Source organism: Rhamphochromis sp. 'chilingali' (assembly GCF_963969265.1).
Source record: "Rhamphochromis sp. 'chilingali' genome assembly, chromosome: 16".
NCBI lineage: Eukaryota > Metazoa > Chordata > Actinopteri > Cichliformes > Cichlidae > Rhamphochromis > Rhamphochromis sp. 'chilingali'.
The window spans coordinates 25,003,418-25,066,178 of NC_137943.1; the positions used below are offsets into that span (position 1 = coordinate 25,003,418).

General features: G+C 38.9%; 1 protein-coding gene across 4 annotated transcripts; it reads left to right on the top strand.

Annotated features, from left to right (window-relative positions):
- Positions 1-410: 410 nt before the first annotated feature.
- On the top strand, positions 411-51,652 carry LOC308383481 (guanine nucleotide exchange factor VAV3-like). Of its 4 annotated transcripts, none has more exons than XM_080861455.1 (28): positions 411-758; positions 4,015-4,131; positions 12,229-12,287; positions 12,904-12,969; positions 13,501-13,618; positions 14,596-14,688; positions 15,053-15,121; positions 15,211-15,314; positions 15,679-15,778; positions 16,067-16,162; positions 19,835-19,903; positions 20,378-20,464; positions 21,689-21,774; positions 22,261-22,393; positions 25,799-25,908; positions 27,784-27,885; positions 28,376-28,467; positions 29,851-29,894; positions 30,875-30,899; positions 32,268-32,398; positions 36,030-36,095; positions 36,326-36,360; positions 36,502-36,618; positions 41,562-41,649; positions 42,153-42,282; positions 48,223-48,276; positions 49,765-49,913; positions 50,528-51,652. In XM_080861455.1, the coding sequence occupies exons 1-28, from the start codon at positions 555-557 to the stop codon at positions 50,567-50,569; spliced, it is 2,586 nt and encodes an 861-aa protein (XP_080717581.1). In that variant the 5' UTR covers positions 411-554; the 3' UTR covers positions 50,570-51,652. The 4 variants fall into 4 exon arrangements, with proteins under 4 accessions (XP_080717581.1, XP_080717582.1, XP_080717583.1 ...); XM_080861456.1 differs by having other exon boundaries at positions 29,872-29,894; XM_080861457.1 differs by lacking the exon at positions 48,223-48,276.
- Positions 51,653-62,761: the final 11,109 nt, after the last annotated feature.

Genomic DNA, 62,761 nt, shown 5'->3' on the forward strand with positions numbered 1-62,761 from the left:
GAAACCAGCAAATCTATGAGTAAATAAGAATATTTTTATCCGTTGCCTGCAACTTTAGTAGAGAAATTAAAGTTTTAAAAAAAGGTGAATCAATGTTCTTTCACAAAGATGTGGCGAACAGCAGAACATTTCTGCACAGACGTATGATTAAACAATTGCTCATGTGTTAAAAGCACAGACGCCTTACAAAGACCTGATTTTCCACAGCTTTTTTTCGTAAAATTCTGCACATGACTCTTTTCATAAATAAGGGGACATAACTAAGAAAACAAACAAACAAACAAGCAAAATAAGACGCTTAGGAACGGAAAGATTACAAAATAAGGAAGAGGAAGTTCAGTCAAACACAGGGGGTTTCAGAACAGCCACCCCCATCTGTGCAGCTTTCATAAGTTGTAGCGGCTCGTCTGTCCTCCAGAGGCGATGCTGGAGTTTGAAGAGACATGAGGATGGCTCAGGACACAGCTTCTTCCCCATGCCGTGCACAGACTTCATAAGCGGACAAAGTTTTTAAATTTAACATTGGCCTGCGGTTTATTCCGCTCTTCGCCAACATGGAGTATTGGAGGCAATGTGCGATGTGGCTGATCAGCTGCAACGTGCTGCCTGCGAACCACCGGGTAACTGCGGACACGGCGCAGGTGTTCGACCTGGCGCAAACCCTGCGGGACGGGGTGCTGCTGTGCCAGCTACTCAACAACCTAAGACCCCACACTATCAACCTAAAGGAGATCAATCTCAGGCCACAAATGTCACAGGTACATCCATCATTTTATGCGCTACTTTACGAATTACTTGTAAAAAATATTGTGAAATCAAATTCATGCGTTCACTAACATGCCATAAGCTAAACCTATAGTGGTGTCCAGGAAAAGTCAGTTTATTAGCCCAATAACCACTGGTAAAGAACCAAAGTAGTTCCGCTGGTGAAAGAGGACGCCTAATCAAAAATTTGTGAAAGTGGACAAAGACATATTTGCAGCTCCTTATTAAGAAGATCAAGCTGTAGCAATTTTAAATAAGGTTCCTAAATACATGGAAGAGAAATGGTGGAAGCTATATTAGAGCGTTTTATATTTTGTTGTTCTGCCTGCAAGGAGCTACAGTAATTAGGGTACAGAAGCCTGTTCCAGTTTTATTAAAGGTTAGACTTAGGTGAGATTTTCCCTTTAAGTTATTCCATATTTTCAAAATAAAACCGCAAATTCTAAGGATTTGCAGCTTAAGGCGAGCTTTAGATTATTTCCATCTGTTACACACCGTTTTATTTGTGTCCTGTCTTATTTGGCTTTGGGTCCAACAGATAAGTTTCACTAAAGCCGTGGAGTGGCCTCTGACAGATATCTTCACCCTTTTCTTTTATTGTGAAGATGATGTTTCACTTTCCGTGTGCTGTTCTGGTGTCTTGATCTTTGTTTTTTTCTGGATAGGAGAGAAAGTTCTTTAGCTTGTGTGAAACTTGTCTGGTTTGGGAAACACTAAGAAATCGTCCAAATAGACTTCTCCTTGCTCATGCAGTAACCCTTCAGGAGCTGAAGGCTCTGGAGACATCTGATAAAATCCTGCCTTTGATCCACCCATTAGTTGGGAAACTACATTTTGTGCAGTGGCTTGCCGTTTGGTTTGATGGCATATGACATGTGTAATAAGCCAATTTTAAGCAAATTTTTATTTAAATCTCTTGCATTACTGTCTTGGCCAGTTAAATAAAATAAAACAAAACATAACAATTTAATGTTTTAAATTAAAAGCATCTTCCTTGGTGTAATATATGTATTTGCAGGTGTGCCTACAAACATAAATAAAGCCTGCCGTGGTTACCAATATATTTATACGTTTTCTGTGCTCCTACGTTACTGTAACAGCAGCACTTCCTGTTCAGCAGCAGACTCAGGCAGGTGATTAGATCTTTCTGCATCTAGTTGAAAGAGTAATGAACGATTAAAGTCAAAGAAACCGTTAATAATACACCATAAAAGGACAGTGACTTGATGCACACACACACACACACACACACACACACACACACACACACACACACACACACACACACACACACACACACACACACACACACACACACACACAAGAACATAAATACATTTTATGATTTGTTAGCTGACATCAAATAGTTAGGCACTAAAAGCAAATTATATACAGTTTGGTTGAAATGAGCTGTCACCATGATATGATCATCATGATGATATTTTTTTTGTAGTGATAGATCTGCATGAGTGATTGGGCTCTGTCTCACAAACTGTACTATGCACATGTGCTATGCTTTGCACTATCTGCTTCACCAGTGCCTATGTGCTTTTCTTTAATATTTTTTAAAAGAGAGTTAAAGCAAACCCAGGGCATAACAGGCCAAACAATGGATGGACATAGCCTGTAGCTGTAGGCCACTTGGCAATGGTTGCAAAAGGCATGTGTGTCAGTGGGCTCCATATTTTAAATGGCTCTTTCATTCTCATCTACTGATGGGCTATCTTCGAAAAAAGAAACAAGGGCACTGGTGAACACGACTAAAGTGTACACTGATGAAAGGTTACACCCAAGACCCGTGTTGTATGCTGAGTTTTGGTACAAATTCAAATAACAATTCACATAACCATTTTGACTATGTCAGTCATGAACAAATATGGACAAATACGCATTGGATACGCAAATACCCACTGCCTCTCTTATTTGCTTCCAAAGTTATACAAAGTAAAAGCTTTTTAAAGTAGTCTAGTTTAAATATAACAGGAAGTAAACTTAGCTAAACAAATCACAAACAGGCCACTATTAACTGAAAATGAAAAATGAAAAATAATAAACTTAAAAGGTGTTTAAAAAAGTATTTTTATTATCGTGGAGCCAGAGATTCTGGGTGTTACTCTAAATGTGAATAAAAGAATGTGCACCAGGGCTGTGACTGTGTTCAAAAGCATGAGGCTGTTGGTGGTGCAAAGCCATCATGTTCTTGCACTTCCTCCATAGACAAACAGGGCCCCTGGGGGCGGCGGAGTGATTACAGGCGTCTCCATGATGAGCTGATGTGATAAAAAGAAGCCTATCTGTTCTCAAGAATTCCCTTACTTACTGCTTAAGTTATTAAATATTCAGTTTCTAAATCAGCCATTTCTCAGCAATGTGTTTGACAGGAAAAATGAACTGAGGCGATCTAACAGTGCTGTATACGTTTTCTTTTTAACTGAAGTGGCTCAAACTAGACAAAGACGAGTATCTTGAATTCTAAACCATAACTTTATGTCCAATGTTCCTGTTGGCTGCTGTCTTCCCACTAACACAAAGATCCTAATAGGAAGTGACACCAACAGAGAACATAGTTGGCGGTTTCATTTCACAGTATAAAACTTTCATTTTTCATTTTCAGTTTGTAGGGGCTGTAGTTTACTTTTATGTTTAGAAAAGGGACTTTAAATTCTTGGTGCTTTAAATTATGCTGTAAATTAAACTTGATTTACATTACAAAGGAGGTTAAAGACTTTGTTTTTATTTTCCAAACAACGGAAAGTACACTTTTAATGTTACTGTGGTATCTACTCATGTTGGTAGTTTAGTTTTTATTTGACTTAATTTTTGTCTGCTAGCTCTAGATTAAATGAGATCCCACGTAACTAATTCAACAGCGACAGGTATTTTCAGAAACAGCACGACTGTTATTCTAGGAAAAAACGCAAACAGTGCTGTCAGCAGTTTCGGAACATAAGATCCGTTTCTTCAAAATAATTCCAAGTAAAATTGTTTATTTAAAAAAAAGTCAGATTACTGTACTTTGGTGTTAGTTTTTCGCTATGATGAGTGTTAAAAATCTTGTGGAGATAAAACCCTCTTGAAACCTGTAATTTGTACTGAGTTCGGGTTGAGATAACCTTAAAAACAACTTTTTATGTTTTCACATATGTATTTAAACAAAAACTAGTTACAAAAAATGTAAACAATGTAAAATGAAATCTATCTACATACAACTTTTTATGTTATATAACAGTCTGTTTCTGCCCTTTGCAGTTCCTGTGCTTGAAAAACATCCGGACATTTCTGGCCTCTTGCTGTGATGTGTTTGGGATGAAGAAGAGTGACTTATTTGAAGCCTTTGATCTCTTCGATGTCCGAGACTTTGGAAAGGTAGCACCCATTTCTGTCATTATGATTTTCTAACACTGCACTATGAAACAGCCCAGTAATTTCATGTATCATGACATTCTTCTCGCCTTTCATACAGTTATTAGAATCATTTATAAAAGTCTGTAAATTAGTTTGAGTGAATACATTACATGTCACAGCACTATTACATTTGAACTGGTAATAATAACTGTGCAGATTGTCTGTCTCAGTTAACCAGTTTACAGTTTTTCTCCATTGCTCAGATATTAGACATAAGTAATAGTTCAGAGTAAGTGTTATGATAGATTTTGTCCAAACTTAGACATTATCCATCTAAAAAAAGAAAATCATTATGTAAAAAGTCTAAAAAGAGAATTTTCTGTAACGGATCTCTTTTTTTAAAGAAAGAGTCAAAGAACAATTAATTGACAAAATAATTTTTCCAGTGTTTTACAAAACAGCTTGAACAGATGATAACGTTTTCAAAACAAGCAATACGCTTGTGATGTTTCACTGCATTATTGTCTTCGTAGCTGACTTTTGGTGTAAGTGATGCCACACCTGCTCTGTTTTTCTGTCCTAATTGATCTATAAATCCTGCCAACTCTTTAAAATACAAGTCTGAGGTATGATGGAAGCATAGTGTACGTGTGCTTCTTCTCTGTGTGTGAGTCTGAAAGCGTTCGCTGTTTGCCTACCCTAGCTTTTTGAAGGGATTGGCTGACTTCTTTTTATTGCTGTGTTATTGTGGGACCTGTTTTCAGTGTGTGTACACAGCGTTACCAGGTCAGTGGGTTTGTAGTGCGCTCTGTGCAGCCACTCAGCGGACTGTCGCTTAAAGCACAGGAGCCTAATTTAACTTCGCCACGGAAAGCACACTTACTCTGAGGAGCCTTATTCCCACATTTCCCTATTTAAGTACACCATTTTACCTGGGGGCATTATGAGTTGTCTAAGCACTGAGAGGCTTGAAGAAAATTATAGTTGTTTTTTTTTAAATAAAACTATTGGAGCATATGTATTAATCTATGCTGAATGTATTTTATCTGAGTTTTTTTTTTTACCTCTGAAGTACATAAGATTGTGCTATCCATCCATGCGTTTTCTTAACTCATTATCCATTTCACTGTTCCAGAAAGGCCGGAGCCTATTTGACATGACATGGGGCAAGAGGCAGGGCAGACCTGGGCCAGTTCGCCAGTCTATTGAAGCTTAAATAGGCTTGTTTGTCTCTTTTTACATTTCTTTTACATTTAGTTGTTTTGCCTGAATGCTTATCGTGTCTAAATAATGTATACGGTATCTCATGAGTTTAGTTTGGTAAAGTAATACCATATATCTTATATACATCATAACTTAGGCATACTATATATGATTGCAATAGTGAATTCACCTCCCTCTGTAGAATGGAAGTGGTTATACGTGAACTATGAGAGTGCATACCAAGCTGTGTGTGTAATTTCTCATTCAGGCTCTCTTTTCTTTCAGTTCAGTGTTTTGTGCTCTAAAGAAGCTTCTAGTTAATCTGGCTGCTGATAATCCCACAGGGGAGGTAGGGCTTGCAAATATGTACACTACATCCAAGCCGGGCTGCATAATCTCAGCCATGTTCAAGGGTTGTCCATCAAACAAACAAGCCTCTGGAGGATAAAGATTGCACCAGATCATTGCTTTTTTTTATTGGTAGTTAGAAATACGGGTGACTGTAGGTTAAGCAGTTGGGTTGGATTGGCTCCATGAAGGGCTGTATGTCTAAAGAAGAAATGCTCAATCTCTTCTTTTTTTTACAGAAAAATCCAAAAAAGGAACATCTCAAATCTCAACCAGTGTAATCCACTTGGGGTCGAGTTGTGCCAGCTCTGCCTGTGGACTGAGTATTAGTCCACTGAATATCTAATGAGAGCTCTGTAACCTACATTTCTCAGCTGAGTTACTACAGGCTTCACTGCAGGGAGTCAAACTGACTGCACGTAGAAGGCTGAAGGCTAGAGAGATAAAGCAGAGGGGCAAGAATTGTGTTTATTTCTTCCTTCAGTATAAACTACTATTAATATTTTCACAAAACAACATTATTTTTGTGCGAAGTTCATGCAGTTTTTCTTTTTGGGAAATAACTTCACACTTTCTTCCTGAGAGTAAGATAAGAACATTGATAACACATGTCAGCACATAAAATATAATCATATTATTAGCAACCTGTTAGTTTGGCTTAAGCTAAAAACATCGAAAGACGTCAGTAAAATTCCCTACCACTATAAATAATTATCATGTTACGTATTTATGCATGGTGTATTCCTTACCTGCCTACCCCAGAACTGCTGTATCTATACATTATTATACATTCTAAACATTATTATTTGAGCTTTTTGACAGATATATTTTACATTCAAATCTTTGTAGAAATGAAAATAAAGTGTTAACAGTCTCATTTCTGGCCAGTGTCAGTGTTGTTGAGTGGTATCGGCATATCGGCGAACAGGATCGTATTCAGCGATATCAGTTTTCAGTGTTTATCTGTTGCAAAACATCAATTTTGCAATTGCAAATTTTTTGAAAATTGTGTGATAAAAATGTGAAAAACACAAAACGATTTAAACCATTCAGGTTTTTGTTATGAAAGAAATACGCTGATAGCATATGGATAACTGGAATTCTTGTCGGGGAATTGTTGTTTTAAACTTAAATGTCCATATCTGCCCATCATTTAATAAAAAACAAATAAAACATTTATTAATTTAATTAATTAAGTGTAGGTAGGTGGACGTTACATCAAGCGATCTGTTTCACTGTTCTGCGCTAAGCTAATATTTAGCGTTTAGAAATATGAGCGCTGTCGGTCTTCTTACCTTAACTTGCGAAATGCAACCTTCATGCACAGATTATCACTGTGTGATCAGTTGGTACCATCACACACTGAAGAATGCGAAAATACCGTTTTAAATGTGTGCTTTGATGCTTAACTCTGCAAAGCTCACATTAGTGTTGGTAAAAACTAAAGTAGCCCCTTCTGAAATGTTACATTTGCATAACCCATAAAGTCTGACAATTACCAAAAGCCTCAAAAAACTCTCAACAATAATGTGTTCCTGATTATAATTTGTGTTAACGACACTACATTCTCTTTCTGGCTGTATCTTCGTAGAATCATCCTTGGGGTGGCTAAATAAATATCAGAGCATTCTCAGAAAGTTGATGGACTTTAATTTTGTTTTGGGAAGCTAATAAAAAAAAATGTATATTTTGTACAGTGTGATAGACGGGAACAGCTTGATTATTATTTAAACAACTGAATATATTTACAAATTGACCATTAAAGTGACCATTAGTAATTAATTAATTAAGTAACACGTTAATTCTGCACAGAATAATAATAAAAGAAAGAAGTAGAAAGAAATATCAGAATCTCCGTCTGCTACCAGGAAAATTATCATTTTAAACTTCGGTGTCTGTCTCAGCACAGAATTTCACAAAACAAAAGAAATATGAATTTCATATATATATTGCCAAAACGATGAAATTAACATGTCTTTTAACATGCTTTTCCTTTGGATAGAGCTACACTGTCACACTGCCTGTTCCTATTTCTGGGTCAAGCTAATATTTAGCATTCAAACTAGACAGTGGTATCAATCTTCTTGCCCAACCTTGATTATTGCAAATATATGTATTTCCTGAAATGTCAATCTATTCCTTTAACCAAACTGAAAATCTGTCATGTAGAGATTATCACTGTATGGTCCATTAGTACCATCACACCATGTAAAGTTTCACCTTTATATTTAGTGCTGTTATTTCTGTGTTAATAATAATGAAAAATGATCATTGTCAGCTGCACTAGTCAAGTAAAGTCAAAGTTTATTCTCTCTCTCTCCCCCCCCCTCTCTCTCTCTCTCTCTCTCTCCATATATATGTGTGTGTGTGTGTGTGTGTGTGTGTGTGTGTGTGTGTGTGTGTGTGTGTGTGTGTGTGTGTGTGTGTGTGTGCGTGTGTGTAAAGGAGTTTTTAAATGATTTAAGAGTTTCAAACCGGGCAGATCTTATGTGAAAACAGGTTGTTCCAAAGATTAGAGGGCCCTGCTGAAAAGGCTCTGTTACTTCTGCTTTCAAGCCTGGATCTAGGAAGATATCAAGAGCATTTGGCTCATAGATCTCTGGTATGTGGATTTTCAAAAGATCTATAATAGAAGGTGGTGCTAATCCATCGAAAGTCTTAAAAACAAGAAATAGACTTTTTAAATGGATCCTGAAATGGACTGAAACCCAGTGTAAGGAGGCAAATAATCACCTCACTGCTAAGTTGCTTCTCCTTTATGAAGTTTCAATCTTTTTACTTTTGTGCAGTTGCATAAACAAGAGAGCATTTACAGAAGTTTGATGGACCGTCTATTTTATTTCGGGGACTCAAAAACAACACAGGGCAGAATGTGTGATGAATTTATTTGTACTTGCTAAAATTAGAACAAGTTTCACAGAGAAGTGACTGCATTGCACCTGCAGAGTGGCAAACATGAACATTTGATTTCTTATCCGATGCTACAGCTCTCTGTCTTTTTCACAGTGCTCCGGGGATTTACGATAGACATCGTAAATAGGCCACACTAACCAAGGCGGTTGGTCTTCAGCTTAGCTTGTGGCTTTGCTTCTCAACTCACATGTAGCTTCAGCCAAATGGCTTTCAGACATGTCAGGTGTGAGAACAACTTGTTTTTTAAAAAAGACAGCCTAGAAGGATTTACACTTCACTAAATGAATGTGATTTAAACCAGTGTTAGATTGTTCATTTCATGTATTCACAAGAGAGCTTTCTCCTTTCTTGTGCAAGTTACACTGAATCCATCTAAAAACAGTTTGGCTTTAATATGTTTCTTTAGATTTTCAATCTTGTATTCAGTAGCTATCACTATCACTAGAAGTAAACCAGCTATGATGTGGACAAAGTGTGCAGGAGCAGGGTTACATTTACATCAGTGGTCTTAGATTTTCGAAGAAATTTCACAGAGATCAATATAATTGTTTGCATTGTGGAACGTTATGCTGCACTATGGCATCTAATTTTTTTAAGTGCAAACAGTGATGCAGGGGAAACAAACAAACAAACAAAACATTTCCAGTGCTGCAAACATCACAATGTTGCACTTTTAAAGCTGGGTACACTTTACAAACAGGCCTCTTTTCAAGTCATAAGCACACCTGGGTTTAGCCAAAGCCACAGGACTTATTCACACAGGAAGGGGAGATAAACTCAAGATTCAAAGGGTGCTATATCTAACCCAAATAACTATCTTAGCTGCAAATCCAAAAATGTAACTTTGCGAACTTTGCAGCTTTGTCACTGGATAATTTATCATAGAGAGAAACTATGATGTGAATGAGATAACTGGTATTTATTTTACTTTTCTGTCGTAATTGAGACATTGCATTACATTGCAATGTTTCACTTGTAGAGACTTCTGACAGCACTGTAAGCTTTGGCAAGACTATATATTGACACTAACTACAGCAAGTTTAAGAAATTAATCATCTCATAATGATCAAGTACCTCAGCGGAAAGAAATAATGATCAGTGTCCATGAACTGATCTTTACAGGTCCTCTTAAAAAAATATAATTACACAGTTTTAAGTGATTTTTTTAAAGTGATGTTTCCAATCCTTTTTCTGAGTAAATATGACAAATACTTTTCTGATAACAATGTTGCACATGCATTAATATTATTAGGAGTTTACATTTTTATGTTAAGGATGAAAAGCTGCGAATTACCTGTATTTATGTCCTTGTCATGTGCAGGGTGATCATGTATTTCTGTAGTTAACACATAACTCAAAAGTGATTTAATGCAATTCTGCACACACCCTTACAGATACGCACTGTTTGAGGTGTCAGTGTAACAACATTTGTACTAATTTGACACACATTTGACTATTTTATGGAACATTACAAAGTGTAACACATGGTGTGAGTTTAACGTTCCTTCCAGAGAATTCATCTCCCTGTCACTGTCAGCCTTTCCCTCTTTGCATTCATAATTTGAATTTTATTCACGATACACATTAAAACACATAAAGTAAATAAATAAATACAAAATTTTTTAAATATAGGCAAAGAATAACTTGTAGTTTGCGCAATGCTTCTGTGCACAGAGACTGCTATTAGAGAGTAAACTGTTACAAAAAATTCTCACTTTATGATGTGAGATAATTTAACAACCACAGAAGATGGAATTGAGAAAGAAATGAAAATCAAAGAAACAGTGAATCTGACAGCTCGGAACAGCTGCGTCTGTGTCGTGTGTATCTGTCATGTGTCATGCGCTGACACATTTGCTACTATCATGTGGTGTTTAACTAGTAGGGACCCGTTTCTTAACTTTTGCGGGTTTGTTCTCCTTTCAGCCATATAGAAGAGTCTAATAGTTGATAATTTTACTGATTCCTATCACAAGGCAGCTTTTTCCACCTGTTCTCACCAAGTGCTTTTTCACTCTGGGTTTTCTTTCTTAATATTGACTAACAGGGACCTTTAATGAAGTTTCCCGACATAATTGTGTGAATTGAAATAAAAAAATCTAATTGAATGAAGCTAACTTTTATTTTGGTGAAGGAAACTGTCGTAACTGCCACGTATACGTTAACGACTGCCTTGCTAGTACGTGGTGGGGTCTGACTTTATCTTAAGAACTGCCTTAATTCTTGATGACATGTTCAACATTCGTCATAAATTTTGGAAAGCCTTGGCGTGATAGCATCACAGAGTTGCTGCACGTTTGTCAGCTGCACATCCATAATGTGAATTTTCTGTTTCACCGCAGTTCCCAAAGATGCGCTATTGCACTGAGAGCTGGTAACTGTAGGCTATTTGAGTGCAGACAACTCACTGTCGCGTTCAAGAAACACATAAAGCGATGGACAGATGTGGCGTTTAAATGATGCTCAGTGCTTCACACCATTACATCATTAAAAGTGGTCAGTGAGTTTGGCTTACAGCTATTTACTGGTGGTTTTAGTGTAAACTTTTACTTGTGGGCAAGTGAGGTTTGTTCACATGGTCATAACATGATCTATTGTGCAATTCCATGTGGCCTCTTTCTTTTTGTTTGTGCATTGGTCTTTGCTGCGTTCATGTCAAAAGATAGATTTTAGGGATGGGATAGATTTGTATGCATATTAATTGCAAGTGGAAAACTCATCAAAAATGCTCCTTCATTAAAGATTGTGATTAATGACACACCCAAGACATTGACTGAGTAAGCTCCAGGGCGACATAACCTAAACTCATAGTTCACTAGGTTTGTACTATAAATATAATCAGCTATTAAAATTGTGCTCCAAGTGTTGTAACAGGTTAGTAGTATTACCTTTGTGGTATTGCTGTCCTGCTTTGTTCATAAATAAATAAATGGTGGAATTACCTTCGATAGCAGAAACCATTTTTTGTTGTCTTCCTTTTGTTTGTTTTCTTTACTAAAGCCAAAAATGTTTCCAAACAGTGGCAATTTTTTTCCTTTGGGACAAACCCCTCAAGTTGTGCATTCAGCTTAGTGTGTGAGTCTTCCTTCACAGAATAACCCGGCAACTGCCCATTCGTCCTTAATATTTGTTATATAAGAAATGCATGGGCTCAGTGTTTTCTTAAAAGCTACATTTTGCCCCTTTATGTTGCTATGGGAACACATCCATACATAATTTAGTAAAAGAAGGCTAGTTATTTAATTGTATGTTTTTGTGACAGCTCCTCTGTCTTGGTTGAAGTACACAGTGTTGCTTGCGATTAGACCCTGATACATCTTGTTTCCACGCTGGAACATTTGGATAAAAGTAATTAATTATGTGAAGCACCCATATTTGTTTCGATTTGGCTTGTTAACCCTGCAAGCTGGTATTGTTATTAAGCAGGAAATCTATCAGAGCTTTAAATCTGACTTTCATATGATAATTAAAGCTTAAATTGAAAGCTTAACTCAGTGAATCCGATTTAATTCTGAAACTGGGAATCACAATAAGTGTCATATATTTGCATTATTAAACATGTATATATATATCTCTCTCTCTCTTCAGTCAGTCCTCTCTTTCTGTCTCTCTATACCAAACCAACAAATGTAATTTCACATTTTGTTTCTCCAGGTTATGGACACTCTGTCCAAGCTTTCTCACACGACAGTTGCTCAGCAAGCAGGATTCAAGTAAGTCATCAAGTTTTCAGTAAATTGCTTCTAAGTGTTATTTCTAGGAAAAAAAGGTCATCTAACCATGTGAACTTTCCTTTCACTTATATCTTATCTCCTCCTCCTTCTCACCTTACCCACACTGCAGGCACATTTATAGCTATGTCTAATTTCCATCTTTAACAGCTGTTTTAGTTAATGATTAAAAATGTTTCTATTTATACTTGACTGTGCAAACAGCAGTGGTATTAAATTAAAAGACAAGATATAATTGTTGAGTAAGTATACAAAATCAATATGTCAAAAACAGAAATGAAGCACAGGCTGCAAAGTAGTTAAGAATAGATACTGTTGATCTCAACGATCAGTTCAGCAGTTCTAACAAGTGATCATTAATCATTTTTTAGTGTAAAATATATTTTAAACAATTGCAAGTCTTCCTCTTTTGAACAAAGTACGCTTGGTTTTATAAGTTTCCATCTTTTTCTATTAGACTGCTCTTGATATCTAAATACATGCTGATTTATCAAAAGTTATTTTCTTGTCCTAAGTTACTCAGCAGTGCTTTTCCCCCCGACTGGAGCATTTATTCTGTTAAATACTGAAGCTTATACTACTTTACTGTCACTTCCAGGCCATTTCCAACGGACGAGAGCCTACAAAACGAGGACATTTACAACAATCTGGAAGACATGATTGAGTATGTATGAAGCTTCTCTCTGTGGGCCCATTACTAGTGTTGATAGAACGTGATTATTTCACTCAGTAGCAGAACCAGCTCTGCTCATCATCCATGCTCTCCTGGGGTCTGGACACCCACATGTTTTGTTAACTGGCTTGGCTCCGTTTCGATGTTACTGTCAGAGGAAATGAATGAGTAATTCTACATGTTTTTGCTGAGTGCTTGCACACCCACATCAGGGATCTGGATGGGTGCTGCTGACAATGTGATTGATCGACAGAGAAGAGTAATCACAGGTGTATAGAGCAATTTTTGCATTACGCTCGTAGCAAATAAGGCTTTTAATAATCTCCAGAATTTTCATTTCTGTGAATCATTCCTTTTGGAAATACATAATTCCTGAATGTTAAACGCAGTGATTGTTATTTAATGCTGAGTTACTCAACCGGTGTAACAAAGGTTACTTCTTGCATCTCTTGTGAATGCAAAAATTAACTGATAATCAGCAGATTTCAGTGGTGTTTATTTTTTTTTTTGTGTATGTCATAGTGAGAATGTTCCTGAGGACGAAGATGACTTGTATGCAGCGGTCTATGGCCTAGAAGACGATTATGCTGGTGGCGAGATCTATGAAGACCTCATGAGAACGGAGCAGCTTCCCCCACTGGTACCACAATTAGTCAGCGCTCACACACACACCCCTCAAACACCACACAAAACACTGAATACCTTTAACTCACATGTCGAATAGTTGGTGGGCGTTGTTGGAAACAAAATCCACAAAATCCTAATTACTAAAAGTTTAGTGCAGCTTCTTACCCAGTGCAGGATAATCCTCTAAAACTCAGCATTGCAACATCTTTACTGAGCAAGACTCATAATTTAAATAACTTACACTTCCACAGTGTAAAAAAATGTTCCAGTCATATACTAATATATAATGAGTTAAGAGACATATATGTTATAGTAGTCCCTCTGCAGCCCCTAATCTCTATAGAGTCACGTAGAAAAATTTCATGGGATTGTAAGTCCTGTGAAAAAAAGTACTAACCTGCTAACCATAAGTACTAACCACAACCTAATTGTAACCCTGACACTGAAACCACATTTTGAGCCTCAAAAATGCCTTCGAACTCGTGAGGACGGGCATTTTGTCCCCATAAGTGAGTGTGGGGCCCCACAAGTAAAGAAGCATGACAATTTTCTGTCCTCACAAAGATGTCTAAACATGTACACACACATGAATGACTAAATTACATTATAAAATAAGGTGAGATACCTTACTAGTCTGTTATTTAAATCCTACTACTTAGAATAAAGAATAGAATAAATCTAACTATTGAAACATTTTATATGGGTTATACTTGCAAATTGAAAAATCCTCCTAATTAATCCTAAAATTTAAAGCATATCAAAGGCAGATTCTTCCGATTTCTTGATAGTTTTAAAAGTATTTTAGTAAATTTTGGTTTGAAGGGACCTAATTCTGTTCTCTTCATCTATTCACTTGCCACCTGCTGCACCTTACTCTCTGTTTGGTGGCTGTTAAAACATTGCTTTCCTGTCTGCAGATAGAAATAACAAAAAGATTTTCTTTTCTTTTAAACATTCAAGCAACAGTTTCTAAGATATCTGTCTTTCTAGAAGCAAGCAGAGGTTGATATCCGAAGCTGCTGCCTTACAGAGATTAAACAGACAGAGGAGAAATACACGGAAACCCTCGAGTCAATTGAGAAGGTACTGAACTCTTGTTTTTCCTCTTTTGAACTAACAAATGATGGATTTACTGCATCATAATGCTAAATCTAATCTCAGTGACAGTAAATGCTGTAATTGTTATAATTTTATACAACACACGGAGCACAATATTGGGGTTTTTATGGGGAATTTTGGGGAAATCCCCAGTTGCCAATTCCCTAATTTGTTTGCTGTCAAACATCCTATGTGACGTGTGTAAATGGTTTCAGTATGAGTTATAAATTATTTACAAATTCACTTTCACGCTGTTTGTAGTTTCCAGCTGTACAGTAAATAAGTAAAATGGCCTAAGAAGAGGAGCTGAATTCAGTTTCATTTAGGTTTTCAATGCTTCTGTCTCCAGTATTTCCTGAACCCACTGAAGAAATTCTTCTCTACTTCTGAAATAGACAAAGTTTTTGTAAACATTCCAGTAAGTCACGCTAGTTCTCACTCTTGCCACACACAATTGAAAGATACACTTTTCTGTTCAGATACTGACGGCTTCTTTCTCTGATGCAGGACTTGGTTAGACTTCACAAGAGCCTGATGGCTGAAGTGCAGGATTCCATCTTAAACAAAAATGCCTTAAATCTCTACCAGATTTTTATCAGCTACAAAGAGAGGTATGTGAGGAATTATGAACATGTTGCATGTAACAAAAAAGAAAAGTCTCAGTTATTTGAGTTGAACTTTCGCTTGTGGAAATATGCAACTACAGAAGTGCTGATTTTTGTAGTAATTTAATTTTCATTGATTGCTATCTGCAAAATTTATATTAAAGCTGTCAGTGTTGTGTAAAAATCATTCTTTAAGCCCACACATTTTAAGTCCTTAAACTTTGTACAGGTGTGTTTCAGAAAGGTTCGGAGTATATACAGCTGTTTGAGAAATGATCCTTAACAACATGTGTGGCCCTCCGTGCACACCCAATGTCCCTTCCTGCTAGTCACCACTCATCATGACCTCATTTCCATTGAATTTTTATAGATTGCTCATTTATGGAATATACTGCAGTCGAGTGGAAATTGCCATCGCCGTTTTAGACCTCATTTGCAAAGAGAAGGAGGATGTCCGTCTGAAGCTGGAGGTGAGACATTAGAAGAAGCGGGCCTGTCTATAACATGCAATGACCACCGATATACAGATCAAGCTTTCAGTGACCTCTAGTGTATACTGTTTTCACTACACTTACACGTCTTTAGATAATGCATTATGCGCTTCCTTTGCTTCAGCTTTAACAACAATGATACTAGAATTTAAAATATATATGTTGTCATTCTTACTGCCAGTCAGAGTTACATCAACAGGACACTTAAAGTGAATGTATTTGATGCATTCTAGGTCGTACTGTTCAGTTACTACATTTTTGTTCCAGGAGTGCTCCAAAAGGGCCAACAATGGGAAGTTTACACTGAGGGACCTGCTGGTTGTCCCAATGCAGAGAGTCCTAAAGTATCATCTCCTTTTGCAGGTAGAGATGTTTGACTCACGCAGTAGCATAAAAATAACATGTGACAGAAAAGTCTTTGTGGCTTTGTCACTTTTTCTTTGGGTTAACAAGTATTTGGTATTATTTTAATATCTATGACTCACTTATCACTTTATATACATCTACATTTATACTGAGCAATTTCAGTGGAATAATTTATGTTTATGTGTAGCGAAAAATTAGTTGATTGATCCCAGAAAAGAAAGCAAAAATGTCAAATTGAAAAAAATAGGGTTGTTCCAATTTTCTCATCATTTGCAAATATTTTAAATACTAAAGCATTCATCAACTGGTCATAAAAATAGTTGTCAGTTGCAACCCAGCTTCTTGCTGGGGTGCTTGCACGGTTACTTGTTGCTATGGGAGGAACGAACATCCAGAATTTCCAGATGTTGTTTGGTTTTTCTATGTGTGCCCTAGAAAAATCCATAAAAAGTTTGATGTTTATTTAATACTAAAAATATTTTTTTACATTTGGTGCAAGTTTTAATCACTTCAGAGCGAAAAGGGCTTTTGTCAACTTTATGTTAGTTGCTCCAACTACCTTGTAGCATGTCAGTGACCACTTGAGGGCGACATCCTCCACAAATTTGATTCATTGTTCTCTCCCTTTGATATCCCAGAAGATCCACACTCAAAAAAAGTCTAGGTTATTATTTAGTTCATTATGTTAGTGCATTTTGATATATTCTCCTTTTTCCTCCAAAATTAACTGAACCAAGATTGTTTTAAATCATTCTCAGAATTTATGTAGATTTGTTACACATTTTGCAGGACGGTTGTACATAAAGTATTCATTCACATACTGGATTCCAGACTTCAAGCTTGTTAGATTCCCACAGATTTCACTGCATACTGATTTACTGTATGACACCATCTCCCCAGCTCAGTATGAATCCGAGGTCAGACTACAGCTGGCAGGATAGATGAGGGCTTTGCCTAGAGAGCTTTTAAAAAAAATTGTTGTGGAAGGTAAAGCCCTCCATGGTGAATGGTGTTGATCCTGGGAGTTCACAGACACCCCTGAGGAGAAACTGTGTGATGGAGGGACAAAAAAGAATGAAAGGGGAAAAGAAGTGGCAAGGTGGAAATTAAGTGAAAGAGGTTACAGCACAGTTAGGAAAGAGCATTGTGCCATATACGGCGCAGACACACCGGTTTGAACAATAGTCAATCTCTTATTGTGTAACGTTACCACAGAGCTAGTCACACCGAAAGTCATTCTACCACTTTTAATATTAAGCACATATAATATACATAATGCTGTAATAATGATTAAATCTTGCTAACGCAGTTTTTCTGCCACGAACATCAAACACACACAGCAAACAGAGTATCGGCGGCATGTATTTTTAACTAGCAGCATCTGTCTAGAATTAAAAATAAAATGTCAGCAGAAAATGAAGCACAATGCTAGCAAACACGTTTTCTGTTCAAGTACGTAGTCTTATTTGCTGTGGAAACAATTCACTGTGGTCTAGAATTGTTGCATGTTTTCTTTATTGCTTAACAGTTGTTTTGATGGTAATGAACCCAACGTCTTCCATGGGAGATTGTGGACAGGTTTCATCAACAGATTGATTCCCCTGTGCAGGTTGCGCTCACAACAGTAACTTCCATGTGATTAAAGAAATAGATGTTTCTGTGTGTGTGTGTGTGTGTGTGTGTGTGTGTGTGTGTGTGTGTGTGTGTGTGTGTGTGTGTGTGTGTGTGTGTGTGTGACAACATCTTTTTCTTCCTGCACTTTAATATTGAATGTCAGCAGTGCCGTGTATTCATATGAGTTTTGTTTATTGCATCTAGGAAGAGAAAAACCATGCGTGTATTCATCTTTATACTTCAAGCTTGAAGAACAGAAGAACTTTAAAATTTAAAACTGTTTTATGAGTGAGTGCGAAGAGTTGTCTGTGTCTATGTGCTAGACTTGCGACCTGTGACAGACTTGTGACCTGTCCAGGGTGTACCCTGCCTCTCGCCCTAAGACAGCTGGGATAGGCTCCCCCTCCCCCGCGACACTGAAAGAGGACAAGTGGAAGCGAATGAATGGATGGATGGATGTACACTTTCAAATTTACCTATATAATGGATTTTATGAATATATTATGGAATTAATTATCTTTATCTTTACATTACTGATATTTAGATAGTGTGCAAAAGTCTTGAGCCACTCCTCAAGTCTTTATATTTTCCTTCCTCATTTATCTTTGGACATTGGCTGCTTTTTCACTCATTTTGCATCCAGTCCTTGTACCTGACCATTTTAAAAATTTATTTATTTATTTTTCTTGGCCAACTCATCAGATGAGTCAATGTTGTGTCTACACATAACAGGCAACTTAGCAAAGAACCTATTTTAAACAGTGTATTTAGGCACTTTGTTACTTGCAGCTTGTTGCAGAAGCACGCGATTTCTTGTCTGTGTAGGATCCCAGACACCTTAACACCCACTCACATCCTGGGCCTTCTGACCTCAGGAAATCACATGATAGCATGGGGCTAGGTTTCACAATGAGTTCACCCGAAACCTTGGCTGATTGTGACCTACACCTGTTTTCACACCTTGGTTCGTGTGATTAGGTTAGAGGATCACTAGGGGTCCATTGTCCCTCTTGGGGGAACACTCCCACAGGGCTTAAGTCTGGGACTCTCCAAAATTTGACCTTAGAACTGAAGAAGCTTCTTGGAAGTCTAGACGCTTTTCTTTCCAAACGCCTTAGACCACATAATTTCTTCCCGAATTTCCCCAAAATGCCAAGGTTTAGGCATAAAAAGTATTTTTAGTAGTTGAAAAGTATCTGACAGTCAACAAAGACCTGACACAACACCTGAGAGATGCAATACCATTTGAAAAGCAACTGCAACAGCATAAAAATGATCCCAAACACACTACCAATGCAGTAAAAGCATACCTGGATTCGAAAACACACAAACATTGTCAGTTATAGGCTTCCTCAGAGCCCAAACCTCAACATTAGTGAAGCAGTGTGGACTCAACTTCATATACAATGGAACAAAAGGCAGCAGCAGCCGAAGCTTGCCCACAAGATTTTAGGCTGTGTTGAAAAATAAAGTTGATCTTACCAAATATAAAATTTCATGTTCATTAGAACTGTTTTGCTTTGTATACTTTCCATGAATATTTGCACATTTCAGCGAATCACTGCACTATCCCACTTTCCATGTAAAATATAAAGTAATGAGGAACGACTCAAGACATTTGCACAGTATTGTATTTCTAATTGTTCATTCTGAAAGATCATGGACGAGAATTAAACTAACTTCATTTGCTTCAAATGATATTTATACTTTGATAAATCCCATAACCAGCCTTTGCCGAGAAGCTTTTTTTTTCATATACTCTGAAAATGAAACAAAGCAGAAGAAAGAAACCCTCCCTTTCTTTCTTCATTCATTTAATTTTGATTTCAGAGTATAATTATCTAATTACCTGATGCTATCCTGATGTTTTAACAGCTGTCCTCTGAATATGAAGGGACCCATTTGGTATAGGATGAATCTTGTCTTTCATACAATTTAAAAGTGATCCTTAATATAAAATCAATCCATGTAGTGATGCTAAATGTGCTTGCCTATGCAATTGTAGTTCTGTTAGTGGATGTAGTCTGCCACTTATTTTCTTTTCCTCTCTAACAGGAGCTAGTCAAACACACTCAGGATGCTGCTGACAAGAGCAACCTGAAGATCGCTCTTGATGCCATGAAAGTAAGTGCAGTGCTTATGGTAAATGGTACGTAATCATAGTGATTTTAGACTGTTAGCAAAAGCAGGCTGATTCAGCAGATTATTCCAAACGGTCTGTGCCATTCAGCTATCAATACCTATTAAATAAAAATAGGAAGCAAACTCAAACACACACACACACACACACACACAACATGACATGATGGCTTTTCTGACTGAAGAAACAAACAAGAAAAAGAAACTACAATACAAACACGCATTTATCCATTTAAAGTAAAGGTGTGGAGAATATTGTCATTCACTTTGTCTCCCCATCTAATTCTCAGCACTGAAACATGCAGATATTTTAAATGGGCGATTTCCCCCAAAATGTAGCACAAAAGACATGATACTATCTTTACAAAACGATTTGTTTTACATGTTTAAATTCCTTCAGACTGAACTTACAAAGCATAATATGTGTGTTTTTGTGTCTGTGTGGGTCTGTATTGTCAGGACCTGGCTCAGTACGTCAACGAGGTGAAGAGAGATAATGAGACTCTAAGGGAGATCGACCAGTACCAGAGGTCTATTGAAAACCTGGTAAAATAAAGATTTTTTCAACAATTAGCAGCAGCTGTTAGGATTGACCACATAAGAGTGTAAAATATCACTGCAACATGTTTTTTCTTTTAGAAGACATTCAGTTTTCGCAAGTGCTTAAAAAGTCCAGTCTTTGTCTAAATTTAATGTAGTCTAAGGGAATCCACCACGAAACAGAATTCAGCTCAAACATGCACAATGATAAAAGATGCCACTATATACGGCTAATAATAGAGGTAAAAAGTGTATTTTATGTATCTTTGAGGTCTTAAAAATCCCGCCTTAAACCATATCAGAGATTTAGAGAAAGATAATACCATTTAGAGCTGCAGTGATGACTATCCACAGAAAATGTATTGGGTAATAGCTTACTAAATATTTCAGTCATTCTTCTTAGGTGCGAGATGTGAAGAACTTTTCTTTTTTTTTGTAGATTTTTCAACTGTGATTAAAAACAGAATCATAATAAATGTCTGATGGGATAATAAAACATTTTAGATAAGAATGATTTAAAAGTAATCTGCATAATTATGGATAATTAATGCAATTTAGCTGCATCCACTGAAATATATTTATATTATTGTTCAGCATTACCGCTGACATTAAAATGTAAATTATGTTTTTACATTTCTGAAGGTTTCAGTAGTTGAGAGAAGCTGGTCAAAGAAAAAACAGGGAGGTTACAGAGAGTCGTGAAACCCAGCAGCAGAGACAAGAGAGCTTGTCAGATTACAAAGACCCTCATCCTTGTCTTGACCTGATTGCACATGAATGAACTTTAATCAGTGAATCAGGTGGCAGGAATCAACTGATCTAATCAATTGAATGTCCAAAAACCTACCTGATGTCTTATTGTGAATATTATGTGAAAATTTATTTGCAGAAGTTAATATTTTATGGGGATTTGATTCATATTAGTATACTTTTAGGTACTTTTATGAATATATATTGCATTCCTGAAGTAGCTGTTAGGTGTGATTAAAACCTTTTGCTTTCTCAAACTATCTTCATTTATTTTTCTCTTCTTTTTAACTCTTTAAATTCAACTTTCGCTTGGATTCCAGTTGGTAGGTCCCAGTTCTGCATCAAAATGTTGAATTAATCAGATATGATCCTTGTATGTTTTTCAAGCCTTGAGAAAGATGAACCTTGACATTTTAAGAGTTGCTTGATCTCCAAAGTGTATAGTCTAGCGTTTTTACCTCCTTCGTGTTTTGTTTGCAGAACACGCCGCTAGTCACCTACGGCCGGCCAAAGGGAGATGGAGAGGTGCGCATAGTCTCCAGTGTTGACAAGAAGAAACAGGACAGGTTGTTGTACCTCCAAGTTCATTGTTTGGGAAGGAAAATTAGGATTGCAGACAGGAAACACATGCATGTTAAATTAATTTTAATGAAATGGTTTTCAAATTTTCAGAAAAATGTGGAATTTGGAGTGAAAATAAGTTGGTTTCATTTTTGTAAATAAAAAAAAGAAAGAAAGAATCAGCAATATTGAGTTTACTGACTTGGGGTCATAGGGTTCTTGTTTTGTTGGCAACAAAAAAGAACCCTACCCTACAACAAAAGTTGTGGGATACAAACACTTTCAGGCATCCAAGAAAACGTCAGACTAAAACTGTGGTATCTGATATATTTACCTTCAGAGTTAAGCCAAATACTGGTGTCAGCTTTCTTAACCTCTAAGGCAAGAAAGTAACAACAATAAAAACAAACCTACTTTGCAACAACTGTACGTGACATATATACTCATGTTAATAATGAAGCAATGTAACACTCTGTCTTCTTATTTCATAGGCACATCTTTTTATTTGATGTGGCCGTCATTGTTTGCAAGCGAAGAGGAGACAACTATGAGATGAAAGACATACTCGACCTCAACTACTTCAAGATCACAAACAACCCCACGCCTGACAGAGAGGGTAAAAAGGTCAGACACGGTGTACTATATTAGTATTTTTATTGTGTCATCTTTTATTGTGAAATGGATCTTTATCTGTCTGTAAATTACGCTAATGAATACACTAAGGAATGTTGTCATTCAGTTTGGCTGTAGCGTTTATTTGTTTTTTGGCAAACACGGATGTAGAAGCCCGTAAGGTGCATACAGTTTACACACGATGCTATCTTTCGGCTTGTGGGAACATTTGCAGGCCGTATTGTAGTGGAGTGGACTTGTTGATGTCTTGTTGATGTATGCCCACAGATGGTGTCTTCTCACTCTGCTGCTGATTGCTAATGTGAAAGTGACAGCTTGCCAGAATGAAATGGCTCTGTGGTTTTTCTCAAAGAGACTCTATTATCATCCTCATTTACTCTATTGTCTATTTTCCGTTTGACAGTGATTGGTATATTTTAGATAGGATTATTCAATATTTCTGAATTAAAAATCTCGTCTGAAACATGCAGTGACATAAACCCCTTAATGATTCTTAACACGGTCGGATACATTTCTACCCGTCATTTTTATCCCGCTTTCAACCTAAAGCTCCATCAATCACATACGACCTTTATTTAATGCTGCACAAAATGACACAGACACATGTGTAAGAATTTCTTTGTCGCAAGACTTGCACCCAAAAGCTAATAGTCAGAGAAAGAGATACTCTGTACCTACCCCCATGAACACACAAGACAGCGATATTAATATCAGGTGAAGGATGTGCGCAATCCTCCGAGGCCATTTAAAGCTACAGCCCATTTTTTGGTAGATTTCATTGAGCGCTGTGACCACCGAGCACCCTCACGGTTATCAATGATTTAACACTCAGAAACTCTTAGGACTTTTCAGAGCCAGTCACAGACAGGTAAAGCCCAACCACTTTTCCTGTTATTAAATATGATACAATCAGCTGAAGCAGATTAGACTTGAAAAAGCCAAGAGGTTTGGGAAATGATTTAAAAAGTCCCTTAATGGACCCATGGGCAAGGCACTTAAACTGAAAGTGCTGCTGTGGAGCTATTTAGTAGCTAGTGGTTGAAAAAAAAATGCATTTGAGGATAGCTGATTAATTGAATATGCTTCTGAAGACAACAAGCAAACAGTTGTCAGTTTAAAATTCAGAAGACGTGGTCAAGATCTGGTATAGCTGGCTGGTTTCTGGCCTAGAAGTTATGTTCTGAAATTTAGGACTTTCCGAAGCTTTCTAGTTTCTCTAAGAACGCTCTGTCTCAATGTTAACACAGCTTAAGCCATTCAGTACTCTCTGTGCAGAGCACGTGTTAAAATCTTATTGCTGCTGGTCTCTTGATGCACTGATCTGTGAGGCTGGTGGCAGCCATCTTGGCACAAAGACGTCAGTGGAGACTGATAAAAGCGTTATGGCTTTATGTTAGAAGGGTGGTGTCTGCATTTCTTTTTGCCTTGTCATTCTTTGTCTTTTTCTTCTCCACCTTCATCATCTTCTTCTCTTCTGTCACACCAACAATCTGCTTGTCCTCTTGTCACTGCTTCTCTAAACCTTTCTCTGTGGTCTTCCTCTTTTTGTCTATCTTGTCATGTCATTGTTTGAACTAAAAGAAATGTGTGATTGGCAAGATTACAAATTACAAGGTGGTTCAAAATGATGCTAAATAAAATTAAACCCAGACTGTATTTTAGATATTTTGAGATTACCATGATTCAGTAAGCCCTTAGTTGTCTTGGTCAGATACAAGGCATAAATGCTGGTGACGAGGAATAGCACCCATTTCTTAATGTGCTTATTTTCTTTAGACATGGCTCGTGTGTGATGGAACAATAAAGGAAGAATTTGGCATTTTGGTGAATGGGTTTATTTCCCCTATACTGCAGTACAGGCACCACTCTTATGTCTGTATGGCAGATATGAAGCTAATCCTGATCGACTTATCACATACACTAGAAGCACTGTGTCTATAGCACTTCTGGTTGCAGTGGTTAGCACTGTCACTTCACAGCAAGAGGTTTCCTTGCATGTGCAAGCTTGGCAACAGACCACATGAACTGGACAGGCAACTTTGACAGGGGGGGGGGCATTTGGCTCAAGTGACTTTGCTTTTTCATGAAAACAAAAAAATTGCACTTGTACTTGCACTGGCACATACATGCAGTACAATCATAGATAAATGTAGCTATAGTTATAACAGTGCAAACATGGTTGTCTTTGATTGCAGAGGCAAAATAGAAAAAAGAAAAGAGAGACATTTTCTGTAGGTGCAGAAATGGATCAGGGAAATCACCAACGACTGTGAGCACACAGTGTCCTCAACACATTTCCAACGTATTTGTAGTTTTTGAGTGAAACAGCTTCACAAGCTAGTTTTAAAGCGAGATAAGGGGTAGTTCTCAAAGTCTGACCTGCCCATCGTCCTCACTTAGAAGCAACTACTGGGAGCTGAATCGATTGAACTCACACTGCAGCTTATCAGCAATATGAGTCTTTAGTTTTTCATTGCCACTTTGTATGGGTTTGTGTAACTTACAACTCAAGTGTCACTGGTCTCACTAGAGGGGCCCCAAGGACTTTATTGGGCAGGTTTGGACCCCCGAGGTCTGTCAATGTGCAGACGGTGTCACTGTGCCTGCATTGGTTTCTAAAGTACTGTATGAATGTATAGTCAGAACTATAGTTGCAGCAGATGGCATATAAGTAAATTGAATTGAATTATAGTCTAAATTAAAAAATTAGTGTAGACTAACTGAAGCTAAGGTGACTGTCTCTCGACTTGAGTTTCATATTTAATAATGTAAAAATTGTCCTGTTTTTTTCATAAAAAAGAAAAAAAGGCCTATAAACATGTTTTCCAAAAATGAAGCGCTATTTTATTATTATCGTATGGTAAACAATAATTTCAGCTTGACAAAAGACCGTGTGGGCATCTGCATTCCTAACTTGAATACAAACTCACAAACTGGAATATATGATAACCAGTAAAACAACAGCATCGGATGGAGTCACTCAGAGTTTACTTGGGTGTATTTTATTTTCCCTGAAGGTTTTTATTCAGCTGTTTTAACAGCCAGTAGCTCAGTAGTCATTCTCTGGTATTTCAGACAATGCATCCATCCCAATTACAGAGCACGATGCACTATTTACAGTTAAACGGATAACTACATTGCAACAACCTGTCATGGTATTGGGGATTTATGACATAGATGAAAAGTTTGTTCTTGCTGTGAAGAAAGATTTTCACCAACCAAACTACTGTGTCCCCCGCCACGAAAGTGTTGATTCTGTGAGGTAATTATTCCTGTATACATTTAGTCAGTTTAGCCCCACACATAAATGCTTCTGCACCCAAAATGCATCAGAAAGAAAAAGAAAACAAAACACACTAGTGAATTTGATTATTTCCTTCTTCTTGAACCCCACAGTGGTGCTACGGGTTCTATGTGACACACCAGCAGGGGCACACGGGCTTTGAACTCTTTTTTAAGACCAGAGAGCTGAAGAAGAAGTGGCTGGATCAGTTTGAAATGGCCATGTAAGTATACAGAGACATGAACACCACAGCGGTGACAGTTTGGTAGCCGTGCTGCAGACACGTAATCACACTGGTCTTATGCGTGGGTGTGTACGCTGTTTATTTGTCTTTGTTTGCATGTGTGTTATTCCAAGGCCAAAAGAGGTGTTGACTCTTTCATGTGCACTGTTTGATCAGGTCTTAGCTGTTACCAAGCACACACTGCTGACAACAGTAAGATAACACACTCACACACACATATACAGCTGCACATAAACTGTTCCAGAGAGCTGCAGAACTACAAAGAAGTCACTCTGCCTCGATGGTTTTTCAAATCAGTGCTTTATGGAGATATATCTTTCATATTATTTTGTAACAGTAGGAAGCTTTTGCGGGCAGATATCCCATCCGCATCCTATTTTATGTTGATTTGGAAGAATACTGTCTTGTTTTGACATCACACTCTGACTGAACAAATGTTTTTTTGTTGGGGTTGTATATATATGTGAAACCCAACTGTATGCTGTGGCCTTTCTAAATAAACTTCTCGGTGAAAGTATTCTTGATATGTTTACTGTACCAGCAATGCAAATTGTACAGTACACAATGTGCAGTTTTAGTACTTCTCTGTCTTTCCTTGAACTTAAACTTTATGCAGTGACGTATGAATTTCTACACTTCCATTACCATTAAGCCCCTGGCACTAAAAACTGAATGTGTAATTTCCAAAATTTAAAAGAAAAGGCTGTATCCATTTTCACCCCAGGTTTAAAACTGTTTTGCCGCACGGGCAGGGTTTGCACCTGAAAACAGCGACTTGTGCCTCTGTGCATTGAGTAATGACACCAGAAGGGGCCAATTCAAAAAGTGAAAATTGTACCTACCTAAGAGGATGTGGGCTTTTGATGAAGGACTCACTTATGGGAGCACTCAGTCTAAGTGGCTTCTGGATGGCGTGTTTAATACAAAAATGTTTTGTGTGTTTATTCACGTTCCAGAAAGGCTGCCTATTCCTGCTATTCACGTTTCCACCTCTCATGGTGCAGATACACACATGCAGATCAAAATTAGATTTGCCTGGGCTCATTCAAGTCCTCTTCATTTATTCGGATGCGTGCACTGTAGGTAAAATTGCTTTTATTTCAATCAGCTGAAGGAATAAACTAAAGATTGTTCTTCCCCAACAAAGTTGCTCTGTTTAGTTGATGAAGAAATTATTAAGAATGAATTGTATTTGAGTAAACAGGAAGAAAATTGTTCCCACTACTGAGACGCCCACTCATACAAACGTAGTTCTTACATGTTTTTAGCCATATGAGCAGCATGATCCTGGGGCTGTAGTTTGTGTTTAGAGACAATTAGCAAATATTAGCATCCTCACACGTTTAACTAAAGCTGTTTGTGCATATTCAATGCAGCTCTGGATTTTTTTTAAGCCTACCTGAAAAAGGTGCATGGGAACCATTTTAGGTGGTTTAACCTGTCGACTTCTTCAAACAAAGTATGTCAGGTGTTCAATTTAAAAGTAATGCAGGCAATGTTGTGGTCACAGCATTCAAGTACTGGCCAGTACTTGGCTAAAAAAACAGAATATTTCAGTAATAATGTGGCTGACATGTGCTAGCTTCTACTGTGTGCTACATGTGAGGAAGGACAACTTTGGACAAGCTCTAACCTGATTGTTTCAGCATTTTCAGAACACTCATATGTGAAACAGCTTACAATAGAGGTTGTGGTAAACATGAAAGCCGCAAAGCATATGGTAGCATTGTGATCGTAACCATATTCACATGCATGCTTGTTAGCATTAACGCGCTCTGGTTAAGCACAACCATGCAGAGCTGCTAGTTCATTTTAGTGTTTAAGCAACGTTTTGCTCATTTTTCTTTGTCTTAGATCAAATATCCGACCGGAGAAGGCCACCCACAACTCCCACCATTTTAAGATGCACACGTTTGAAAGGATCACTTCCTGCAGCTTCTGTCATCTTTTGCTTAGGTAAGATTAATTGTCAGTGAGCTCTTTTTGTTTTTTTTTAGATGATTATGTTTTTGGGATGAAGTTCAAACACTCGTGTACCTGAAACAGGGTTGCCATGAACTCGAACTACATGAATAGCTCAAAGATAGCAAACCATCATGTGTTATTTCACTGATAGCTCTCTTAAGATAACTTTCAAATCTTTTTTCCATTGAATGCATGAAGGAACATAATGACCCATTATATATTTTGGCTTTCAGTCACTTTTTCTGGGGAAAAGAAGGTTATTTTGAAATGAGCTTAGTTTAATTGTTAGTAGTATTATTTTATCAAGAACATGATACTGAACTGAATCTCAGTGTTTGACAGAAATCATCAGTTTTAAAGCTGAATGGTACGTGCTGTACCATTCCTCTTATCTTGAGGGTGTTCAGAGCAAATTCTAAATGTCAGTGTGTTTCTTATAAGGGCGCTGTTGTACATGAAATATATTCTGTGTTGTCTCCAGGGGCATCTTTAACCAGGGTTATCTCTGTCTAAAATGTGGCCTGGGGGCTCATAAAGAGTGTCTGGGTCGACTGGGAGTCTGTGGGAGAACAGGTGAGAGAAAAACCTCTCAAACCAATTGTTTTGCTCAATCCCACATTTTGGGTGACCCTTGTCATCACCATCATGCCACAGTTTTGATTAAAAACACACAAAATATAAACATCTAAAAGGCAAAAAAAACCCATGAAGTCGACTGAGCACATTTGTGCTCCTTAGAGAAAGTCCTTTTAACAGTTTGGTCACTCTTTTGAGTTTTTTTCTGGTATAAAACACTCGTACCAGATTTGCAACTGTATAGAAAATTTACAGCCATGTGGATTTTCACAGTCATGTGAAAAATCTAAGTACACCTAAACTGCTGCTATAAGAATTAAGAGAGAAAGTAGAAGCCAGTTGCTGCTAATCAAAGGAACTTAATTAACTCATCATCTTTGTCTTAACACAATGCCACAATCTTCTCAGGAGTGGCAAATTCAAGGTCAAGATCAGACCGTTTAATACCCAAGATAAATTTTGAAAAAACAAACCCAACCCAAAACAGAACCCCAAGAGACACATCTCAGAGACACATCACCTTTTTACGATTGGAAAAGATTAAATGAGTATGGCTCCTTTGGGAGAGTTGACAAGAAAAAGCACCTTTTCTCTAAAAAGAACATGGCAGCATGGCTTAGGTTTGTAACTTCTGGAGCGGTATCCTTTGGACAGACAAGATGGAGATGTTTGGCCATAATGCTGATGAAAATGATGAAATGACCAAAACTGGGTCATCTAAGAGGACAATGATCCCCAGAACATGAGCAGATTTCCAATAGAATGGCTGAATAAGAAATGAAGTTGGCCCAGTCAAAGTGCAGACCTCAACCTGACTGAAATGCACAATCTCAGTGAACTGAAATAATGCTGTGAACAACAGGGAGCCAAAAATCCTCCACAATGATGTGAGATAAACCAGTCATTTAAAGTTGTTGCTGCTAAAGGTAGCTCTAAAGGCTACCGATTAATTCGATGTACTTAGTTTTTCACACACTGTTACTCCTCTGAAAAGGTACAGATTATTTCTCCCTGAAGGAAAATCTAAATTCTGTATTAGTAGCAAAGTAGCAAACAAAGTAGCAAATTACAAATATTTATATTACATATAATTATATATATTACATATATAATTGTTTGCTTCATTTAGTACTTGCTGAATCTTATTCCTATGTCTAGTTGTGGGCCTGTGTCACCATTCTGGTGCTGTAGTTTGAGTTCTTTACTCTCCTTGAATGCACAGGCTGGCTAAAGCTAGCTGAGGCCTTTGACAAGCCTTCTTAACAGAAGTGCTGTGGTCTTTATGCATTCAGAGGCATGATGAGGGCTAGCAGAGGTTGACAGCTGAGGTTGCATGTCAGAAAGCCACCACGCACTCATATTGTATTCCTCTCACTGTAGCTGTTCTTCACCTCACTGCAGAGCCTGTCAAGTTGAGACCCAAGGTAAGACCCGGTCTGTTTCTCTTCTGTGACTTAGACACTTAAGCTAACATAATTATGGAGACAGATGAACTGTAGCGCCGAGCACAAAAGCACTCTCATCTATGGACACATATAAGTGAGGAATGATTTTGTGCCCATGTAAACTGATATTCCAGTGAGTTGGTCATACTAGTGAACAGTTTACACTTGTTAAGTTGATAAAAGATGTTGGTATACAAATGTCAACTCCCTTTTGAAAACTTTGCTTAAGTGGTAATTTTATTGTTCCTCGTCTTGCAGCAACATTACACTGATTTAAAGACTCTCCTTAATTGAAAGACTTGTACAGAGTGTAGCGCCTACAATTTGAATGAAATACAAGGCAGAGCACTAGCATGTAACAGCTGTCCAATCACAGCAGCTGGTGTATCTCGCCAGTTTAGTCTTTATTGACTATTTAGATGGCAGTCTTTATGTGTCAACTTTGAAACAGAGCCTCAATTAAGAAGTATAGGAGTCCATAGCTAAATCTGTGGCACGTAACAGCCAACTGTTTATGCAGAAAATCCTCAAAAATATCCTTAAATGGCCAAGTTTCATTCTCCTTCTTCAACTGCAATTGCAGAATAAAGACATTGTGTCCACATAATTTGCAGACAATCTATTGTAGTCATAACAAGGATAAAATAATACAATATTTATGTCTTTTACAGTTTTTATTTGGTTATTATACTAAAAAGATGAAACCTTGACAATTTACTCTTGATTTCCGTCTTTAACTTTTCATATTGTTTAACTAACCACCTTAAAAATAGAACACTCACAGAATGATGTATTAAGAATGTGACTCACTGTGCAGGTCAGGCTGATCCTACACAGGGAGTAAGAAACCTCTACCTCTATATTTATCAATCTTTTCCTTCCTCCATATTTCTTTCTTCCTTTCTTGGTTTCATGCTCTTTTCTCTCTCTTGCATCTTGCTTTCTCTTTCCATTCACAGGACAACACAACACCAGCGGACCCAGGTCAGTATGGCTTGACCACTTTTGTGAACCTGCTAAGGGCTTTACGTGGTACCTCTTAAGCTTCTTTCATCTCACTTCTGTAGCAAAACAGAAACGCAGACAGGATGAAAAGGAGATGGTTAGTCACAGGCCAGAGTGAGTTTTGTAACAGATAGAGGGTGGTTTAAAGCTAACCCTTCAATGCTGTGATTCGCTTTTGATCACATATTACTCAACTGAAATGCTTCTTTTTTTGGCCACAAAAAATCCTTAGAAATGCACTTCTGCACAAATACTCAAATCTCTTTTGCTCACATGCATGCAGTGTTTAAAGGGAGGTAATGAACAGCAACAGTTTCCTCTTGACAAATATACTTAAGCAAGAATAACCAATGAATAATAGAATGCAGAAGAAATCCTTAACCAGACCACAGAAACCTCTTTCTCACTTCATGCCGTGATGCTTAAACTCTAGACAGCACCGAGATGAATTGGTGTGGGTGGAATCATTATGAGAACCATGGCAGGAGAAATGTCGGCAGAAAAACACTTCCAGCAGTCTATATGCCTCAGCCTCAACTGCTGAGCTGTGCCTTTGTGATAAATCAATTTCCATAAGGGCCTTTATGAGAAAGACATCTGTGCTTATTGTTCTTATTAAAAACATGAATGTGAGATATTCCATTCATCTGAGGTCAGAGCCAGCTAATAGTTTCCCCAGGCTGGTTTGCAAGGCAGTTGTGGCTGGAAGGGAGATGCGACTGAGAAGTCTAGATGTGTGAGTCAGGAGAGAGTAAGTGGCTGTGTCTTTTAAGTTGGCAGGGGTATTTAGTCTTAGCCTTAGCCCCGTGCTCATGGCTGTATTTGTCTGCCATGCCGTGGAAAGATTGGTACTGAGCCATTCAGGAATCAAAGAGATGAATTTCCTGCAATGGCAAATTGTTGCTTTTGAGAATAGTGACAGTATGATGGTTTAGGCTGTTATCAAAATTGACAGAATCCACTGTCATCAATTGTGTAGTTATGTACCTGTTACACATCAGGTTAGAGAATGTGCTTAAACCTTCAGGGTAAGAAGAATACAGGAAATTTATTTTGGGCATTTTAGTGGTGAAAGTGGATAAAATGATGGAATGGGTGGTTCACTTGAATTTCCCAAAAAAAAGGTGTATTTTCTCATATCTTTCACTGCATAGCCCAGGTCTGCTTGTTGAGCAATCAACCAAAAGCACCTTTTTCATGACATTTCTCGGTCATGTAGCTGCACTATTTATATCCCTTAAATAAAATGAATGATCACAATGTATTAGTTCTCTATGTTGCTCAAAAAAGTCACACAAAATGTTTCTAATTTTGAGTGTTAATGTCTTTACGCTCCCTGTCTGCTAGGTTTGCCCAGGATGGTTGTGATCAGAGACTACAGTGGCATCCCCTCTTCTCAGTGTGCGCCCCCACTGAGCATTCACGTGGGGGATATCATTGAACTGATGTTTGCCGACTTGCACAGCTCTTGGTGGCAGGTGCGTGTCACTCAGCTCAACCTTGTTTTATCTCAACATCTGTGACTCTATGAAAAAGTAACATGTTATGGCTGACTAGGTTTGGTGTGGTGCACGCAATGTCTTTGCACTGTCATGACTTTGAATCTGTGCTGTATGTTACATCTTCCTTTAATGCTGGATGATGCCGTTAGGTGACAGAAAAGCTTTCAAAAATGTAGATTAATGTGGTGACTTCAACAATTTATCTCCCTTTGGCCGCCGTTTGCTATAAATCACTAATTGCATTGTTGTTGTTCATCACATCGGGTGTCCTATCAGGTGAACCGCAAATGTGACAGTATGATGAGGTCAGCTCCAATTAAAAATATCAGCTGAAGATTTGTATGAGCTTCACTGGACCCCTGTTACATTACAAACGGGTTATTTGGCTGTTCTTTCACTCTTTAGATTGAATTAGAGGCTACATCAGATGATCTAACCAATTAGTGGCTCCACTTGATTAATTGACTGCCACGGCGAAACAATAAAACGGCATACAGCTCAGGCTCTGGAGGACGTTCTAATGGTGGTGTGCAACCTCGGGGACCGGCACATTAACAACCATCTCACGAGGTCAGCCAGCGGTTGAGAGCATTTGACCTTTTCTGTTTTTGAAGGGATGGCGATTTATCTGGGGTCTTCCGGCAGCCTCCTTAGCTTTTTCTCACTCTGCTTTATTTTGGTGCTAAAGCCTCATCCTTCTCCTCTGGTACAGGTCCAATCGTACTGCAGTCTTTGCCAACAGCGCAGCTGGAAGTAGGCAGTTAGCCCGATTTCCTGTGCTTCATGTTTCTCTCTGTTGTGACAGAGCACATAGTGGAGGGTGAGGACATGAATGCCATGAGACTTCATGTAAGCTGATAGAGCAGCGACCAGAATGTCATGCCACAGACCTGATGGCACTGCATTGTTTGCTACCATGGTAACCCTGCATGTTGGAAGGGGATAATCACAGGAATTATCTGATAAAACACATTTGTGTATTCCTGAGCTCTGCATAATGATAATGTAAATAGCTTAACTAAAAGCTGTCCTGTTGACTTTATAACCAACAGTGGAGCAGTATTTGATAAGCGGATTCCTGTTATGTTTGTATCATTTTTTTTCCATTGGTTTAAATATGAAGCTGGTTTCCACACATGCACTGACACAGAATTTTTTAAAGCACTCTATGAAAGCAGGGAGAAGTGGCTACACAAGCAGTTTCCAGGTTTATCAACACCCGCCTTATTGTAATCAACCTTATTGTAATATGACTGTACAAGTTTTCAAGTGGTGTGAATGCATGTTTCAAGAAATTCTTTTACGGAAGTTTATCATCTATCAGGACTGTGTAGATTCATTGGCATCCTGGTATTGGCAGCCTTCAGAAATTGAAAAGAAAGAAACTGGACTTCTTTAGGGTTTTTTTTGCCTCTTATCCAAGAGGGGTTGGAGGAGGTTCTGAGGTGTGTTCTGTGAGCCAAAGTGTGAAAAAAGGCATGAGTCATTCCTGTCACCGGGGCTGACAGGTGAAACCACTGTAAGACATTGTCCCACTCCAGCATCACATGAGCTATTGAGGTCACCTTAGGCATAGTGTGAATAGGGGTTGACGTACTTGGGAAGGGATCTCAGAATTGGATTGCAGGTGGCTGATAGTTGGTGTCGTAAGCCATCACCTGTGTTCAATGCTGATCATTCACAGTGGATGTAGATGGCCTTTTTTACTGTTCTTTCAACCCATCTGCCATCTTTGTCCATCTTTGTCCATCTTTACTCTGAGGTCACCTCTCTGCCACCTGAACTACGGCCACCCTAGCTGAAGTTTGTCCTGTTAAGGTGGCTTTCTTATGTTGTGCCATGCATTTGTGCAGTCCCTGTTTGGTTTCTGCTATGTAGACGTCCAAACACTCCTCACTGCACTCAGCTCATAAACTGTTTTTTACCCTGTGTTTGGGCGTTCTGTCCTTGGGATGAACCAGTTTATGTCTGAGGCTGTTGCTCGGTCATAAAAATGCACCATATTGTCACACTTGGAGAACGTTTTTCTCTGACAAGCCTGCTACATAAGGGAGAGCAGATGAAATGAATGCTTGAACAAAATCAACACTGTAAAGAAGAATGGACCAAAATTCTTTCACAACAATGTGAGAAACTGATCAGTCACACAGAAATGATTATTTTGAGTTACTGTAGCTAAAGGTGGTTGTTTTGAATAATGATGTGGGCCTAGTTTTCCATGGGATAAATTCCTCTGGTTATCTGGCATTCTGCATGCAGCAAGGATCAGTTAACCACGCTCATTCATTTCAACACTATGTCGATCAGCCTTTTATTCTGTTCTTCTTCTTCTTCTTCTTGTTATTATTAACTATATAGCCTCAAAATGTTTATTTTTGCCTCTGTTACTTTTTACATTTGAAGAAGAGGTCTGTGATACCTATAATAAAAGAAGGAATAGAAGGTTTTGTTTTCAGTAAGTTTGTGAGGTCTTACAGTCACACACTACATTTTGGAAAGAAACCCTGAATCCTAACAAAGTCATGTTTGCTTACAATGAAAACTCCACAGGGTATCTTTAATCTCCAATGTCCCCAGTGGCGCCAGAGGATGGAATTACAGAACATTGAGAATTCATATCCCCTGTTACCCAGAAGGCAATTATCCCCCATCCTACTGGCAGAACAATACAATCAATCACTGTAATTTCATTTGATCCCTTGGCTCCTGCCTGTTTATGCCAACAGAGTAATAAGTTTAATCTTTATCATACGCTTATCGAAAGCATAACAAATAGAGAAGGGCTCTCAAAAAACCTTTGATGAAATGTTATTACACAGAATGAATCATGGAGATGGGTAAAGATTTGCTTTCCAATCTAGTTACTTTCGGGGCTTGCACGGTCCCAAAAAGCATTTTATACTCTAATAAGGAGGAGTGAGTAGGAAAGCATAAATGGGGCAGGAAGGCGAATGAAGAGCTCCACATGCCTTCACCACTCAACGTCTTCTCAGATTGGCTCAATGGACTTCAAATTGACCTCTAACTTGGAACTGGAAACTCAGATTATCTTCAGCTTAATGCTGATGCATATTCTTATTACTGTCTGCCAGACAATGTACATAATAGAGAAACAAGGTTATACAATAAACTAAACAATCCAAGTAGAGACAAGTCTATGTAAAAAAAACAACAACAAGTAATTTGTTTGACCAAATTGGTTTATTTAACTGGAGAACAAAAGTCTGTTACTCCATGTTTGCTGGAGGAATTAATGATTTCACATAAAGCCTGTTGCTTCAGGCGGGTTAGCTAAAATGCAATTGTGAGTCTTTAGCACCAACCCAAGAGATCACGCTGTTTGGATATTCAAAGACCAGAATAAGATCCATTATTTAGTGTTAAACGAGTCTCTTGTTTTGATGCAGTACAAATCTAACTGCCGGCAGAGTTTGAACCATAATTAACTCGGGCTACAAATTAGATGCAGTGCTTGTTGTGTGCTAATTGCTGAGGATTTATTGAGGCAAGAGTGGGAGGGGAAGAGAAAAGGAAGAGAAGGAGAGAGAGAGAGGTGCAGTTGCTCCCAGACAAATATAATGTGATTAACAAGCGGTTGCCTTTGCAGGGCAAAAATCTGGCTACAAGCAAGATTGGCTTCTTTCCAAGCGATGCTGTGAGGCCTTGCCCGTGTGTAAGTGTGCATGTTTATTGTGATCAATAAGACAAATTTAGTATCATTACAATGCATTCAGTGTATTGATGTTTTGGCAGAAGAATGTAGTGCTTTTATATTGCAGTTTTCTCACTGTAGAAGATGGATTTTAGCTATTAGATATGCCTTGAATATCACATAAATGACCTCTACCTTCTGATCTGACTCAATCAAAACTCAAAATAACCACAATTATTTTTCTATGCCAGGTTCCAAAACCTGTCGATTATTCTGCCCAGCTCTGGTAAGTGGCAAAAATAAATGTCTAAGGATGGCCACAGTTCATTCTTACTCCAGATTATAGATAATGTTGGCTATACATTGACTATGACAATGCATTGTGAGTGGATCAGTGCAATTACAGTAGCTGTTTATGGATGTTGAGGTTTGCAGGGCCTATGGAAAGATGCCAAGCTGAGGTCGCCCTCTTGGACCGGGAAAACAGCACGTATCTGATTCGGCACAGGAGTAAAGAGTGCACTGAATATGCAATCAGCATAAAGTAAGTGACATCTTGCTTTCTATTTATTTTCTCCGACATTTTTCACTCTTTTACCAAAAAAATAAAAATGAAATTAACACAACACATGCAGTCAGCACCAGTCTTGTGGGCAAAAACACCTTCTTGCGAGAGACGGATGGTGGGAATAATTCAAGAAAACAAAATGCCCACATGCAAATGACTCAGAAAACAAACAATTCATCAAATGTTGAAGTGGATGGGCTGCAGCAGAAGGAGATCATGCTATGTTCCAGTCGTCACTGCAAAATAAGTTGTAGTGACAGCAGCATCTAGTAACTGAAGATTGACAAAAAAAAATCATGTCTGGTGTAATGAGTCACAGTTTATACTGAAGTGCAAACGTTTGGAAAAGCAGTGTCGCTTCTAAAGGTCTAAAATGAGAAAAGAAACATTTCTTAGGGTTTGTTCTAGCAATATAAACCTATTTGGTCCAAGTTTTGAAGTGTCTGCTTTCACCCTAATTTTCTAACAAGCTTCTAAATGTTGACAAAATAGTTGGGAGAAAACATACTGTTCCCAGCCCTCCTAGTATGTAAATGCATCAGTGCTGACTGTTTAGGTAGCTAATTTCCTAAGAGACCATCTTATCAACGAAAAAATTTCACTATTCTTGACACAAGCATCCAACAAATTAAAAATTCATTTTCACAGTGAAAAAAAATCCTTCACCCAGCAAAAAGTGCCGCCGTTTGCTCTACAGGCGTGAAGAAATAAAACTGAATTCATTAAATCCTGTTGTTGCTTTGTTGGTTAAAATCGGAAGAGTTTCGTCCTGGGGGATTTTTCTATAACGCTGTCTCTCGCTGAAATGGATCCAGGGATGCATCTTGTTATGGTTTTACACAGTTACTTAATTTTGCACTTTAGTGCATTTGTGGGTTAAATTTCATCAGTTTATTTCATGCAACAGTTATTATTCAAGGTTACGCTAAACTGCATTTGCCATTGTTGTGGTTTATTTTACAACTTTTCTATAAGGACAACAATTAATTAAACTTGGCCCTTCTCTAGTTATATAATTATAAATTTATATAATAAAATAAGGTCAAGTTAGAGCTTACTGGTCTCTTAATTAGAAATATAGTACTTGCAGTACTTAGAAATATAGTACTGGAGATAGATAAATGAGTAAATACAAAATAAAGCTTTCAAAATGATGATTTCATGTTGTAACAGAATAAAGCCATCCAAATCTATCTGCCCCTATGTGAAAAAGTAATTATCCACTAAATTTGCAGAGGGTGGCACAATCTGGAATCAAGTGTTTGCGATATCTGGCAATGAGTCTTTCACATCACTGTGGAGGAATTTTGGCCCACTCTTCTCGGCACATTCGTTTTAATTCAGTCACACTGCAGAGTTTTTGAACATGAACGGCCTGTTTAACATCAGAACAAAGCCTTTCAATCTGATTTAAGTCTGGCCACTCCAAAACCTCAATTCTTTTATTTTTGCCATTCAAAGGTCAACTTGCTGGTGTGTTTTGAATCATTGTCCTGCTGCATAACTCAAGTGCGCCAGAGCTTCAAGCCACAAACTGATGGCCGGACATTGTCATTCAGGATTTTGTGTTAGAGAGCGGAATTTATGGTTTAAGTAATTAAAGCAAGTCGTGTCAGTCCTAAAGCAGCAAAGCAGCCATAGACCATCACATAACCACCATGTTAGACTATGGGTATAACATTGTTTTTAATAAATGCTGTATTAGTGTTATACCAGATGTAATGGGACCCAAACTTTCCAAAGTTAAACTTTTGTCTCATCAGTCCATAGAATATTTTCCCAAAAGTCTTGTAGCTCATCAAGATGTTTTTCAGCAAATTTGAGTCGAACCTTAGTGTTTATATTGGTTCGTGGTGGAGTGGTTTTACCTTGAATCTCTCCCATGAATGCTGTTTTCCCCAGCGTCTTCCTTATTGTTGAATCACAAAAACTTTAACTGAGCCAAGCGAGGCTTGCAGTTATTGAGACGCTGTTCTATTTAAGTGAATCAGCAGGTGTGGGAGTAACCAGGCCTGGGTGTGGCTAATGAAATTGAACTCAGATTTCCAAACAACCAAGTTAATCACAGTTATTTCATTATTTAACAAGGGGAGCAATTACTTTTTTGCATTTTTAACCAGGTAGGTTTGTATGGCTTTTTCCCCTTAATTAATGAAATCATCATTGAAAAGCTGCATTTTGTATTTGTACTCTGATTCTCAAACGCCTGTAATTGTGACAATATAGAGTTAGATTAACAATGTTCCTTGAAAGACACATTTTTCAATTGTCACTGCTAAAGTACAAAATTCTCAAAACTTTTCTAGTTTTAGTTAAAAACATTTTTTGGTGAAGGAGACCTTGTCCGGCATTTGCACATCATGCCTAAAGTTTGTAGAAGTTCATTTTTGTTATTGTATGACAGTTATTCAACTGAATATAGCATGGGAAAGAGGGGGAATCGAATAGTCTATTTCACCATCTGTCTCAGACGTATATTCAACGAAAACTTGATAGCGTTGCATCAGACTGTTTGATGCTCTTCAGTTATCAGTCTGTGTATTTCAAAAGATGGCTAGAAACACACTTGAGTTGTAGATAAAACATACTTCCCTTAAGGCCTCAACAAATGACTGCTTTATCTACAAGATGAGTGCCTGCGTACTCCTCTTTTCAAATACAGCCCTGCCCATTTAACTAGTGAATACGTTTCAGGGCACATCAAAGCTTGTTCACTCTGTTAAAAAAGAAAGGACTATCGAGTCCCTCTGACCTGCCATGATGGCTCCAAGAGATTATAACAAGTGAGGGTGCACTCTGAAATAGTGTTTGGATGTTAAGACTATTCAGACTGTGACACACCATTCCAGCCCATTTGGTTTGGTGGACTCATACCGTTCCTCATTCAAAGCTTTGATGTACAGGGCCAGTTTCTGAACACTCCAATCCTAATTGCCTGTCTCAATGCTTAAGATCATTATCAGGATGGCCATTTGAGATAATGGAGCTTTACACAGAGAGCTGCTACTAATCAACTGGAACTGTCTGGTGTCAAACACTACAAGCGGTCAGTTTGTGTGTGCTGAATGCTGTTTGCATGTGTGTAACACCTTGGGAGCCTTTACGAGGGAAGGAAACATCTTGCCTTCACCAAACGGGTTATCTGTCTCTGTGTGTTAGGCACCCTATGACTGCAAATCAGTAACATGTTACTTACAGTACAGTCATACATTTAGTACATCCATACAGTCGTACATGCAACTTGAAAATATTCTTTTCATTGGTTAAACACTGCACTGAGAGATTTTCAGTCTGCCTTCGTTTAATATTAAGGACATGTTAGATACAGCACACTACAGGAAATGGCTCAAACTCCCAACTTACTTTCACTACCACTTCAAACACTCCTACATTAAAACATAGAACTATATATAGTATTATAATCTCAAATAGATGCAGTGTTTTATTGAAACGTTTGCAAACATACATGGGAATACAGTCTACAAGGCAAAAAAAAGGTTTGTCCAATTTTAACAAGCTAGAGACCACACTTATTCTTCAACAAAGCCTGAACTATCATACGCAGGCTTTCTTGTATATTCTTTAAGTAGTCTCCAGGAATAGTTGTCCATGCCTCTTGAAGGACATTTAAAGCTCTTCTTCTTCTTTTTACATCACATTAATGTTGAGGTCCTAGCCCCGGGGAGCCCAATCCATGGTAGATCACATTCAATTGTTTGTTTTTTCTATCCAGGTCTTCTTTTGCTGCATTGGCAGTGTGTTCGGGGTTATTGTCATGCTAGAAGTTTATCAATCAGATACTTTCCAGATGGTATTACACACCGAATCAAAATCTGACAATAGTTTCTACATTTATAATTTCATCACTTTTGTCAAGATCATCAAAATTTGACTTAAGTGCAACTCCAAGCCATGACTGTAGCATTTGTCCTCTGTCGTACTCTTTTCAGTACATACTGTATGATAACTATGCAGCAAAAATGTAAAGTTTTGATTCATCAGTCCATAAGACCTGGCCAGTGATTTTTCAGTCCAGTTCTGTGTAATTTGCCATACTTCAGCCTGTTTCCTTTAATTAGGAAACGCTTCTTAACAGCTGCTCTTTGACTAAGATTCAATGTTATATGACGTAGTAAAAAATATACAAACAAAAAGCATTCCTCTGAAAGCGGTCAGGTTCAAAGACTGCACTGAAAATGAATGAATAAATGAACCTTGGACAGCTGTTGAAAAATATAAAGAAATGAGAGATGGCTCAAGACTTTTGCACAGCACTGAGTGATGATTTAGTCGTTTAATCCACAATATCACTCAATTGCAACTGTTATGTTTTACATTTGGTTGTGATGCAATTGTACTAACTTTCAGTGTGGCAAACACACCAAGTCCATACAATCAGCAGCAGTAATTAGGCAACTCTATTGCAGAATTCACATTCCTTAGTAAAAAGAGGGCACGCTGTACTTTGGTATTATGGTGGCTGTCAAAAGCTGACACTCTTGTTATTCTGTCTATTTGTGACTGGCTGATTAGAAACTGTTACGGAGTATAATTTATGAGTAAAATAATTACTGTTGTCTAACCCTGAGCACAGTTGTGACACTGTTGTGTCAGCTAATGTATTTAAAGCTGGGGTAGGCAACATATTTTTGGCAGCACTGAACAAAGCCAGCACCGAACAAAGCCCCTGGCTTCATTTTTTAGTTTTTCTACATTTTTTGTGAATTATAATAAAAGGATCAGTCTAATTCTGGCATAATTTTGACTATACGGTGCTTTGGTAAGAGATAGAAATTGGCTCAGCATAGTAACCAACTCTCAGCACAGACAGACCTTAGTGACAGTTCATCATAGAGACTGGACTGATGCAGAAGCATGTCTACTTGATTAACAACCCATGTCTTATTCATCCTCCACAGGTTCAATGATAAAGTCAAGCACATTAAGATTCTGACCAAGGATGGAGGCTTTTACATTGCCGAGAGTCGGGTTTTCAAAACTGTGCTGGTAATGGCTTTATCTTTCTATGGATTTTTGCAGCCTACAATCTGCTATAGCATTAATAAGCATAATAATTTTTACTTTCCACTATTTTTGCAGACCTCTCTTGAGAAAAATGCAATTTCCATACAAGTAAAAATGTACTTTTTAAAATTAAAATTATATAACTACCACTGGTTTATTCTGACATGTTTGTACCCACTTAGAAAGCCACAGGGACATGCTTTAAAGCTGTGGCTTTGTATCGCAGCAGCTGATATTCAAATGTATTCAGTGCTTGCACTTGACATTGGTGTAAAAAAAAAAAACATTGTGGTACGCTGGCCCATGGACACTTTCTCTGTAATACTCTCTGTATTTGCATTGCTTGTACTGTCAAGAATAATGAGCAGCTAACCTTTCAACTTGTCCTTGCATTCACTTCTATAGACTTGTGCACTATACAGTCTGTATTTTTATGGCTTAGCGGTGCTTTGGGTACATTTCTTTTTCTTGTGTGGTTGACACAGGACTTGGTGGAATACTACCAACAGCACTCTCTAAAGGAGGGTTTCAGCAGTCTCGACACCACTCTACAGCACCCCTACAGGGAACAGCCCAATGGAAACGTGCCCACGGCCATTACCAAGGTCGGGAGTGGTAAGTCTGCTTTGCAAACATTCAGGTTCCTTTCCTGATGGTATCTGTATGACAGGCTGAAAAGCTCCAAGTTCAGATCAGAGCTTTATCCAGTTGTAGCTGAAAGATATTCTGAGCGTTTGTTTTGACCTGTTTGGAGGACCAGAGGGTCAGACTTTTGCTACAACAGACCAGGTCAGATAAAGCAAGGCGAGTAGTATTTTTTTTTTCCCTGGGAAGTTTAGACCTGTCTTTATGATGGATATAGTCAGTGGTCTATATTTCCCATGCCATCTCATAGACACAATAAAACACTCTAAACCCCAAAACCATTTGCTGTAATCAGTTTCTCACCTACTACACAGTTTCTTACATTACAGTCAAGTCAGTGTACTATACACTCTTGCTTTATATATATATATAAACATGCTGACAAAGCAGTTGTTTCATTATTAGACACTTAAGTGTCTAATACCTCTGTCTTGATACCCAAGGCTGTCATATTCCTAACATTTGAGACATGTTAGAAACACTTAGTTCAGCATAATGAGCTAATATGATTCCCCTTGGAATAGCATAGCATAGACAGCAGCAGATTTATCTTCGAACCTCTTTTTTTTTTTTGCTTGGTTGGTCTTCTCATGTCATTTAAGATTTAACTGCCTGATCGGTATATTTAATAGGCATGCCATTATGACCATCTGCCTAATATTGTATTGGTCCACCTTTTGCTGCCAAAACAGCCCTGACCCATTGACGTATGGACTTCACTAGACCCCTGAAGGTGTGTTGTTGTATGTAGCACCAAGAAGCTGCATTGCACACAACAAACTGCATTGCACTTTGTAGTCTGACACCTTTCTATAAAAACCAGCATGAACTTTTTCGATTGTATGTTCAGTAAGCCTGTTAGGGTCCGCTTGGGTCCCATTGACGTAAATTTCGTCATCAGACAGCGAGCACGAGGGTCCATGTGACCGTCGGTGTGCCTGCCTGCTTTTTGTGACTGCACAGACTACTCCGTAGAGAATTTACATTATAGTACAACAACTACACATGTGCCCCAGGTGGCGGACTTCAAAGAAGTAGTCAGCAGTTGGCTCTCCAGCTGTCCTTGTCTGTATCAGCGGTGGTGTATAATCTAGGTTTTAAATGAAGAATATAAAAAACATGACTTCATTAATTGATTCTGTGCTAATTATTTGTTCAGTTTGTCTTCAGTGAAGAAGGAAGCATACACTAGAAGTAGAAAGTAGAAAATCGAAGTAGAAAATGTGGATAGACATTTGGAGGAAGCCCGGAGACGGAGAATAACAGCAGCAGAAGGCGAGAACAGGCGAGACAGAGAATGCAGTGCAAAAGATGATACGTTGTATTAACATGCATCCGGATACGTAATCTGGATAATGATGATGATTTACGCTGGCTATTAATAGCTGTTCTTGTTATGTTGATTTTACCCTCATTGTAAATGACTCACAGTTATAGATGACTAATTTGGAAAAAAAAACATTAAAATCCATTGATTTTGTGACATTCATGGCCACCTATATGTGATCTACTTCTATTCTAATTGTTATTTATTCTGTGTGTATTTGTGCGTCAAGTTAATCTGTGTATGTTTTCATCCTATACATCTTACTGCATCTTAATAGATGCAAAGAGAGGCAAAGAGTACAAAGGGATGTGGAGTCAGAGAGATAGGAGAGGAAAACACAAAAGAGAGTCAGAGACAGCGAGTGAGAGAAATATAAAAGAGCCTCTGTAGCTCACCAGGCTTGGGAAAGCGAGGTCCCAGTTAGAGCCCAGTGCCCGAGGCAAGCACCAGGAGCCTGCTACTCCAAACGTCACACTCCGCACTCTGCTCAGATCTGAGATGGCTTCACAATTTTCCTGACAGGACATGACATTTTACTTGGGCTTGCCGTGGAAAAAAAACCTGTGACAGCCGCCTGCTGACACACACCTGGGGGATACCCCTGGTCCAACCGAGAGACCGTGACTGTTTCCGCAAAAGTGGGAAAAGTTTGCAAATATGATCTGATGTAAAAGAGCAGGAAGCAGCTGGAGGTAAACTGTCTTAACTTAAAGAAAGGTGTATGTGTAAACAACCATAGCTGCCGCAAGAGTGGCAGAGGCAAGCAACTGAACACAGGAACAAAGTCAAAGTTAGCCCTTTGTGTCTTTTCGGATGTAAAATTCTGCTACATCCTTGTCCCTCTCACTCCTTTGTCAGCATCGGTCTCCTAGCGCATCAAGCTTCAAAGCAGCTCTGCAAGAGCCGTGTTTGTGCATTGCTGCCATTCACCGCGCCGCTGTCTCTGAAAAACTCTTGACAGACCTGCCGCTGCCTCATTGCATTCTGGGATAGATTATTATTGCCTTAAGTCGTCCACCCCCATAGACAGACTTAGAGTGGGCACCGTATTCTCTGTCTGGTAAACAGCCTCTGTGGAAAGACAGATGTCATGCCAAAACAACAACAATCTCAAAACAGACACCTCATAGCAAAGAAAATAGAATGCAAGGCTGAGTAAACAATCACAAGATGCAGAACTACTGTAAAGCCATCAAAACTCTGGAGTAATTTGCTTGGAAAAACCCCAGCTAGAATTTTTAATTAAGTCTGACTGAGTGCATTTCCCTGTGTGTGTGAAAGCTGGAGTTGGGAACTAATTAGCAATGCAATGATCTTGTGTTGTCTGTCAGGGTAATCATTTTGTCTAACTTTTACTGGGACACCGGAGTCTGTTATCTTATATCAATATCATTAAATTTGATGTATAATGTCCTGAAAATATTTATGACAGAATTATTGAAAGAATTTTAAGATACTCAACTTGTGCATTCACCTGAAAACATCGAATACATCAGGCCTGCAATACATTTTCACAAGGTTTCTAGTATTCAGTTGCTGTAGCTTTGTGGTCATTTCTCTGGCCCACATTGATATAAATAGCATATTTTAAATAATAGAAACTCATGTCACCCTGTGCACGGTCCATGCACATATGTTCTTGTCTAAAAGAATCAAAAATATTTTCATGTAAAGTATAAATACTCATGCTATATTAGTATGTTAATAGTTGTGCGAACTCTGGTCAGACATTTGACGCATGTTGGTCTCTGCCTGTACGGTACAAAGAGAAGGCATGAAACCATACTGCTGTGCTGACGGGAGTTGTTTTCTGAGCATGAGGGTCTGCTGGCTCAGGTGAGATTTCATATGGGAGCAGGAGCTCTTAGCTTTGCAGTGTGGAATCCCAGACGCTGCCTTGTCACAGCACCGTGCTTCTGCTCAGACGTATACTTACACACAAGCTGCCGCTGCTTTTTTAGTTGAAGCTGAAAATTTTGCTATTGCTGATTTTTATGCAGTGTAACCAGCACAAAGTTGAAGAAAGCCACATTATGTAGCCAAAAGTTTACATCCGAGACTTATTATTCAGCATAATAAACCAAAAATGATGGACGTTAATAGGCAAAGGGATTCTTTACAGAAATTCCTACAACAAGTAGATCCATCTGTATACCAAAATAGTCTTTAGTATTGTTACACCCCGGCCTAGGCAACCGGAGTGCAACACAAAAAAAAAAAGTAAAAATAAAGAAAAAAAAACACACAAAAAACCCCACTAAAGCTCACCACCAAAATCCCAAAACGAAAGTATCGACAAATCTATTTAAAGCTATTTACAACAAACTATTTATTTACAACAAAACACCAAACTATTTACAACACGGGGGAGATCGCGACCATGACACACTGAAACACAGGGTTTAAATACCTAGAGGGAGCAATCAGGAAAATGGACAACAAGAGGGAAACACAGCTGGGGCAACTCAGAACTGACGAGACAGGGAAACGTAAACTGAAAAGACTAAGATAACACAGACTTTCAAAGTAAAACAGGAAACACATAACAGTCACGCCAAAAACAACACACTGACAACACCGAAACGTAACAGTTCCCCCCACCCAAAAATCAAACATTTAACACCAAGTGAAAAGTTTGATCCAGACAGACGAAGCCGATGAAGGCTGGAGCGGTCCCACTGACCCTCCAGCAGACGACGAAGGCTGGAGCGGTCCCACGGACCCTCCAGCGAAGGCGGATGAAGGCTGGAGCGGTCCCACGGACCCTCCCCTCAGCGAAGGCAGACGAAGCTGATGAAGGCTGGAGCGGTCCCACTGACCCTCCAGCAGACGACGAAGGCTGGAGCGGTCCCTCGGACCCTCCAGCGAAGGCGGATGAAGGCTGGAGCGGTCCCTCGGACCCTCCAGCGAAGGCGGATGAAGGCTGGAGCGGTCCCTCGGACCCTCCAGCGGAGACGGACAGCTGAAGCGAAGGCAGACAAAGATGATGAAGGCTGGAGCAGTCCCACTGACCCTCCAGCAGACGACGAAGGCTGGAGCGGTCCCTCGGACCCTCCAGCGAAGGCGGATGAAGGCTGGAGCGGTCCCTCGGACCCTCCAGCGGAGACGGACAGCTGAAGCGAAGGCAGACGAAGATGATGAAGGCTGGAGCGGTCCCACTGACCCTCCAGCAGACGACGAAGGCTGGAGCGGTCCCTCGGACCCTCCAGCGAAGGCGGATGAAGGCTGGAGCAGTCCCACGGACCCTCCAGCGAAGGCGGATGAAGGCTGGAGCGGTCCCACGGACCCTCCAGCGACGACAAAGGCTGGGGCGGTCCCCGGACCCCCCAGCAAAGGCAATCCCGGACGAGCCCCCATATGTTACACCCCGGCCTAGGCAACCGGAGTGCAACACGAAAAAAGTAAAAATAAAGAAAAGAAAAAAAACCACACACACAAAAAACCCCCACTAAAGCTCACCACCAAAATCCCGAAACGAAAGTATCGACAAATCTATTTACAACAAACTATTTATTTACAACACGGGGGAGATCGCGACCATGACACACTGAAACACAGGGTTTAAATACCTAGAGGGAGCAATCAGGAAAATGGACAACAAGAGGGAAACACAGCTGGGGCAACTCAGAACTGACGAGACAGGGAAACGTAAACTGAAAAGACTAAGATAACACAGACTTTCAAAGTAAAACAGGAAACACATAACAGTCACGCCAAAAACAACACACTGACAACACCGAAACGTAACAGTATTCAGACCAGCAATCCTGCTCATACCATCTCCAAATTAAGTGTCTCCCATCAATTTTTCATTTTCACTGGGTTAGGTCCTTTGGTGAAAAACACATTATCATTCATTTTATCCTGCTATATTAGTATGCCAAAGCAAACTAAATTATTTATTCAGATTATTTTTGTTGAAGTTTTTCTCTTTTAGGATTGGACCACAATTAGAGAAGAAGTGGTAACCAAATAAAGGACTTTATACAGCATTTTGTGAAATATCTTGTAATGTCTTGATATGGCTGTGGCAGTTTTGGCAGTTCTGCGTAGGACTGCCACACTGTAGTGCTCCTGTCTCCACATTTTTATCCTGAATTAGGAATGATACTTTCTCAGACTTGTTTTTGCTACATCAAAAGCACACAATTGTCTTAAATATTGGTCCATTGCCTACCACTGACATTTTGCTGAATTGGTACTGAGGCATAAAAAGCAACATATAAGTGTTTAAAAAAGTCATACCTATACTGACTTTCAGGCATCAAAACGCATTATAGGCTCACTCACTTAACCCACCTTACTGCGGTTTGTGCTGTGTAAGATTTTGTGCATGTGCCCGGGGCAGTAACAATTTGTCTGATGGTTTCACTGTTTTGCCCTCCTCTCTCACTGCGTATCCCCAACCTTATTTGCTTTTTTGCTTGTACTTTGACTTTGACAACTTTTACTCTTTCTCTCTCCTTTACCCTCACACAAACACGCTCTCTTTCTGTCAAACTTGTGTTTACTTTGCTTATGTTCTCTCTTTGCTCCCACTACGGCCTGAACCCCCTCCCATCACTCGCTTCGTTTCTCTGTAGTTTCTCCTGGCGGCTGCAGCTTTGTTCCTCCCTCCTCCTCGCCTTTCTGGTCAGGTACAGGTACAGCTTTTCTACTCTCTTTGAATTCCCCCCGCTGTATGTCCACATTTCCACGTTTCTAAAGATGAGCTGTCTTGTTTTCTTGTCTCTTTTAAATAATGCATTTTTTTCCTTGGTAATTACACAGAGTGTATAAGTCACCCCGTTGGGGAAAAACCCTCACATCAGTCTTCTGGAAATTAAATATCACAGATGTTATGAATTTCTGCCGGCTATGATATCTCCCATTTGGTCAAGATAACTGCAGAAATGTCAGCAAACCACTGGCAAAGAGCTGCAAAGCCACCATTGCTGGCATTTACATTTTACTACATCCAACAATAACACTATCAATTCAGCTAATTAAAAAGATGACATGCGCTTTTGTTTGTATGGTTTCACTTAATGAACTGTGACAAATATGTTACACAATAAAACAGTTAATTGAGCTTTAGTATCCATTAAAAGTTGTGACTTTAAGGCCAACAGTGGTGGTTACCCTCTTGAAATAATGAGTAAGGGCTCCCGAGTCAGAATAACTGGAGGTTTTTCACATTTTCGTGTTTCCAGCAAGACACGAATGCAAAAATTTTAGTTTATTAAGAATATTTAAGAATTAAATGATCTCTCTCTGTGCTTACTTTAAGCATGCGTGTGTGGAACTGAGCACCTGAGTTGTTGTGATGTGGGTTAACTTTGGATGTCTGTGTGCATGAGAGGATAGATGTATTCCTTTCGTCCAGCATATCTGCACAGTCGTGTCATCTGTGTTTTCACAGATAAGGTAAACAAACCTATGCACAGCCGTGTTCACGTGTGATATGAGCCCTGACCTGCATGCGTAGGAACAAACTTGGATAACCTGATAAGTGCTGGATGCATCGCTTGAATTCACCTTTAACTTTTAATAAGATGAACACATGACCATGATAACCCAAGTTCTCTCATCCTGGCTGCGTGCTTGGACCCACCAAGCTGAGCTGTCGGATACATTTCTCCTCTCTCACCCGCGAACCTTAAGCATTATCTCATTTCTGCCTCTGCGGTTTTGCTTTTACATGAATCAAACCCATGAGTCAAGGCTTTTTAGAATCGCTGCCCTATCATTCTCACAAAATGACATAGTCAGTTTACTACGATTAATACCTGTGAGGAATATGTTTTGTACTAAAAAAAAAAAGAAAAATATCAATGAACCATAATAATTTTATATAGATGAACTGAATTTAGTTTGGCTCAAGTTCTCTCTTGATCCTTGTTAGTTAGTTTTCTTACAGTAAGTGAGCATGAAAGTTTAATCTCACCCTGAAAACAGCAGTACATCTGTAAACTTTGTCTTTAAATATTAAATTCAGCTTACATTTTTGTGAGGAGTGTAACTCTGATCTGTAAGTGTGATATTTCTTGCTGGATCAGTGTCAGCAGATGTTTTCACAGAGTCTAAGATAAGGTGAAATTTTGTAAATGGGTCCAAAAGTAATATAAGATCTCTCTCTGTTTCAGTCTTTTCTCCTAGAGTGGTGGGTTATGCAATTGCACGCTACGACTTCTGCTCCAGAGACACGCGGGAGCTTTCTCTGCAACAGGGAGACGTTATCACTATCTACACCAAGATGCCCAATGGGTGGTGGAAGGGAGTAGTCGGTGGCAGGGTATGTCTTTGACAAACTTGCTCTTTGCAGCTGGCAGGATTTTTTTTACTTGTTTCAAAGTGGGACAACAAATAAATATTTCACAAATATTTTGTATTAAAAATTAAATTAAAAAGGGTGAATCAGTAAATGGCTGTGTTTGGCAGGGAGCTTGTGAGTGTGCATGTCATGAAGGGTGAACCACTTCATCCATAGTTAAATGGAAAAAAGCTCCTTAGTTTTAATGGGACATGTCACATTGGCACAACAAAACGTCCGTCAGTTAATTTATTATTTTTTTTACCAGGTTTGTTTAGCCAAAGTATCAGTTGTTATGCATTTCGATGCACAACGACTCGCCACTAAATTTGCTCACATCTGAGTATGGCACTGCTTGTGAACACACTTCTCCAACCCTGCCATGCAGGCACAGTATCACAGTTACCACTCATCCTAGAGTTAACAATGAATTATCTCTTGTACTCACCTCCAAATTGTCAGAATTATTGACCCATCCTGATCAAGACTACATATAACAGTCTGTACATTGTGACAGGAGAAGAATTCTTCACAAGATCAGCGGAGGTCTGGTTGAATTTGAAATGCTGATCTAGATGCTACTTTTCTCTTCTTAGGTGGGATGGTTTCCCTCTACTTATGTGGAAGAGGAGGACTGACTTCGCTTGTTGGAACGTGTATTCAGCACCCATTCAGGCTGAAACCCTCCAGTGAACGCCATGCTGCTCTGCCACTGTCTGGGCCCACAGTCATATCTCTCTTTGATAAAAATCCAGAGACTTGGACACAAGAGGAGGTGGCAGTGCCCTTAAAAACCTTCTCCTGTCCTCTGACAGACTCTCACACAGAAATGTCAAATCACAGATTCCAGGAGCGTCATGCCATATCTTACCTCTACGCAGTCCTGTCTGCCCCTGCGGCCCACTGGGAAGTACATGTGCTGTGCCTAGATAACCCTCCCCCTTCCCTTCCTCTCCCACTCAACTTCTCTTATTATTGATGACTCCATCATCTGGTATGAGTCTTGCCTTTCGTTGTTGTCATGTATCGAGGTCAGCAAGGCTCAATCATCTAGCTGGACCACAGATTCTGCTTATAGTGCCCTGCTCAAGTACCAAATTAAAGTGAAAGTGTTGAGAAGTTTTTGACTCTTCCTGGAACACTATAGCCCTCATGGCTGTGTCGATATTTGCGTTCAGTTCTCTTTAATCTTGTTTTTTGCATTCCAAACTGCGTGGACACAAACCTTTGATAAAACTGTAACTGCCAAACTTTGAATTTGACCCTAATTTTAAAAAGGGGTGGAACATGGAGAAAAAGGATGGAACCATGATGGACTGATCTGTCAGTCAGTGGACCTGTGGACGCTGAAGTGATGCACATCTGCAGAGAAACAGCTGATTATGTGGCCATAGGACGCCACTGATAAAGCTACATCTCCCAAATTAGATTCCTGTCCTTTTAAATACTGTTTTATTTAAATAATCACCTCAACTTTAAGTGCAGCCTTCAATAAACATTGAGTTGATGAAAATCATTAAAAATCTGTTTAGCCTGAAAAGCTATAGTTTGACATTTTGAGAAATGTACTTATTTGCTCCTTTGGCAAAATTAGATGAGAAGGTTAATACCAGTCTGAATTTAGTCTGTTTAATATAAAGTATGAAACAGTCATTGGCATAAAGGCTCACTTATTGAGAGGTTAGAATTCATTTGTTCAATTTGTAATAAAGCAAAACTGTAAAACATTCAATGTGCGGTTTTACTTGTATATGTGTTGGACTTTCTTGTCAGTGGGGACTTTTTTATGTCTCTGTGGGTTGTCTGGCAAACCCATAGTGATGACGAGTGATGTTAGAGAACTTAAGAGGGGCTGGTAGGTGGGTATTGAAATCTCCATAGCAAGTTGGGTTATTGAAGCCAGTCTTTATGCTAAGCTAAGCTAACCTCCTTGTGGCTGCAGGTTCATATTTAGTGGAAAGACACAAGAGTTATCAGTCCTCTGTTACACTCACCAAGGAACTCTATAAGCATTTCCCAAAATATCAACCTATTCCAGCCGTGGTTATTCCTGGCCTACAAGACTACAAATGAATATGGCAACTTGTCACAGTGAAAAAGGTGGTTTCACAGTGTTCCCATTTGATGACACTAGAGCAAATATAATGCCCAGTACTCATACATTTTTAGACATCAAAGAGAAAAAGTGTATGCATAAAAGGAATTATAAAGCCAAATACATTTTAAAAGTACATGTGTGGTGTGGATAGGTCTATACTTCACTATGAGCTCCTTGATCTTTTGATCATTTACTGTGGAAACCAGAGAGCCCTTTTGCATTCCACGGATTTTGTGTTTACCTCAACTCTCTCTCTCTTTTTTTTTTGGTTTCAGTATGAATGATTCAAGGGTGATGTAACTGCTGTTCACTGTAGAGCAAGGTAGCACAAGGGCGTTAAGTGATGCTGTTTTCCTTCAAACATTAATACCCCACTAACCATGTGTTTGACATAAATATTTAATAAAAGCACGCTCTTTGAATTGCACTTTTAAAATGGGATAGGCTATTATTCCCTCTTCGGACAAATGTTACATTGCAAGAACAAAGGCTCTGCGAGGTTGCATCACAAATCACAGCTGTGTCTGATATTGTTTTTGGAGGCGCAGTGGAGAACAGGCAGTGCTCAAATAATGTCCAAACAAACAGAACAGGGAAGACGACTGAAAACCGTTATGATGTAGGAACATGTAGATGTAGAACAGTATTTTTTTTTCTTTGCCACACTGAAATTTGGCACAAAATTGTACCCCCTTCAGCAAATTTGCATTGTACAGGCTAAAATTTGCAACATATTTCCTCTCTTGGAAATTATATTTGTTGATCCTTTGTCCTAAATTATTTATAACTTGAGCGCAATGGCTCAATTAAAGTAAAAGAATGTGACTGCAGGATTTCCAGTATTTGCAAATGCAAGGATTTTTTTGTACACTCGTCACATGCATGTATTTGTCATAACCATATAGTATATGTAAAAAAAAAAAAGATATAGGCAGTATGATGTCGCACAGTGTTTTTGACCCTGCATTTTGAAGTCTTTTTAGCATTTTGTCTTGCTAAAGTTATTAAACATGGGAGTCTGCCAGGATTGATGGGCTTCTGCAGGCTGTAGCTCAGGTGGTAGAGCAGGTCATCTACTGATCGGAAGGTTGGTGGTTCGATTCCCGGCTTCCCCTAGTCTGCATGCCAAATATCCTTGGGCAAGATACTAACCCGAAATTGCTCTCCGATGCATCCATCAGAGTATGAATGTGTGTGAATGTCAGTTGTGCTTGTGCGAATGGGTGTGAATGGGTGAATGCACAAGTTGTGTAAAGCGCTTTGAGTGCTCAGAAGAGTGGAAAAGCGCTATATAAGAACTAGTCCATTTACCATTTAGTCCATTTACCACCCCAAAGTGGGCATTAGAATAATTGCATAGGAGGTGGATTATAGATTAATTATTATAGAGAAAACAGTCATAGGACTGTGGGGCTGATAGGTCAGCATTACAGAAAAATGTCCTACTGAGTAAATAATGATGGAAAACCAAAACCTAAATAAATGAAATAAGAAAGTCTTTGTTAGCATTACCAAAAACAGGGGTGCCTATAATAGCATTTCACTGCTGAACTTGTGTCTAAGCTGTAGACACTACACACTACTATACTTCGCAGCTCTTATGTGTCATGTTAGTAAGAGATGGTAACAACTGCATCAAAATACCATCTAAAAGAAACAGTTTCACAACATCAACGGAAAGGTCTTTATTGATGTGCAGATGGCCACATCAGGCAGTCTCGAGGGACTGCTGGTACAGAGATGACATGGTTCACATTATTGTTTCCACCTTGTATTCACTGACTTCAAAAGTCAGAATTTGCTACATTTAGCTAAATTTATGTATTTTAAGCAAACAAATTAAGCAAATGCTCCAGTTAATCCCTTGTGATCCTGATGACCCTGCATCTAGTGAGATGCTGCTCTTTTATCTATAGGTGTGTTCATTTTACTGGTTTCGGTTTATTTTAATGCCGTGATGCAGTAAGCTAGTTCTCTTAATTACTGAATGTGCATTTCCTGCTGTTTTATACAGTCTGATCATATATTACCATAGATGAAATTCTCTATCAAATATAACAATGGATTGATTTACACACTGGAGCCTCACAGTATCAGTATTCTTGTAATGTAAACACTCCCTCAGGCTTTCTTTCCCCCCACTGCTCTGAAGCCACTCTAATGACCAAACCCAGCAGAGGGAGGGTGCTGCTCAGCTAACAGTAACCCTCCCATCACGAAAGAGGTAGAAAAAATGGCTCCCCTAATACTCTTCCTCTCCTTAATCTGTCTGTTCTTGTCTTAGCCAAGGAGATGAAAGGCGACAACAGAGAAGTTGGACACCAGCCAGAGAGAGAGAGAGAGAAATGGATGTACAAAGCTGCATGGAGTATGGTGAGATAAAGAACAGGTAGAAACACGATAGTGTGTATGGATATGAGAGAGGGACAAAGGCAGAAAGAGAAAGCAAAGGAGGCCCTGCATCATCTTCATCTGTTGGGATGATCTTCTTAACCCCAGTCTTCACCTGTCAGTCCCTCTGGATCTCTATATGGGGCTAAAAGGGAGTTTAGCAAAAGCTGAAACTGCAAATACAGTGAGCTCTCACGTCCCCTCAAAGGGGCTCGGCTCTCTGAGAGAGTTTAACAGTATGATTTACATTCAACTGATGACTTCTGACCATGAAACCTCTTACAAACTAAAACTGCAGCTAATGTTTTTCTTCACTGAGGGAAGGTGCATATAAAATGTCTCACAAGAAAAAAGGGAATGATTGAAAAAGTTATCAGATCTTATGAGAAAACCCAAACCTGACCCTGAATTGGATAAGTGAACAGAAATGGATGGGTAGGGGTGCAGCATGATGGCACAGTGGTTAGCGCTGTTGCGTCATAGCAAGAAGGGTTTAAATCTGCCGGCTGGGGTCGTACAGCTGCGGCCTTTGTATGTAGAGCTTGTGTGAGTTCACTCTGTGTACTCTGGCTTCGGTCCAAAGACATGCAATGGGTTCAGTTAACTGCCAGTTCTAAACTGGCTGTAGATATGAATGTGAGAGTGAATCTCTCCCTGTGTTAGCCCTTCACCCCATAGCAGCTGGAACAGGCTCCAGCAACCTCCCACGACCCTGAATTGGAAAAGCGGAAGAAAATGGGTGGATGAATTGAATTGTTATAACATGACATATATGATCTGATGGCAGCTCCACCTCATACATGCAAAACATTCTGATTAAAATCTGAAAATAATGTGTTATTCTTCTTTTTAGTGCTCTTACTGGGATTTTATGGGGAAGTTGCCCTCATAAGAAAAAACAAAAAACTGTATTGATTGTTCATTTAGAAACATGAGCAAACATGAACGGTAGTTTTGCTTAATTCATTAATTTATATGCTAGAAAATAACTCAATCTGACCACAGTGCTTTTGTTTTTTGGAAGTCCTTAGTTACTTGGCCCACTAGGAGAAAGGCTCTGAGTCACATGACCTATTTGAAAACCCTAGGGAAATGATCAATTCTGTGCCTACAAGAGAATAGAAGAAGTATGAGCGGTTGACTTTAACGCTTCAAAAATGTCATTATGAGGAAAGGTATCGAGGAAAGAAGAAATTGTACAGAAAACTTAGTGAGTATCAGTGACAAAGTTGAAAATGCTCATTAATTCTTTTTGCTGTAGTCACATGCAGTGATTGCTAAGTATGCCATAGGCCACCATTGCTGAATGGTCTGTCGAACTGAGACGAGTTAATCAGTAAAACAAGAGAAGAAGAGAAGGTAAGAACACAGCCACCCTCCTCCCTGCTCGCCTGTATGGTGTTGCTAAGTCTCCATGAGGACTCTATCAGTGCTACCCAGCAATTAAGATCTCACAGATCAAAGCAGTCTAAATGAGCTAATCCTCAGAGAACCGCTGCTCTCTGTCTGTCTCTCTCTCCGTGTCTCCCTCACCCCAGTTACTTCCTCTTGACTCATGGGCTCCATGTGCTGACTGCGCTTTGATGCTTGACAGCGGTGGGTCTTCTAAATGTAAAATGGTGAATAAATGTGTATTAATGGGTAATGCTTTCATATCCTTAATGTCAATTTGCACAGGTTGGGGAGCATGTTTTCAAAGCTCTTAAGACATAATTGACGATCACGAATCTGTAGCCGCTGTATCTGATGTCCACATGCAGTGCACAAAACCTCTGAGGACCCCATCGGCAGGAAGAGATTTAATACAACGTTTGATAACAGGCAGTATTAAAATGTCCAGGCCTGCATTAAAACGAATGATGCAACAAGCCCCTTCTGAGTGTGGCGAGTTGGAAGCAGCAGTGGCGTGAAAGCGAGTGACAGCTTTGAGGTCAATAGTTGTTCACAGGAGCGTGACGCTGGTAGCTGCTTAGCAGGTCGGTCATTATCATAGGAAAAGCAGAGCATCTGCCTGTGACTCCCGGGGACAGGTTTAACGAGGTGGTGGTGCTTGTCATGGGGGCTTGCTTTGGCAGGGTCTGTCTGTCTCTAACCCCACCTGCTCATCCCCCACCCCCCTTCATGTCTACCTCTTCTCCTCCAACCCTTTCCTTCAGGTCTGCCAAATGGGGGTGTTCATGTTTACAGCTGCCTCCTCCATCAGGGAACCATTGTTTCATGGCAGCCTTTTGTGATGAAGGTTTCTGTCTTCCCGCTATTATTTCTTCCCACTTGATTCCCTTTTTTGTTTTTTTGTCCCCCTTGTAAGCTGTCTATCTTCATGTTACTTCGGTCTTTGTCACTCTGTTTTTGTCATTCTCTGTTTATATTCTTCTGCTTGTTTGACCCCATTATTTGTGCCACTACCTCCAGCTTTCTTTTAATACATGTAATAGCAATCCTTTGATTCACTAATTGCCAAAGTCAATACTGCTTTGTAATAAATCACGAATAAATGCTTAATAAAATAACGTTAAGTCTGTGTGAGGGCAGTAGACAGAAACAGAGGAAAAAGTATTCTGGCTTTTCACAATCCTCCCTGTTTATCCAGGCTTGGACCGGCACTAGATGTACACCGGCATGTGACCCCCTTGTGGCTGGATCAGAGAAGTATGTAAGTGTGGCAATGGTGATGTATGAGGCTGACAGATGAGGACAGGCAGGAGTCTCTGTGGACTGTGATGTTTGCAGATAATATTGTGATCTGTAGTGAGAGTAGCGAGCCGGTGGAAGAGAGCCTGGAGAGACGAAGGTATGCTCTGGAGAGAAGTGGAGGTGTGTAGAAGCACAGCAGAATACATGTGTTTGAATTGTGAATGTCTAAGGAGTAGAGATAGTGCGGGTAGATGAGTTTAAATAACTTGGGTCAGCTATCTAAAGCAAAGGACACTGCACGAGAGAGAGGAAAAAGAGAGTGCAGGCAGGGTGAAGTGGGTGGAGAGGAGTGTCAGGGGTGATTTGTTACAGAAGGACACCAAGCAAGAGTGAAAGGGAAGATTTACAAGATGGTAGTGAGATCCACTATAATGTATGGTTTGGAGATGATGGCACGGACAAAAAGACATGGTGCTGACGTGGAAGTGGCAGAGTTGAAGATCTCATCATTTTAATTGAGATTGAGCAGGATGGAAGTTTAAAAATGAGTATATCAGAGGGGGGTAAAAGACACAAAGTTAGAGGTGAGGCTGTTGTGGCTTGGACACGTGCAAAGGAAGGATAGTGAATATATTAGACAAAGTATGTTGGAGAAGGAGCTGCCAGGGAGGAGGACAAGGGAAAGACCACAGAGAGATTCATGGATCTAGTGAAGGAGGAAATGCAGATGGTTGATGTGACAAAAGAGGATGCTACTATTTCATGTCAAGATTATGGCTGTGAAAAATGTCTGCTGCAGAACATGAATTACAGGTGTAAAGAACAGATTAATAAGGTCCAAATATGCTTTAATTGGAGGGAAATGATAAAGAAGGTAGCTAATTCCTGCCAAAAGCAAAACATTCCAGCAGTCAGTGTATTCACATTATGTAACTGTGTGAAAAAAGTGATATGTAGCAGTCTTGAGTCACAGCTCACTTTTTTACATGTTGCTAGAAAAATGAAAATAGGTGCACTGATTTATTGAAACATGCACATATACAATGAAATAGAGTTGTAAAAAAACATCAATCCATACTAAACATTAAAATTGAATTAAGATGCTGTTGCAAATGAATATTGTAATTAGTAGTTAAGTAGTTTCATATCACTTTAGGAGGAATTTCAAAGGTCAGTAAAGCTCCTGTTTCAGCAATATCAAGTATTAACTAAATAAAATGTTAACTTGGTCTGTGCACAAGGTAATGTTAGCTGTTTATTAGCAATCACCCACATTAGCCATCCATTATCATCAACATAGCACCTAGCTCACTGAGGGTCATGGATGGAATATTGAGCTGTGGCATAGCGGATTGTGGACACATGGAGAACCAGGGGAACCAATCCGAGTAAATAAAGATTTAAATCTGGAGCAGAGCAGAAGAATCAGATGGTTTCAAGCCTGAAAAGTAGAGCTGAGAATGTAAAAGCTGCAAAAATGAGGCAGAGCGGTGCGAATGGTGCTGAGAGGCAGGCATGGGAAGCTGCAGGCAGATGTGAAAAAGGTGATAAACTTTAACCTTTCTACAGTAATTTATTAAAACATATTTTTGTTTTATTGTAGCCAGCTGTGTGGTCAGTTTTAAAATACAGGCAGTGATCGGTTCAAATATTTCACAGTGAGCGCTCTGTTATTTATATCTCCTTATTTTAGCATAACTAATACCACACTCTATCCAAAGTTCATTTTTAATTTTTCTCTAGGGCTCTTTTTCTACAGCAATTAAATGATTTAGATGTATTGAGGAATTGTGCTGTTGTGCCCTTTGCTTATTAGTCGGTCATAAAAATATATTTTACCTTTGGGATCTGTAATGAAAAAATGATGATGTGTAAAATGAGCTTAACTTAATCGTAACATACTTATTTTGTTAAATCTAATTTACAATTGGGAAAATTAGTTGAAAATGAAAGTAAAAAGTTAATTAAGTTACCTTGCATGTCTTTTTTGTGTCATGTATGGCTGGGGCAGGCAGGAAGTGGACCCAAATGCAGACACTCGTGCATGAAAAATAAACTTTATATTATTTTCAGCTTTATTTTTTGCTGGAGGAACATCCTTCATAGCATAAACTCATAATATATATTCATCACTTCACAAGTATATTTCTTGTGTAATTTGGAGCACCTCAGCCTTTTTTCTCCCTGTCTCTGTTCTTAAGATTGGGTTCTTGACAGCCACCTTTCCACTGAAATCAGGTTTCAGGGAACAGTCGATGGATCTGCTGAAGGGCTGGATGGATCTCTCAGGTATTTAGTATGTAGGTATTTCCACAATGGTAAACTGACTGGTACTTAAATAGCCTCTTTCTACTCAGTTGAGCACTCAAAGTGTGTTCTCGTAGAAGTCTCATTCACCCGGTCCCACAATCATCAGTTTTATATGTGTCTAAGCACGTTCTAATATTCACTATATTCTAATACTCCAATGAATGCATCGGGAGGTACTGGAACAGTGGGTTACTTGGACTGGAGAAGTCAGAGACTGATTGACTTGGTAGTCGGCCTGCTACAGCTGCAATTTAGGACTAAAAGGATCAATGCAACTTCAATTTTAAGTTTCAATCATTTGAATCTCTCATTTGGAAAAATATTTTTCCCATACCCAGAAAACAACTCAGATTTTCTTAATATACATGTAGCCTGTAACTGCAGCTCAGTTTATATATCACAGTCTGAGTGTAGACTGTACTTAATAACAGGTGGCAATCTTTCACACATTCTCCAGGTGCGTTATTTTTATTTTTCCAGTCAGACGTGTTTGTAATGCAACCTAGAGGTTCAACACAAAAAAACACTTTCTTACCAGCATGCAAAAAAATGAGGATAAACCATTTCTTCCGAGCTCCAGGAACCCAGGAACAGACTGTGAAAGGTATCTTTTATTTATGGACAGTGTTGGTGTGATACATAAATAATTTCTTCGACAGGGTGTTGGGGTGCTCGTGGTGCCAATCCCAGACGGGGCTGATTTGCAATTTAGGTGTGGCACTGAAGGCCAGAAGTGCTGGATCTGGCTCTGAAGAAAACAGTAGAAGACAAGTGCTGTGATCATGTTTGACACTGAAAAAGATTGCAATCTGTAGCAAAGATTGTATCGAAGTGAGGGGGGACTTCAGATTGATTTAAGCAAAATTTTCTGTAAGGTTTCTTTTAATCTCTACAACATGACGCTGCTCTGCTTAAATCTGTCTATGCTTTTCAAGCAAATAAGAAATATTTTGTAATTATTTCCCCTTAGTGAGACAACTATTATAGCACAAGTGTCCAACAACACAAGGACTGATATCAAAACATTTTGAACAATAATATTAATCCCATGTTCCACAAAATAGTTAAAGAGTAAAAGGACTTCCATATTTAAAAACAGAGTAAATGGGTATTTCGAGGTTTCTTCAGCAGGGGCAGCTTAACTTCCTCTTTGTTTTGTCTATTGATTCCAGCGTACTCTGGCTCTCTGTGCCAAGCCAGCAAACCACCCACCAGCTGTCCTTGCAATGTCAGGAATGTGAATAGCAGTTTGATAAAGCCACATATGGCATGCTGCTCCAACCTCTCCATAAGTGCCATTCCTGATGTGGTGTCACATAAATGAAGTCGATAAACATTGATCAGGATGGAGGGGGTGGAAAGTCCTATAGATGCTGGTGAGTCAGTGTACACATAAGCGCACAGGTGATGCAGGTTTGCAAGTATGCTTCTTTCAGGCTGTCACATAAGGTGTTAAACCTCTTTATGCTGGCTCAAAAAGTAAATATCTAAAAGTGCTAAATTACGCTGCTCAATTCTGGCACCAAAACAACATTACTGCCATTTATCTGTTTAATAAATGCTCTTATTTTTTATTCAAAACACCTGACTTGTGCTCTGCTAATATGTGAATACAGTAGCTGTGTTAAAACAGCAGATATCTCCTTGCAGAGGTTTTCTGCACCTACATCGTCTTTTTATTATTATTATTTTTTATTACATGGTCTTATTCCTCATGGTGGCATTTAGACGAACCCAATTTTGAAGTAAAATCATTTTAAACAGGACTGTTGTAATGAAAAGATTTACTTGAAAGGATCAAGACTGTCCGCTCACTGGTTCCTCTAAAGAGTCCACAATGAAAATTTTATGCTACTGAACTACAGAAGGAATTATTTTAAGACAGTTATGAGAGATGTGGTGTCCCTTATTTACTAGGCTCACTAACTGATGGTTAAACCTGACTACTTGACACTTAATATTACTGTACTTAAGTTCAAATCAAAAGTTTATCCTAAAAATGATTAAAGTTTAAAGTTTATTAAGATAATGTACAAAAAATGCCTTTAGTTTGATGTGTCTAAAGAAGAGTCGCTTTAACTTTTTTCTTTTCAAATGGCATTTGCAAAACAAACAAATAAAACTATGAACAACGCAATTGTAAGTAAGTCAGTAAGCGTAACTCAATAAATGAAACGATAAGTTAGTAAGTGAATAAATAAAACAACTTTCACCGCAATGGATAAAGTTGCTTTAGTGCTGCATGAACAAGACATCCTCTCATCCTTTCTTTTGTTACAGCGACAGCTGAACCAGCAGTTGAAGCTTGCTAAGCGACAGGGTCAAGGACGAGTTCATGTTGCAAACAGAATGGAGTTTATCAATATTCAAATATTTAGACAAATTTGATAGGTTTATGGATAACAAAGTGCAGATCATTAATACGATCTGTAATGCCGATTGACAGAAAAGTGGAGATTTCTGGTGGAACAGCACCAGTTCTATTGCTGGGTATTTTAGAGCTGAATATGGATATTGGTTTGCTCAGTGCTCCAGTCATGTTGCTGAGCCTCTTCTTTCCTCGATATTGAATACCCCTTGTCTTACGTTATGTAACCTTCTGTTGGTGCCACCAGTGCTGACAGTGGCAGAACACAAGGACTGTACATGTCTAAAAATGTCCTCCTAATACCCCCTCCTGAGTCTTAGATGTGAAAGTAAAAAGGACAAGGCGTTGCTGTGACATAAAACAGTAGGGAGCAGAGCTAGTGGAGGAAAAAAAAACTTTCTTTCTCTCTGTGGTCTAAATTCTGGTGACCGAAAAATCATCATACTTTACAAAATCATCCCAGTTATTCAACTTCCACTGTTGCCACCAATAAGTTAGTAAAAATTCTTGAATAAAAATATCTACCTTCCACCTTTATTTTTGTTCTCTCCAAAGACAGATAAACTAGTGAGAAAAACATATTGATATTACCATTAAAATATGTCAGTGCTAAGCAGACTGTTTCCTTGTGAATCTCATTGCAAGAGTGTTGGAGCAGCTTTTGAGTTGGAGCAATGCTCCCTATCCAGTCATTCATCAGTATTTAAGGGCAAGAGACTTGGATTTAACCTTAAAACATTTTAGTGGCAATAGCTAAATACAGCCCAAAGCTAAGAGAAAGGGTCATAAAGCACTAGTTTTATTGCACTAACATGTCATAAAGGTAATTTTCTTTTCTACACACACACTGCTCTAAAAACTTCTTTTCCTTGAACTATAACCACAGCCTCAAGTGGACCACTTCACATTCTCCAAAGCCAGTTCGGAGACAGGAACCTTGAAGCAAAGTATTAAATCACTGAAGGCGATATAATGCTGGACAGATGAAGTTGCTGCTGTATTTAGGATAACAGTGTAGTTATTTGCCAA

What these genes read in the sequence shown, in the direction of transcription:
- LOC308383481 (XM_080861455.1), top strand. Translation starts at nt 555, where the DNA reads ATGGAGTATTGGAGGCAATGTGCGATGTGGCTGATCAGCTGCAACGTG. An exon ending in AAGTTTTTGTAAACATTCCA is followed by an intron (nt 15,122 to 15,210) that starts GTAAGTCACGCT and finishes TCTCTGATGCAG; the next exon opens with GACTTGGTTAGACTTCACAA. An exon ending in CACAACACCAGCGGACCCAG is followed by an intron (nt 30,900 to 32,267) that starts GTCAGTATGGCT and finishes CCTGTCTGCTAG; the next exon opens with GTTTGCCCAGGATGGTTGTG.